Raw genomic sequence first — 72,089 nt, forward strand, 5'->3', positions numbered from 1 at the left:
ACCTGGCTAATGTTTGTATTTTCAGTAGAGATGGGGTTTCATCATGTTGGACAGGCTGATCTCAAACTCTTTATTTATTTTTTATTTTTATGGTACTTTAGGTTCTGGAGTACATGTGCAGATCATGCAGGGTTGTTGCACAGGTACATACATGGCAAGGTGGTTTGCTGCCTCCATTCCCCCATCATTTATATTTGGCATTTTTCCCCACGTTATCCCTCCCCACCCTCCCCACTCCCTGCTGTCCCTCCCCTAGCCCAACTGACCCCAGTGTGTGACGTTCCCTTCCCTCTGTCCATGTGTTTTCATTGTTCAACACCCGCCTATGAGTGAGAACATGCAGTGTTTGATTTTCTGTTCTTGTGTCAGTTTGCTGAGAATGATGGTTTCCAGATTCATCCAAGTCCCTACAAAGGACACAAACTCATTGTATTTTATGGCTGCATAGTATTCTATGGTGTATCTGTGCCACATTTTCTTTATCCAGTCTATCATCAGTGGGCATTTGGGTTGGTTCCAGGTCTTTGCTATTGTAAACAGTGCCACAGTGAACATACGTGTGCATGTGTCTTTATAATAGAATGATTTATAATCCTTTGGGTATATACCCAGTAATGGGATTGCTGGATCAAATGGAATTTCTATTATTCGTTCCTTGAGGAATCGCCAGACTGTCTTCCACAATAGTTGAACTAATTTACACTCCCAGCAACAGTGTAAAGGTGGTCCTATTTCTCCACATCCTCTCCAGCATCCGTTGTCTCCAGATTTTTTAATGATGGCCATTCTAACTGGCATGAGATGGTATCTCAATGTGGTTTTGATTTGCATTTCTCTAATGACCAGTGATGATGAGCATTTTTTAATATGTCTATTGGCCTCATATATGTCTTCTTTTGAGAAGTGTCTGTTCATATCCTTTGCCCACTTTTGAATGGGTTTGTTTGTAAATGGGTTTGAATGTAAATCAGCTTTAGTTCTTTGTAAATTCTGGATATTAGCCCCTTGTCAGATGGGTAGATTGCAAAAATATTTTCCCATTCTGTTGGTTGCCAGTTGCTCTAATGATTGTTTCTTTTGCTGTGCAGAAGCTCTGGAGTTTAATTAGATACCATTTGTCTATTTTGGCTTTTGTTGCCAATGCTTTTGGTGTTTTAGTGATAAAATCCTTACATATGCCTGTGTCCTGAATGGCTTTGTCTAGGTTTTCTTCTAGAGTTTTTATGGTGTTAACATCTTATGTTTAAGTCTTTAATCTATCTCGAGTTAATTTTAGTGTAAGATGTCAGGAAGGGGTCCAGTTTCTGCTTTCTGCACATGGCTAGCCAGTTTTCCCAACACCATTTATTAAACAGGGAATCCTTTCCACATTGCTTGTTTTTCTCAGGTTTGTCAAAGATCAGCTTGTTGTAGATGTGTGGCATTGCCTCTGAGGCCTCTGTTCTGTTCCATTGGTCTATATCTCTGTTTTGGTATGAGTACCATGCTGTTTTGATGACTGTAGCCTCGTAGTATAGTTTGAAGTAAGGTAGCATGATGCCTTCAGCTTTTTTTTTTTTTTTGCTTAGAATTGACTTGGCTATGTGGGCTCTTTTTGGATTCCATATGAAGTTTAAGGTGGTTTTTTCCAGTTCTGTGAAGAGGGTCATATGTAGCTTTATGGGGATAGCATTGAATCTATAAATTACTTTGGGCAGTATGGACATTTTTACAATACTGATTCCTCCTAACCATGAGCATGGAATATTTTTCCATCTGTTTGTGTCCCCTCTTATTTGTAAATAAAATCTGGCACTAGACACAGATGCCCTCTCTCACCAATCCTTTTCAATATAGTATACAAACCTTTAGCAGTGGTTTGTAGTTCTCCTTGAAAAGGTCTTTTACATCCTTTGTTAGTTGTATTCCTAGGTATATTATTCTCTTTGTAGTAATTGTGAATGGCAGTTCATTCTTGATTTGGCTCTATTTAAGTCTATTATTGGTGTGTAGGAATGCCTGTGATTTCTGGACATTGATTTTGTATCCTGAGTCTTTGTTAAAGTTGCTTATCAGTTTCAGGAGATTCTGAGCTGAGATGATAGGTTCTTCTAAATATACAATCATGTTGTCTGAAAATAGAGAAAATTTGACTTTCTCCTTTCCTAATTGAATGTGCTTTATTTCTTTTTCTTGGCTGATTGTTCTGGCGAGAACTTCCAATACTATATTGAATAGGATTGGTGAGAGAGGGCATCCGTGTCTAGTGCCAGATTTCAAAGGGAGTGCTTCCAGTTTTTGCCCATTAAGTATGCTATTGACTGTGGGTTTTTTGTAAATAGCTTTTATTATTTTGAGGTATGTTTCTAGTTTATTGACAATTTTTAACATAAAGGGCTGTTGAATTTTGTTGGAGGCCTTCTCTGCATCTATTGAGATAATCATGTGCTTTTTGTCTTTGGTTCTGTTTATGTGGTGGATTACATTTATAGACTTGCTTATGTTGAACCAGCCTTGCATCCCCAGGATGAAGCCTACTTGAATGTGATGGATAAACTTTTTGATGTGCTGTTGCAGTCAGTTTGCCAGTATTTTATTGAAGATTTCTGCATCTATGTTCATGATGTATATTGGCCTGAAGTTTTCTTTTCTGGTTGAGTCTCTGCTGGGTTTTGGTATCAGGATGATGTTGGTCTCATAAAATGATTTGGGAAGGATTCCCTCTTTTTGTATTGTTTGGAATAGTTTCAGAAGGAGTGGTACCAACTCCTCTTTGTATGTCTGGCAGAATTTGACTGTGAATCTATTTGGACCTGGGCTTGTTTTGGTTGGTAGGCTATTAATTGCTGCCTCAACTTCAGCCCTTTTTATTGGTCTATTCAGTGTTTTGACTTCTTCCTGGTTTAGGCTTGGGAGTGTGCAAGTGCCCAGGAATTTATCCATTTCTTCCAGGTTTACTGGTTTGCGTGCATGGAGATATTTGTAGTAATCTCTGATGGTGGTTTGTATTTCTGTGGAATCTGTGGTATTATCCCCTCTTTCTTTTTTTGCATCTATTTGATTCTTCTCTCTTTTCTTTTTTATTCATCTGGCTAGTGGTCTATTTTGTTGATCTTTTGAAAAAACGAGCTTCTGGCTTAATTTTTTGAAGTTTTTTTGTGTGTGTTTCTGTCTCCTTCAGTTCTGCTCTGATCTTAGTTATTTCTTGCCTTCTGCTAGCTTTTGAGTTTTTAAAATCTTGCTCCTCTAGCTCTTTCAATTTTGATGATAGGGTGTCGATTTTAGATCTTCCCTTGTTTCTCATGTAGGCATTTATTGCTAAAAATTTTCCCCTAGACACTGCTTTAAATGTGTCCCAGAGATTCTGGTATGTCGTGCCTTCATTCTCTTTAGTTTCAAAGAACATCTTTATTTCTGCCTTCATTTCATTGTTTATCCAGTCAACATTCAAAAGTCAGTTTTTCATTTTCCATGAAGTTGTGCATTTCTGAGTTAGTTTCTTAATCCTGAGTTCTAATTTGATTGCTCTGTGGTCTGAGAGACTGTTTGTTATGATTTCTGTTATTTTGCATTTGCTGAGGAGTGATTTACTTCCAATTATGTGGTCAGTTTTAGAGTAGGTGCAATGCAGTGCTGAGAAGAATGTATATCTGTAGATTTGGGGTGGAGAATTCTGTAAATGTCTGTCAGGTTTTCTTGGTCCAGATCTGAGTTCAAGTCTTGGATATCCTTAATTTTTTGTCTGGTTGATCAGTCTAATATTGACAGCGGAGTGTTAAAGTCTTCCACTATTATGGTGTGGGAGTCTAAGTCTCTTTGTACATAGTTGAGAACCTGCTTAATGTATCTGGGTGCTCCTGTATTGGGTGCATATATAGTTAGGATGGTTAGCTCTTCTTGTTGCATTGATCCTTTTACCATTATGTATGCTCTTCTTTGTCTCTTTTGATCTTTGTTGGCTTAAAGTCTATTTTATCAGAGACTAGGTTTGAAACTCCTCCTTTTCTTTGCTCACAGTTTGCTTGGTGAATCTTCCTCCATCCCTTTATTTTGAGCCTATGTGTATCCTTGCACATGAGGTGGGTTTCCTGGATACAGTACACCAATGGGTTTTGACTTTTTATCCAATTTGCCAGTCTGTGTCTTTTGACTGGGGCATTTAGCCCATTTACATTTAACATTAATATTGTTATGTGTGAATTTGATCCTGCCATTTTGATGCTAGCTGGCTGTTTTGCCCATTAGTTAATGCAGTTTCTTCATTGTGTCAATGCTCTTTATCATTTGGTATGTTTTTGGAGTGGTGGGTACTGGTTGTTCCTTTCTATGTTTAGTGCTTCTTTCAGGAGCTCTTGTAAGGCAGGTCTGGTGGGATGAAATCTCTGAGCAATTGTTTGTTCTTAAATAATTTTATTTCTCCTTTGGTTATGAAGCTTAGTTTGGCTAGATATGAAATTCTAGGTTGAAAGTTCTTAAGGATGTTGAATATTGGGCCCCACTCTCTTCTGGTTTGTAGGGTTTCTGCTGAGGGATCCGCTGTGAGTCTGAAGGGCTTCCCTTTGTGGGTAACCCGACCTTTTTCTCTGGCTGCCCTTAGCATTTTTTCCTTCATTTCAACCATGGTGAATCTGATGATTATGCGCCTTGGGGTTGCTCTTCTTGAGGAATATCTTTATGGTGTATACTGTATCCTGGACTTGAATATTGGCCTGACTTGCTATGTTGGGGAAGTTCTCCTGGATAATATCCTGAAGAGTGTTTTCCAGCTTGGATTCATTCTCTCTGTCACATTCAGGTACACCTGTCAAACGTAGAGTAGGTGTTTTCACATAATCCCATATTTCTTGGAGGCTTTGTTTGTTTCTTTTTACTCTTTTTTCTCTAATCTTGCCTTCTTGTTTTATTTCATTGATTTGATCTTCAATTTCTGATATCCTTTCTTCTGCTTGATAGATTTGGCTCTTGAAACTTGTGTATGCTTCATGAAGCTCTCGTGATGTGTTTTTCAGCTCCATTGATTCCCTTATGTTCTTCTCTAAGCTGTTTATTCATGTTAGCATTTCATCAAACCCTTTTTCAAAGTTCTTAGTTTCTTTTCATTGGGTTAGAACACGTTCTTTTAGCTCAGAGAAGTTTGTTATTATCCACCTTCTGAAGCCTGTTTCTGTCAATTCATCAGACTCATTCTCCATCCAGCCTTGTTCCCTTGCTGGTGAGGAGTTGTGATCCCTTGGAGGAGGAAAGGCCTTCTGATTTTGGGTGTTTTCATCCTTTTTGTGCTGGTTTCTTCCGATCTTTGCATATTTATCTACCTGTGGTCTTTGTAGTTGGTGACTTTTGGATGGGGGATGGGATCTCTGAGTGAACATCTTTTTTGTTGATGATGAAGTTATTTTTTTTCTGTTTTTTAGTTTTCCTTCTAACAGTCAGGCCCCTGTGCTGCAGGACTGCTGGAGGTCCACTCCAGACCCTTCTTCTGTTGTCTTTGTCCCAAAAGGATACCCACCAGATGTCAGCCTGAGCTCTCCTTTATGAGGTGTCTCTTTGGATATATGGGGTCACGAAGCTGAAGAGATGGTCTGTCCTTTATAGGAGTTCAAGTGCTGAGCTGTGAGATCCGTTGTTCCATTAGCAGCTGCTGGGCAGGTACATTTATGTCTGGTGCAGCAAAACTCATAACTGCCTTTTTTTCCCCGGTGCTCAGTCCTGGGAAGGTGAGGCTTTATTTATAAGTTTCTGACATGCTGCTGTCTCTTTTCAGAGATGCTCTGCCCAGCAAGGAGGTAGCCTAATCACAGTCTGCCAGCAGAGGTGTTGCTGAGTTGCCATGGGCTCTGTCCAGATGCTGTGTGAACTTCCTTGCAGTTTTGTTTATAGAGGTATAGTTAGAACTGCCTCAGTAATGGTGGACTGTCTCTGTAATGGTGGACTGCCTCGGTAATGGCAGACTGCCTCGGTAATGGCAGACTGCCTCGGTAATGGCGGACTGCCTCGGTAATGGCGGACTGCCTCAGTAGTGGTGGACTGCCTTGGAAGTGGTGGACTGCCTCGGTAATAGTGGATGCCCTTCCCCACCACAGAGCTGGATCCTCCTGGGTCCAGCTGTGCTTGCTGTGAAACTGTCATTCCAGAGCATTTCAGATTGCTGGTCTTTGTGTTGGTGGGACCCACTGAGCCAGATCACCTGACTCCCTGTTTCAGCCCCCTTTTTTTCAGTTGAATGGGCGACTCTGTCTCCCAGGCATTTCAGGCACCAGTTGAAATGGCCGCCCAGATATGTGTGAGTTTTTGTGTGGAGACCCGCTGCACTGGCTGAAACAGCTGTGCTGAAGACTCGTGACTCTTTTCTGCCCAGGAATCTCTTGGTCTGTGGGCAATAAAAACTCATTTGGAAATGCAGTGATCACTCACCCTCTGCGATCTCACTGGAATCTCCAGAGCAGTTCCTATTCGGCCATCTGGGATCGTCTCCTGCCCATTTAAAAATCAGATTAATCATCCTTTTGCTATTGATTGTATGTGTTCCTTACTTGTTTTGGAAATTAGCTCCTTTTCAGATACATAGATGGCAAATACATTTATTCATTGTTTAGGTTGCTTTTTCATTGTTGATTGTTTCCTTTGCTTTGCAGAAGCTTTTTATTTTGATGTAATGCCACTTGTTTATTTTTGATTTTATTGCCTATGCTTTTGGTGTCATAGTCTAAAAATTGTTGCTGAGAACAATGTCAAAGAGTTTTTTTTTTCCTATTTGTTTTCTAAGGGTATTATTGTTTCAGATCTTAACACACTGTGATTTGATTGGTGTGCATGGTATAAGATAAGGGTTCAATTTCATTCTTTTATGTGTGGATATCTAGCTTTCCTAACACAATTTATTGGAGAAACTATCTTCATTATGTATTCTTGGAACACTTGTTGAACATTAGTTGGCGATATATGTGTGGATTAATTTCTGGGTTCTCAATTCTGTTCCATTGCTCTATATGTCTGTTTTTATGGTAGTGACATACTGTTTTGATTATTAAAGCTTTGTAGTAGATTTTGAAATCAGAAAGTATGATGCCTTCAGCTTTATTCTTCTTACTCAAGATTGCTATGGTTATTCAGGATCTTTGTGGTTCCATACAAATTTTAGGATTGTTTTTTCTGTTTCTTTGAAAAATTCTATGTAAATTTTGATAAGGTTTGCATTGAATCTGTAGATTACTTTGGATAGTATGAACATTTTAACAATACTATATCTTATTTCTTTTATCAATGTTTTATAGCTCTCAGTGTATAGATCTTTCATCTTGGTTACTATACTGCTAATCATTTTCTTGTTTTTGATGGTCTTATAAATGGGATTGCTTGCTTAATTTCTTTTGTGGATAGTTTGATATTAGAGCATAGAAACAACTGATTTTTTTATGTTGACTTTATATTATACAACTTTACTGAATTCATCTATTAGTTCTAACAATTTTTTTTTCATGGATTCTCCTGTTTGTGAGACCATGCCATCTGCAAATGGAGACAGTTTTATATCTTTTTTTTTTTTTTTAATTTGGATATCTTTTATTTCCCCCTGCCCCCCTACTGCTTTAGTTTTTTGGACTAATTTCTCTGGCAAGGACTTCCAGTACTATGTTGAATAGAAGTGGTGAGGCCGGGCACGGTGGCTCAAGCCTGTAATCCCAGCACTTTGGGAGGCTGAGGCGGGTGGATCACGAGGTCAAGAGATCGAGACCATCCTGGTTAACACGGTGAAACCCCGTCTCTACTAAAACTACAAAAAATTAGCTGGACATGGTGGCGCGTGCCTGTAATCCCAGCTACTCAGGAGGCTGAGGCAGGAGAATTGCCTGAACCCAGGAGGCGGAGGTTGCGGTGAGCCGAGATTGTGCCATTGCACTCCAGCCTGGGTAACAAGAGCGAAACTCCGTCTCATTAAAAAAAAAAAAAAAAAAAAAGTGGTGAGAGTAGACATCCTTGTCTTATTCCTGATCTTAGAGGAAAATCTCTGCTTTCACCATTGAATATTATGTTATCTGTGAACTTGTCATCTATGGACTTTATTATGTTAAGGCATATTCTTTGTGTATCTAATTTCTTGAGAGTTTTTGTCATGCAAATGTGTTGAATTTTGTTAAATATATATATATTTTTCTAATGAGATGATTCTATAATTTTTATCCTTCTTTCTATTAGTGTGGTATGTCATATTGGTTTATTTACTTTGAATCATCCTTACATCTCAGGGACAAATCTTAATCATAGTGTATGATCCTTTTAATGTGCTGTTGAATATGATTTGCTAGTATTTTGTTGAGGATTTTTGCATCTACATGCATTGGATAAATTGGCGTGTGTGTGTGTGTGTGTGTGTGTGTGTGTGTGTGTTTCTTGTTGAGTTATTTCATGGCCTTGGTATCAAGGTAATGCTGGATTAATAAAATGAGGTTGAAAGTATTCCATTGTCTTCAGTTTTTAAAAAGAGCTTGAGAAGGATTAGTATTAAATTAGTATTAAATGTTTGATAGAATCCACCAGTAATGTTATTTGGTTGTGGGCTTTTCTTTTTTGGGAGGTTTTTGATTATTGCTTCACTCTCCTTATTTGTTATTGGTGTGTTCATATTTTTCTATTTCTTCATGATTCTTGGTAGATTGTATGAGTTTATAAATTTATCAATGTCTTCTAGCTTGTGAAATTTATTACATCAGGATTGTTCATATATTCTCCTATGATCTTTTCTATTTCTGTGGTATCAGTTTTAATGTCTTCTCTTTCATTTATCTTTTACTTATTTGAGTCTTGTCTCTTTTTCTTTTTAGTGCTAGGTTGCATGTGCAGGATGTGCAGGTTTGTTACATAGGTAAACTTGTGCCATAGTGGTTTACTGCACCTGTCAATCCATCATTTAGGTATTAAGCCCAGCATGCATTAGTCATCCTTTCTAATACTCTCCATCCCCCTACCATACCCCCAACATGCCCCATCTTTTTTCTTTGTGTAGCTAAAGGTTTGTCAATGTTGTTTTTCTTTTCAAAAACCAATTCTTAGTTTCAGTAATGCTTCTAGTTTGTTTCATTTATTTCTGCTCTGATCTTTATTATTTCTCTTTTGTTCACTTTAGGGTTAGTATGTTTTTCCTTTTCTCATTACATGAGGTGCAAAGTTATTTATTCAAGAGTGTGTTGTTTAATTTGCACATATTTGTGAATTTTCTAAAATTTCTCTTGTATTTTTAGTTTCATGTCATTGTGATTGGAAAAGACTTGAAATGATTTAGATCTTCTTAAATGTGGTCATACTTGTTTTGTGGCTTAACACATGATATATCCTGAGGAATGTTTTATGTGTATTCCATTGCTGTTAGATTGAATGTTCTGTATATGTCTGTTAAGTTCATTTGGTCTACAGTATTGTTCAAGTCCACTATTTTGTTTTTTGAGACAGAGTATTTCTGTTGCCCAGGCTGGAGTGCAGTGGTGCAACCTCGGCTTACTGCAATGTCTGCCTCCTGGTTTCAAGCTGTTCTCCTGTCTCAGCTTCCTAAATAGATGGGATTACAAGTGCCCACCACCACACCTGGCTAATTATTTTTAGTAAAGATGGGGTTTCACATAGGCCAGGCTGGTTTGAACTCCTGATCTCAAGTTATCTCCCCACCACGGCCTCTCAAAGTGCTAGAATTACAAGTGTCAGCCACCATACACGGCAAGTCCACCGTTTTAAAAAATTGATTTTCTGTCCATATGATGTATCAAATGCTGAAAGTAGGGTATTGAAATCCCCTGCTATTATTGTATTGCTGTCTATTTCTCCTTCCAGTTCTATTAATATTTGCTTTATATATTTAGATGCTTCAATGTTGGGAGCATATATAATTGTTATATACTTTTGATGAATTGACCCTTTTTTCATTGTATAATAACCTCCTTTACCTCTTGTTATGGTTTTTGACTTGTAGTCTATTTTATGTGATATAAGAGTAGGCACCCAATTTGGTTTCCATTTGCCTGTGATACCTTTTTCCATCTTTTTACTTTCATCCTATGTGTCTTTAGAGCTAAGGTGAGTCTCTTGTAGGCAGAGTATGGTTAGATCTTGTTTTTTAATCTATTCAGTCACTCTGTCTTTTGATTGCAGAATATAATTCACTTACACTTAAGTAATTATTGACAGGTACGGAGTTACTATTGCCATTTTATTAATGTTTTCTGGCTGTATTGTAGATCATTTTTTGTTCCTTTCTTTTACTTTTATTGTCTTCCTTTGTAATTTGATGGGTTTTTTGTCGTTTTGTGTTTTGATTCCTTTTTCTTTATTTAATGTCTAGAATAGATTTTTTTTTCTGGTGATTACCATGAGGCTTACATAAAACATAACATTCTATTTTAAGCTGATAACAACTTAACTTTGATCGTAAAACTGTATTTTTTACTTCCCTACCTTTTATTGTATTTATACTACTATTTACATTTTAAAAAATAATGTTTCCTTTATTGAATTATTGTAGTTATATTTTTAATACTTTTAACTTTTATACTAGTGTTAAAAGTGATCTATGCACAACCATCTCAGTATTAAGGTATTCCGAATTTGACCATGTACTTACTTTTATCAGTAAGTTTTATGCCTTCATATATTTTCATGTTGCTCTTTAGTAAGCATTTGCTTCAGCTGAAGAAATCCCTTTAGCATTTCTTGTAGGGAAGTTCTAGTGGTGATGAACTCCTTCAGATTTTGTTTGTCTGAGAAAGTCTTTCCTCCTTCATTACAGAAGGATAGCTTTGTTGGATAAGTTATTCTTAATTGATTTTTTTCCCTTCTGCCTTTGAGTGTGTTATGCATTCTCTCCTGGCATGCAAGATTTCTGCTGAGAAATATGCTCATAATCTTGTGAAGGTTTTTTTTTTGGTTTTTTTTTTTTTTTTTTTTTAATTTGACAAGTCCCTTTTCTTTTGTTGCTTTCAAAATTTTCTCCTTATCTTTAACTTTCGACAATTCAATTATAATATTTCTTGGCAAATATCTTTTGATGTTCTACCTATTTGGGGTTTTTTGGGCCTCATGGTCTGGATGCTCATTCCCCCGCCCTGCCCCTGATTATAAAAGTTCTCTTCATTATTTATTTAAATAAGTTTTCTGAACCATTGTCTTTCTGTTACTTCTGGAACTTCTATGATATCTACATTCTTTCTCTTGATAATGTCCCATGTCATATAGGCATTCTTTACTTTTTCATTTTTTTTGTTCTTCTGATTAAATAATTCAGATGATATGTCTTTGAGTTTACCGATTCTTTCTTCTGCTTGATAGAGTCTGCTATTGAAACTGTTGAATTTTTCAGATCAATTATTATATATTTCTTTTTCCTTTCCTTTCCCTCATTCCCTCCCTCCCTCCCCTCCCTCCCTCCCTCCCTTTCTCTCTTTCTCTCTTTCTCTCTTTCAACAGAATCTCATTCTGTCATCCAGGCTGGAGTACATTGGCATGATCTTGGCTCACCGCAACCTCTGCCTCCTGGGTTCAAGTGATTCTCATGCTTTAGCACCCCAACTAGCTGTGATTACAGGTATATTCCACCATGCCCAGCTAATTTTTGTGTTTTTAGTGGAAATGGAAATGGTGTTTTGCCTTGTTGGCTAGTCTGGTGTCGAACTCCTGGCCTCCAGTGATCCACCTGCCTTGGCCTCCCAAAGTGCTGGGATTACAGGCATGAGTGACTGTGCCTGGCCAATTATTATATGTTTTAACTGTGGAATTTCTTTTTGGTTCTTTTTAATGTTTTCTATCTCTTTGTTGAATTTTTTATTTTGTTCATGTATTGTTTTCTGATTTTGTTTTTCTGCCAATATGTCTTCTCTTGTAGCTTACTAAGCTTCTTTGAAACTATTACTTTGAATTCTTTATAGGAGATTTCATAGATCTCCATTTATGTGGGGGTTAGGTACTGGAGCTTTATTTTGCTCCTTTGGTGTTATGTTTCCTTGATTTTTCATGTTCCTTGAAGTCTTGGAATGCTATCTTCACATTTGAAAAAAAGTCCCTTCCTCTAGTCTTTACTGAGACTGCTTTAGGAGAGAAAGACCTCAAGAAAGCCCAGCCAGATATTCTTGGGTTCTTGCAGGCCTTTTCTATAGATGCAGCCTTCCCCTCCTCTTGGCAAGGAAGTCTTAGGATTGCGTGCCTTCTCTTAATCCTGCAAAATTGGGCCAGATGCAGACAACTTTCTGTTTATTCTCCTTATGACAGTGCTTGAAACTGTTCAAGGTTGTGCTTCTTCACCCGATCTCACAAGTTGGGCTAGCTGCTGCTGTCTTCATGCTGTCTGTGGGTATTTGCTTGCACCCTCTGCAGAGGCTTGCCCTTGCTGTATGTGAAAACTTGGGCTCTCTCTGTGAGAGGGTGGGCATACCATCTGCAGAGGCCTGTGTGTGCCATCTTGAGGGCATATGTGAACTGTTGGGGACATGTGTTGGCCACTGGGAAGTGGCTACAGGTGAGGTCATCAGTGGGGTTTGTATACAGGACTCTTGGTAGAGTCCACAAACCCGCTAGTAGAACCTGTGTCCTGTCCTGAGATCTATGCAGTGGTTGCTATGAACTCCAGCTTCTTTTCTTGCTTCTATTTCTCCCCAGACTACTCAGCTGTAGTGATTCCCTCAGTGATCTGGAAGAGATCAGTTAGATTTTGGCCTCTTGGGCAATGTCTTGTGAGTCTGAAGAAACCAGGCATTACTTCACCCTTATTTTTCCTGCATGCGAGAAAGTTGCAGGCTGAGGAGTCTCTCTTGATATCAAGCTGTGCTGCCTTGAGGGAGAGATGCTGCAGGTAAAGTGAAACTGTTCTTCCCACTTAATCACTGCATCTGTTCTCAATTTTTTTGCTCTGATGCAGTGCTGGAATCTCTCTCCTGGACTCCTGGGTCACCACAGAGGTATTTCTGTCTGTGGATGGTTGTCAAAAATCAGAGTTTCTGTGGGAGTATGAGGACTGAAATATCCTATTTTGCCCTCTCCTATTTGTTTATGTATTTATTTATTACTGTACCAATAGCAAAGTATTTTCCTAAAGTGTGGTAAATTTCCTACTCACTCTTCTCTTTAAAATTATTTGTTGGCTCTTTCTTAGCACTTTTTTTCCAGATAAATAATAGTGCTTATCAGGTGTGAAAAATACTGATTTGGATGTGAATCAAAATTATATTTAAATTTTGGGTTTTACCCAAATTTAGATTACCATTTGGGAATTGATAGTTTTAAAATATGAGGTTTCCACAAGCCCAGGAGTATGGTATCTCTCTCCTTTGTTCTGGTCCTTTCCCATAGTAAAATTTACTTCTTTTTTATACTGATCATGTTTTGTGAGGTTTTTAATTTGTGTTACCATTGTGAATTGGATGTCTCAAACATGTTTTCTAAGTGTTTATTGGAAATATTTTTGGATTGTTTATTCCAATGAATACTATTGACTTTTATATATAACTTTGTAATGTCATTTTACTGTAGTCCCTAATTTCCCTTAACATTCTTCAGGTGATGCTTTTGGAGCCCTTTGATTCTTAAGGAATACTTTTAGGCCCAATGTGAGATAGCTTACAAAATATCACTTGGTCCCCAATTCTTTTTTTTTTTTTTTTTTTTTTTGAGAGATGAAGTTTTGCTCTTGTTACCCAGGCTGGAGTGCAGTGGCACGATCTTGGCTCACTGTAACCTCTGCCTTCTGGGTTCAAGCAATTCTCCTACCTCATCCTCCTGAGTAGCTGGGACAACAGGCTGCGCCACCATGCCTAGCTAATTTTTTTTTTTTTTTGTATTTTTAGTAGAGATGGGGTTTCACCATACTGACCAGGATGGTCTCGATTTCTTGACCTAGTGATCCACCCACCTTGACCTCCCAAGTGCTGGGATTATAGGTGTGAGCCACCGCGCCCGGCCTTGGTCCCCAACTCTTTAATAAAAGATGGTGCACCCATTTGTTACACAGACAGCAGCAGCCTTATCTCAGACATTTTCCCAGGTCTCTTTCCTGCTTACCTGCACTATTTTCTGCTTGCACTTTTTTGCCTTATCCATATCCTGGCTCTTGTTTTTATTTAGGTAACCCATTAGGAACCCGAATTCCAATTGCACCTCCGTATGCTTTCTTGGTTTTGGGTTACCTGCTGATTCAACTGTGATATGTCCCTCTACCAGCTTCAGCTTTTCAGAGCTGCCTTCCTTTCCCCCTCTCTCCCATACTGAGCTAGAACAGTGAAAATAAATAGCCCCACCTTATCACACTTGTTTTTCCAAGTACCTACATGGAATTGTTTAACAATAATAGTAATTTACTTTTCATTGAGAACTGCTGTGTTCTAGATATTTTGCGAAGTTCTAGGTAAAAGGGTTGTGAATATTGCAGGCATGCTACCCATCCTCGTGGAACTCGTGTTCTGGGGAATGTCCAATACTGAAGGGGAAGTCTTCCATAATTTTTCCAGGGATCCTTTTTCGTGTTGGGATTCTTTAGGCCGTTAGGTCCTTCTACCATTCCCAATGCAGGATTTGCCTTCACTTTCACTGTCAATGTTTGGGAAAGTGGGGAGTTATAACCAGATGGTGGAAAAGAAGGTTTTTATTAAAAAGAAATAATAACCCCGACTGAAACTTTGTACTTCTGTTTCTTTGTTTTATTATTTATGCACACGACTCATTTTTATATACGGTCATTGTTTCTCCTACTTTTAGGTAAATTCCTGTAGGAGCAAGAGCTTAGCTCATACACTTTTCACTCTCCAGCACATAGCCAATGCTTTTGCACAGAGTTGATGCTCAGTACATATTTTATTGCCTCTCTGGATGGGGTAACTTGATAATATCCTTCAAACTCTTTCAGTTGTGCTCATTTAGTTGGTTCCCTAAGGCACTTCCAGTGACAACTCACTGCACCTTCCTTGAGGTCTGGAGTTTTAAAAAACCAAGGGGAAAAAATGGGCAAGCAAAATGGAGATGGCAGCAATTGTGGTCTTGGGTGGCATATTTGGTGTCTTAAATAAGAGCACTCACTTTCATCTGTGGTTTGCTAATTATTGTTTTTTTTTTCTTGAAGAACAAAGAAGTAAGAAAAAATTTCTTTTAAAGAAAAGCCAAAGAATTATTATAGATCTTTTCTTTTGACATTCCTAAACAAGAACAGGCCTAGATGGTGTCATTTTCAATTCTTGCCCTAACTGGTATTGTATGATATTTTGTTTTTAAGTTGCCCTCAATTTTTGCGCAATTTTGTTTGTGTTTTGGGTGAATGCTACCTTTACATGGAATAACTAATGTTTCTTAACTGTCTACTTGATATGCAAAATGTTATTTTGTCTTTTTCTGAGTTTGATTAACAACTAACTTTATGTATGATAGTAGTTGTTTTGGGGCTTTTTCTTTTTGCAAAGATGGACTAATATCTTAGGCCCCCAGAAACAGATTCCGTGGAGATCGTATTTTGAATTTTCCTCTTATTAGCCCCACATGGCAAACTCACAACTAAAAAGAAAATTGGATGTTGTATTATATGATTCAGAGATTTGTACTTTTGTTTTAGATTTTGTATGCTTTCTTTCTAGATTTTTTTTCTATCCGTCTGGCTTAAGAGCCCTTTTTGGTACAGAGGAAACTCATAGAATAAGTTTCATAAAGAGCTTATGAAAAACTGCAAGATCATTTTTTCAAGCTTCAAAAATTATTTTATGGATTTCTAAAAATGTGAGGAGAAATTTGCTATTTTATTTGTCATATTTAAGCCAGAAACATATTGAAGTTCTCCCAGTTAAGCACTGGACTGAAAGTTTGTCAGGGCAGATTTCAAATTAGGGTACAAATAAAATTTACAAATGGCATTTAAAATTCTAATTTACGTTGGTCACATGTGACAGAGGTAAAAAAGAGCAATCGGTGAGCATTACATGTTCATCTTTCTGTTTTGATTGTCTGACCATTTTACTCTCTTTCCTGGGTGCCAAATCCATTTAAAATTAGAACAAAAACATCTAGCCAAGTAAATCAGACATTCTTTATATGAATAATTGCATCTAATGTATGCTAAAGATTGAGAAGATGATGGCCTAAGGCAGCTAAATGTATCTTAGGGAATCTTTAGTTCTGAGAATGAACAAAGCTGGAATTTAAAAACAATGCCCAGCTGAGTATCTGGTGTCTTACTTAGATGTAACTGATTTTAAAACTGGGTTTATAAATTCCTGCTCACTTGCTTAAATCTTTTGGCAAATGTGTTTTTGAGAAGGAAACAGAGAAAAACAAAGATTTTTGATTTTAAGCATTTTTATAGGGTGCAGTCACCAAATGAATAAAAGGAATTACAGTTAGAGAGAGTGTGATGAGAGAGATGGACTGTGAGCCTGGTACATTTGATTTTAAACATATGAACTAAACATATGACAGTCCTTCTGTATTTTTCTGAGGAGATTGCTAACCTATTCAAGGTTGCTTAGGCACTTAAGTACTTTTCTGCATAACTTAAACTATGCTATCTGCCTTCCCACCTCCAGACTTTTTTAGTGGCGTTGCATTTTTGAGGGTTTTGTTCTTGTTTTTTATGCCATATGAAAAGGGGGATTCTTAAGTCTTCTAGGCATTGACAGCTAGTTTCTAGAGTAAGATTATGTTAATAATAACTGCTAATCTTTGTTGATACCAGATGTTAGATGGTTGGCTAAGCATTGTATGCTCATTATTTAATCTAATATACATGCCTACATTATGGTACTATTTTTTATCTAACATTGTACACTTGGAATTTTAGGCTCAAAGATATCTGAAAAGAATTTAGGCTCAGTAACTTGCCTAAAGTTTTATAGATTATAAATGACAGCGATAGAATTTGAATCTAGATCCCCTGACTTTAGAACTGTGCCCTTATCTACTGCCCTGTAGTGTCTTCTTCCTTGCTGAGATAATGCAGTCATTAGAGAGGGTGGATCAAAAGCAAAGTCAAAGCACTTGTATTCTCTGGTTTTATAGACACTTGATTGGTTATCAAATAGCCATTTCTATTTCTGCCAATTTTGTTCAGATATTGGGCAACCAAGAATTTCAAGCACTTGGAGGAAGCTTAATAGTGATTAGTCTAAACCAAGATGGGTAATTTCATTATTTTGCTACAGATTGCTTAGGAATGGCCTAATGACACAATTCCTATCAATAAGACACAAAAAGGAGTTAGAGGCTGGGCGCAGTAGCTCCTGCCTGTAATTCCAGCACTTTAGGAGGTAGAGATGGGTGGATCACTTGAGGCCAGGAGTTTGAGACAAGCCTGGCCAACATGGCAAAACCCCATCTCTACCAAAAATACAAAAAGTAGCTGGACATGGCAGTATACATCTGTAATCCCAGCTACTTGGGAGGATAAGGCATGAGAATCATTTGAACCTGGGAGGTGGAGGTTGCAGTGAGCTGAGATAGTGCCACTGCACTGTAGCCTGGGTGACAGAGAGAGACTCTGTCTCAAAAAAAAAGAAAAAGAAAAGAAAAGAATTTAGAGAACTCTTATACACCGTTGGTGGTAATGTAAATTAGTACAGCCATTAATAAAAACAATATGAAAGTTTCTCAAAAAACTAAAAATAGATCTAACATATGATTTGTCAGTCTCATTACTGGGTATTTTCCCAAAGTACAGGAAATCAAATCATCGAAGAGATGACTATGTACCCTAAATTTATTGCGGCACTATTTGTAATAGCCAAGATATGGAATCAGTCTAAATGTCTAACAGCAGATGAATGGATAAAGAAAATGTGGCATAGATATACAATGGAGTACTATTTAGCCATAAAAAAGGGTCAAATTCTGTCACTCATGGCAACATGGGTGGGCCTGGAGGACATTATGTTATATGAAATAAGTCAAGCACAGAAAGACAAATACCACATGTTCTCACTCATATGTGGGAGCTAAAAAAAAGTGATCTCATAGAAGTAGAAAACAGAATTGTAGTTACAGAGGCTGGGAAGAGTAGAAGGGAGGGGAGGACAGGGAGAGGTTGGTTAACAGGTATAACATTATAGCTAGAAAGGAGGAATAAGTTTTAGTGTTCTATTGTAGTGTAAGGCGAATATAGTTAATAATTTATTGTATGTTTTAAAAAAGCTAGAAGAGAGGATTTTGAATGTTCCCAACACAAATAAATGATAAATGTTTGAGGGATGTATATACTAATTACCTCAATTTTGTTATTAAATATTGTATACATGCATCAACAATATCACTCTATGTCTCATGTACATTTATTAAGTGTGAGCTAAAAAGAAAAAAAATCAGGTTGCAGAAAAATATAGGATAATTGCATTTTGCTTAAAATATACATAACTACATGTATAATAGACATTATATGTATGATCATGGAAATGTTAATTTGTTGGTGATGACTAAATGGGCATCAGGAGTAGGTTGACTTTTTTATTTTCTTCTAAAAAAGTGGTAGGGTTAAATTAATAAAACTACCTTCTCAGTCAAAAGAAAAAAAAAGACACAAAGCTAATTCTACATAATGACTTCTGGAAAAGTGTACTTCGTTCTGGAAAAAAGGGTAAGAATGAGATGCATTCTGGCCTACCCTTCGGAACACTGATGGGTAGAGTATGAAACTTGGAGCAGCTGCAGCCATCTTGCAACCAAGAGAAAATAATATTGAGGGGAAAAAAAAGTGCACTGGGAATAGCAGATCAAGGCAGAAAAAAGTTGAATCCTTAAGGATGTTGTTAAATTGCTTTATGAATTCTGGAAACATCCTATCTCTAAACCTCTTACTTTGGAGAAAATAAGTGTCTCCAACTGATTAAGCCATTTTGATTGTGGTAGGTCAAAACATTCTAACTGGTATATCTGGGTCCCAAATCCTGTCCTATTTCCATATCTTCCACGCATCTTATTCCCTTAGAGATGATACCGCTTCGTGTGTGTGTTTTATAGTTTGCATTAGGCTAGAAACTGGCTCTAAGATTTTCTAAACAGATGTTTGAGACTTTCTCAAAGAGAGGTATTTTGAACAAAAGTGGATAGTTTTGACTTTGAAAACTAAATATTTACGATCTTTCCAAAGCTCTAAGGCTGTCCAAGAAGAAAATTGTAAGTGAATGTTCTATCACATACAGAATGGGATAAACAACACACAGGAGAACCCTCAGGGGACTGTCAAACTACATGAAATTTTACACATCTTTAAGCAAATCTACAGAGCCCCATACAAAGAGAGCAGTAAGAGCTATGAGTAAGATTGAGACTCTCCCTGAGAAGTTCTCCTTGTCCTGGGAAAATCTATCAGCAATTGACAATGTTTATCATAAGAATGCTATTACAAGAAATTTTAAAGAATTCCAATAGAGGAAATAGGTTCTCAGTTGAAGTTTAAAGTATTCTTGACTTTATCTCTAACCCCATGTGTGAAGGGATCACAACTTGAGTATTCATAACAGCAAAGGGCTGGCTTTTATTTATTCTGAATTGTTTGCATTGTTGCAGCGTGTGGGATGTTAAAGGCATGTTGCAAGGTTTCTTCAGCTGTGGTCTCTTGTCACCAGCTGTGGCATGTCTTCCATGTTGGTAGAATGCATGTTACGTTTCACAAGATGGAAATCAGAGTGCTTTCTTTTGGAACAGAAACCTTGGTGACAAGAAACATTTCTTATCATTGGTTCACTTGGTGTTTCTTAGGGTGGGACATCTTGGACTCCATACACATAAATGGCTTGTAGCTGTCTCTATGACTGTTCAAATAACCTGGTAAATTATCAATGTTAATTTTTACTCTATATCTATGGAACCAAACACAATATGTCTAGAGGATCTTCCTATGGGTCTTGGAAGTGCTCTAATTTCTTCAGATAACATATCTGACATTTAGTAAATGTCTCCTCCAGTCTGTTCTACCTCAGTTAGTGACTAAGCATAGCATATTTATTTGTTTGTGTATGAGTGTGTCTCCCTCAGTAGATGGTGAATTCCTTCAGGACAAAGGCTCTTGTACTTCTGAATCCCCCAAAATGTAGCACAGTGCCTGGCACATAGCAGCAGCTAATGCATAACTTCTTTTTTTTCTTCTTACAATTGTATGGCATCTCTAAGAAAGATCTAAGGAGAAATATAGCAATACGTTCTACCCTGATCTTTCATCTGAGTATGGAATGGGGTAAGTAGACTCAAGCCCAGTTAGTGTTCTGCCTGCAGCCACAGATTTGAAGGTGGTGGTGGTTTTCCTGGAACTGATTTGTCCTGGACTACAAAGCAGGACGCCAGATGTGTATTTGTAGGAAATCTGTAGTGCTCTTGTTACAGCTCTAGGAGCCAAAGCAAAATATCCCTTTCTTAAGGCACTACGTTTTGGAATAGGCAGACACATAATAGGGCATGTCCATGGTTACTAAAGAATGGAAAAGTGGAAAAATATTAAATCTAGGGTTATAATTGTCTGATTATCCACAAATGGTACAAAAATTGAAAATGTAATAAGGAAGTTGGCATGGCAAGTGGGGTTGAGACTTTCACTAAACGAATCAACATACTGTAACAGAAATGTATTTATTAATTGTGGCACTTAGGACCTGACAAGATTAAAATCCTCCCACTCCCAAACATACCTAATGGAATTCCAGAGTGGAGGAAATCCCCAAATGTCATGTGGTTCATTATGCTTCTCCTAGTGATCAAAATTTAGGATACTATTGCATAGAGTAAGGAAAGCTGCATTAGTTATGAGCAGAATGTCTTTGTTGGAATATATTATTTTATGCACATAAGGTAACCCTCCTGCTCAAACTGCTCTGGGAAGCATATAAAACGTTAAAACACATTACCTTGCGAAGGAAACCAACACAGAGTAGAATGAAGCAAAAGGAAGAGAGTTGGCGTGGAAGTTGAAACTTGACTCCTGTTCTTTGAAAGGGGCCGGGGGATCTTTAATGTTTAAAAAGGTCAAAATGAACATTCACTTTAAAATCTAAATGATTTTCCAGATCAAATTGGTTTTGTAAGCACTTAGCTTTGGAATGGTGTCTGTTAATACATGCTTAGGGATTCTTAAGCAACTGGGATTCTGTCGCTGAAAATAAGAGTGCCTTCTAGTTTTGTTTGTTTCCCTCCTACTCCACCGTTTTAGCAAAGCAATAATTTCTCAGTATTACACTTGAGTGAACAGTGACTGGTAGAGAGTAGGAAGTTCAAAGATAAGACTCTACTTATAAGGCACTTTAATGGGTATTTTTTCAATATACTCTCCTCTTTCCCTTCTACTCTTGCTTGTAAAGCCAGCAACTTCCAGAAATGCCGGCATTTCTAGTTTGGAGATATGGGCCCAGAACGAGGTTTTATCTACACCCAAAAGGGTGTCTGAGGAATGGTGATAAAGCTGTTCATTCATAACAGAGAGTTTATGTGAGGGATTAATAAGCTTGAGAGGAAATCGTGATGGCTATCATTGATGATTGATTTTGTGTCTACTCTGTTCTAAGAGCTTCATTTATATAATTTCTTTTCTTTTTTTCTTTGAGACAGAGTCTCGCTCAGCTGCCCAGGCTGGAGTGTGGTGGTGGAGCATCAGCTCACTGCAGCCTCCATCTCCTGGATTCAAGCAGTTCTCCTGCCTCAGCCTCCCAAGTAGCTGGGATTACAGATATGTGCCTCAATGCCTGGCTAATTTTGGTATTTTTAGTAGAGATGGGGTTTCACCATGTTGGCCAGGCTGATCTTGAACTCCTGGCCTTAGGTGATCTGCCCGCTTTGGCCTCCCAAAAGTTTTGGGATTACAGGCATGAGCTACCACATACAGCCTGTAATTGAATTTAATCCATATGACAAGCTTGTTAGCTGGATACCTACCAGTATTCCTGTTTTCCACATGAAATTTTTGGAGGCGCTGAGATGGTGACAATTTAAATAAAGTTCACAGTGGTAACAGAGATGGGCCCTGGATTTGAGCACCAGCAATTTGGCCCAGAGCTGTACTTAATTTCCACAGTGGGGCTGCCTCTAATGGTAGGAGATCAGGCCATGGAGGGCCTTAACATTATACTTGATTATTTATTTAGCCTTCATTCTGTATGTAGGTCATTGGTGTTGAGACATTTTCAAGGTCCTAGAATGCTTTTTCAAGTGATATTTTGCCAATAAGTTAAACAGATAAAAGTGAAAGTGTTAATATACTAAACAGGGAGACACAATCTATTACCAGATCAATGCAAATGTGCTCTTGAAGTGAGAAAGGCATCATGAACCTCACCTACTCAGCTATTCTCTCTGCCCTGGGCCTAGGTTGGCAATAGTGGCTGTGTGCAAGGGAACACTAGAGCCATTTTGACTAGGGAAGTGTAATGCTGAATGCTTTCTTTAGCCCTGATCTTCGGGATGGAGAGAAAGAGAGATCCACTAGTCAGATGGCAGCCAGTGACAACATCACTGCAGAGGCACAGGCGTGATCGGATGCAGGCCTGTGCCAGGCAGTGGGGACAGAGCCAGAGGTGGATATGAAGAGAGAATTAAGTAAAGAACGAATGGCTGAAAGAATTAAGTGAAGGATAAATGGTCGAAAGTTATGAAAGGGGAGAACTTAGATATTCCAGACAAGTTTTTTTTTAGTCCATTTATTCCTTTATTTTTCTTTTAGAGCAAATTTTTTTTTTTTTTTTTTTTTTTAGTTCAAAACATCTTTTTAGTAAAACAAAAATGTATGTTTTCCTTCCATATTTTGTTTTAAAGGGCAGATTTAAGATGCAGGATATATAGAACATGTTGTAATTCATAAGCACTCAAGCATTAACTGAAAAGCACAGGATTAATTGAAATTTCAGAATGGTCTGTCACTACTTCCTGATATCAAACAAGCAAGAGATTGATGGAGCAGCTCGGAGCCCACAGAGGGAGGCCCAAATGTGTGTAGTGAGCGTCAGGGTTGTGGTTCCACAGGCCTGACAGCAAGGAATGTACTCCTGGTTTTGAGAATCAATAGAACATTTATGTTGATTATATCAAGCTCTTAAATCTCTTTCACCTCTCAAAGTCAACCAATCAGATTATGGAATTTTTGAAAATTTTTTCAGTCCAAAGTTAGATGGATATGTATGAGGATGCATGAACTCTCCCCAAAATTATTACAAAATAGACCCAGAGTCATAAATCATTTTTAATTGAGTAAAGCTGGTCCCCAAAGAAGAGTAGTCAAAATAGAGTGCTGGCTAATGGGTCCACTGTGAAAGACAGTGGTAGTACTTTCGATGGGTGTCATTGTTTTGAAACTGTCACTAAATTGTTTCAATTAATTTCACTTGGATTTGTGAATAAACATTCATTCTCCATTGGGCTTTCTAACTTGTCTTTGTCTTAGAAGACCCACCTTAGCTACAATTTCTCTCAGTGATATGATTTATACGCTAATGATTTTCTAATTTCTAATTTTTTTAAAGTTTATCTCAGGGGACATCATGTTTTTGGGTAGTTAAAGCAGTTTATTGGGTGAAATATATGAGAATAACAGTAGGTGACACTAATACAAAGGGAAAGTGTGAGATTTAATGAGCTGCTTTAGAAATAGGTTAGAACATTGACACTGAGGGGACCAGGGGCTCCTAATGCACTTCCAGCTTCAGGACTATTCTAGAAACTGCAGCGAGGTATTTCTTTAAGACACGAGTATGAAATCCTTCTAAAGCTTCTCAGAGACCAAAAGAGGGATACTAATGAACACAAACTATAATACAATTCTAATTTTACAGCACACTTAACGTAGCTGATAGCATTTTAGAGCATAATTAAGTCAAATTGGAAGGAGATTCTGGTAGGAAAATAGTCCTCTTGGCTGAGAAAGTGGATATTCATTTAAATATTATTTACCCTTGGCTGACGGTGTACAAGCAAGCACCGTGGAGTTTACATAGTAGAATTCTAAAATATATTAAAATTGTTCTGAGTGTTTTGTGATTTCCTGTCTCATGTGAAGAAACATCTACTTTAGGATGAAAGAAGAAAATGGGGAATTATGCCTGCACACTTCAACTTCTCTCAATAGAGAGCTAAAAAAAGGCAATACCACCCCTTCCAAAATATAACATAGTTTTCAAATAGCAAGTTGCTTAAATTAACTTAGGGAGCAGTAGTATAGAAAAAAATCACTGGGTTTTAAAAGCAGATTTCCCTTAGTACTTTACTGACTTTGTCTTTCCTCTTGAGCTTCATAAAATGGAAAAGGCAGCACATATTTTCTTCCAGTGACCTCTATGTTATATTTTAAAATGCTGGCTAAAGACCGAAGGGTAACCGTCGTTAAAATTTGTAAGGAAAAATCAGAAAATCTAACCAAGTAACTTCAAATTAGCTGCTTAAAGTTTCTTCTCAACTGTAATGATCCCCCTGAAACACAAGATAAAGATAAAGCTTGGTCCTTACCTTGTTGGCTGCTACCATAGCTTTCAGCTATCAAGGATCCTTTCTGTTGGCTCCTTAGGAATCCACTAAATTGGGTCTGTTCCCTTAACGTCCCCTGTTCGCACCTCAACCCTTTCCATCTCATTGCTCATCCTAGTCAGTCTTGCTTACACAGCAGTCGAATGGACCACATCTGGCTGAAACAAGGACTATACAATTGCCCAACTGTCTGCTGTTTTTTCTCATCCCGCTCTAATTTCCAAATACTTTGGATCCCAGAACTTCTGATGTCAAAACTTAGCTGTTAAGGGACAACAGATATATCAAATGGGCTTGTATGTCAGTGAAGAGGTTAAGGGAGCCATTTTCCAGGCATTTAGCCTCAAATTAGCACTCTGGAATGTGGAGAATGTTTTAAACATGAAAAAGCTGAGTTGTATATTACAATACATGGTAACTTTTTAAATGTTAGGGTTTCATATCACAGAACATACACACTGGAAATTAAAAGACCCATTGTTTTGAAACTTCTGCTGTTTAGATTCTTACCTAAGCACTAGTTATAGCTGATTTAAAGACAAGGAGGGGCTCTTAGCAGCCTTGTATGTGATTTGAGGTTCTGCTTCCATCCCTTTCTATAAAAGCTGGACAAGCAAAATTCCCAAATGTTGGTCTGAAGATTTAGGGCTCACTGTATCATTACCTTTGGGCCAGGCGGCTGGTTAATTTCTTGGAAGCCAGGAGAAAATGAAATATTAGAACAAATAGAGTTACAAATTGGTTTTCAATCTGCCCTTTTTTGAAAAGTTTTGTGGTGCCTCGGATAGGTTACAAAGTATAAGAGATTTCCACCGTGGAAAATTGGACTCTAAGCTCTTTGAGAGTATGAAATATATCTTATGTCTTTCTTGTAAACTTCACAGAATTGTTTAGCTTGGCTAAAGGAGTTAGTGGAGATCTTTGACAGGAGGCAGAGAGAGCCTTGCGATGGAGCGGCTGTCTAGTGAGTGGGCAAGCTGGCAGTGCCTCAAGAGGCGATAACGTGGGAGGCACCACAAAGCCCGCCTTGTTCCAAAATGCCTCTCCACGCTTGGCCATTTCTCTCACTCAGCAACTTCCCCTTCCCCCGACTCCTGCAATTGCTCTTTCATGAAATGTGAAGTTGCCTGCACTAGTCAGTCCTTTCGTTACTTCCAGCAGGCTACATGGAGCTAAGTCTTGGTGAAAGGGTGCCAGAGGGGATCAAACCCTTCATTCCTTTCTTCTTCCCTTCCCTTCCCTCCTCTCTCTCTGTTTCTGTCTTTTATTCTGCCTCTTCCTTCAAAATGGGTTTATGATAGTGATGTTGAAAACAAAATTTATTGACCTGGAATCTTGTATCAGATGAGGTGACTTAGAAAGAAAAAGGAAAAATCCTGGCAGTGACTCCCTCCATCCGCCCCCTGCCATTAGCATGAATAGACACTTTCCTTCACATCACACGATCAGCCCTACTGGGTTTTCTGTCACCTTCTCTTCCTCCCAGGAATAGATATTTCAGTGCAAGTGAGTGAGAATAAACCCATTATGGTCTCTATTATATATGACCCCAAACATGTAAATCATTTGTATTAGTCAGGGTTCTCTAGCAGGACAGAACTAATAGGATAGATGCGTCTATGAAGGGGAGTTTATGAAGGACTATTGACTCACAAGATCACAAGGTGAAGTCCCGTAATAGGCTGTCTGCAAGCTTATGAGCAAGGAAACCAGTCTGAGTTCCAAAGCCTCAAAAGTAGGGAAGCCGCAGTCTTCAGTCTGTGGCTGAAGCCCTGAGAGCTCTTGGCAGACCACTGGTGTGAGTCCAAGAGTCCAAAAGCTGAAGAACTTGGAGTCTGATATTCAAGGACAGGAAGCATCCAGGATGCAGAAAGATGAAGGCCAGAAGACTCAGCAAGTCTTGTCCTTCCATGTTCTTTTGCCTGCTTTATTCTAGATGTGCTGGCAGCCAATTAGATGGTGCCTGCCCAGATTGAAGGTGGGTCTGCTTCTCCCATTCCACTGACTCAGATGTTAATCTCCTTTGGCAACATCCTCACAGACACACCAGGAACAATAGTTTGCATTCTTCAATCAAGTTGACAGTATTAAACATCACAGCATTTATTATTATAAGATATTTTAACTATTCTTTATAACAGATTACATGACAGCTTCCAATGAATCTGGATTTATCATGGGTTCCCCTAGGGAAGATGCTAGTTAGGGAGTAACATGGAAGCAGCTGACTTCTTTTGCTTGTCTATTTTTTAGTGGGAGAAGGCTTGGTAATAAAAGCAGCAAGCATCAAGGTTACAACCATGGGCAGCTTCAATGAGTGAAAAACATCTGTTTCAAAATAAATGTGTGCTATAGGAATGATTAAAAATTTTTGCTGACAGTTTTCTTTGCAGTAGTGCAGGGGTAGCTCAGGGGTTGCCTCAGTCTAGAATAGTGCAGCAGGCAGAAAGAGAAGATGGCTACGGAGAACTAAGAATCCACTGCTGGAGCTGAAAGAGATGCAGAATTAAGAGATGTCAAAGTTAAAGAAGAGTTTTACAAGATATAAATGAATATGTCTTAATGCAATAGCATCCTTCAGGCATCTGCCTCTATACCCAGGCAGAAACCCTATAAATAAATCTGAACCCCTTTTGTACCATTTTGAAAAATCATCTAGAATTGTCATTTTTTTAAGTGACATTTCGACTTCAGGAAGATAATAGCACATTTCAGAAAGATAATAGGACATGCCAGAACATTTGAAAAGAGAACATAAATAGTGAGATCAAACTAGTTATCTTATACAAGACTGAGCTGTCTATCAGTCTATCATCTATCCATTCATTCATCTATTGATTCAATTTCTGCTGTGAAGTTAGAGTACTTGAAGATTTCAAAGTTTTCCAGTAACCTTATGTAACTGGCATGACGTTTCTTCAGACTGGACTATATTAGGCCGTATTCTGAGTTTTCAGGCGCCCTGGAAAATTTCCCTTCCCCCCTTAGAATGCCAGTAATCACTTTGACCACTGTTCCAATGCAAACAGTGTCTGAGACAAACTTCCTTACTATTGTCGTAGTCTGAATGCATTTATTTCAAACCTTCCGGAGAACAGGATTGAAAATGAGAAGGGTAGAGAGTTGGCTGTAAGAGCTGCTGGGTTTCAAAGGGGAAAGGAGTAAGTAAAATGGAAGTTGGGGGTCTCGTAAAATTCCACTTTACAATCTCGTGAATGACTAATGTCATTGTTATCCACCAGAAGGATAAAGAAACAAACCTGGTGATAGATTATGTCATGTGCATCCTTGTGCCTACTGATGTGTGAGGAACTATTTTCGGTGGAACGTGAATTGCTATAAATTGATGTATTTTTTTGAAGACCTCTTTGCTGAGGAGCCTGGTTTTAAGATGGATAGGTGTTTGTATTAAGCAACAAGGTTCTTTCTTTTGTTCCTGTCAGCATTAGAGTGAGGTGGAGTGAGCAAGGCATGCAGGAGGAAAGGACTAATAAAAAAATTTATGGATACAATTAGCAAAAAATTCCTCTTTGCAATTCTGGTTCTAGAAAAGATGTCAGTGTAACCATGGTACATAACAACTATAATAATAGGTCCCTGCCTTATTAAACAGTATTGCCTTCTTCTTTTGTTCTTAATATTAGTTTTTTTTTTCCCCCCATTAAACATTTAACTGTTCATAGACATAGGTTTTGTGGTGTTAATGCAAAGCTATGGCCAGGTGCAATGGTTCACACCTGTAGTCCTAGCACTTTGGGAGGCTGAGGTGGGCAGATCATTTGAGCCTAGGAGTTTGAGACCAGCCTGAGCAACATGGCAAAACCCTGTCTCTGCAAAAATTAGCTGGGTGTGGTGGCATGCACCTGTAGTTTCAGCTACTTGGAAGTCTGAAGTGAGAGGATCACCTGAGCACAGGGAGGTTGAGGCTGTGGTGAGCAGTGAGCAGTGATCATGCCACTGCACTCCAGCCTTGATGACAGAGTGAGACTTTGTGCCAAAACAAAACAAACAAAGCTATATCTTTGAGCAAATTTATCCTTAGACTAAACTTGTAGAAATAGAATTCCTAGGGATTCTGATGCTTATTAGCAAACTCCAGGAGAGTTGTACCTATTTATAGAATTCACAGTAGTACTTTTATCCTTAAATACTTGTCAATGATAGGTGCTCTAATTCTTTTCAATATTTTTCAATGTGAGAGGTGAAATATTACATGTCTAATTTAATTTTCTTAGAGTTTTGAATTGAATATTTAGTTTATTTTCATTTATTCTTCTTTATTAATAAACTCCTTAAAGCTACAAATTTTCCTCTGAGGGAAGCTTTAGCTGTCCCTTTTGATGGGTAGTTCCCATTGCTATTTTCTTTCTTTCTTTTTTTTTTTTTTTGAGACGGAGTCTTGCTCTGTTACCCAGGCCCTGGAGTGCACTGGCGCAATCTCAGCTCACTGCAACCTCCACCTCCTGGGTTCAAGCGATTCTTCCGCTTCAACCTCCTGAGTAGCTGGGACCACAGGCACGTGCCACCATGCCCGGCTAAGTTTTTTGTATTTTTAGTAGAGACAGAGTTTCACCATGGCCAGATGGTCTCGATCTCTTGACCTTGTGATCCACCTGCCTTGGCCTCCCAAAGTGCTGGATTACAGGCATGAACCACCGTGCCCGGCCCCCATTGCTGTTTTCTAAATAGCTTATACTAAGAATTTTGATTTTCTTTTAGCTCAAGTTATTCACATTTTAAAATTGCTAATTGGTTGTGTAATTAAAATGTTTAAACTTTTTTTTTTTTAACCAAGTCATGAAATGAGGCCTATATATTATGTCGCTTATTGGAAGTTTTAAAGCTTTCTTTATAGCATTTTGTTTTACATGTTTTGGTAAACATTCCAAGAACATTTGAAAAGAAAGCATATTATCAGTTTACAGAATTTAGCAGGCATTTATTATTAAGACATTTTAATGTTATCTGACAACATAAAAGACTTTTTATGTTATCTGACTTCTATGTTCTTATTTATCGCCTATTTAACCTGTAACAGATAAACCCACTTATAATTTTATTCTTGAAAATTCTTTATTGTGTCTTGAATAGCTTTTGCTTTATATATCTTAATATTTGGCATGTCAATAGTCTGTAATGTCTTCACTGTAGAGTAAACCTTTAAAATATAAAATAGCTCTTTTTTCTTCATTTAATACTTTTGAATTCTCTGTCTGATACTGATATGGGTACTTTTTTATTTTCTTTGAACATTTTATGATATTTTAATTTGGGCGTGTCTCTTATAAGCAGCATACAATTAAGGTTTTTTGTTTTTAGGTTAATCAGAGAGACAGTGTTTGGCTTTCACAGACAAGTTGAACTCATTCGCTTTTCTTATGAAAACTGCTATGCATGGTTTTCTTCTGCTATTTATCTCATTTTATTGTCTGCATGCTGCCCTCTCTTTTGTTCTTTTCTTCTTTTGCTGTATTGATTAGATTTTCTTAGTTTTTTTTTCTTAACTGCTTTGGAAGTTATGAACTCCATGTTGATATGACCAATAGCTATCTTTAAACATTTAGGTAATATATCTCAACCTATATTTATAGATCAACATCTTGAATGAAGCAGTATCTACTTATTCTTTAATAGCAATATAAAAAATTTCATGCTTTTTAAAAAACTATTCTATCAGTGTTTCATGCCCTATTTTGGTTATTAGATTTTAAAGTAATTCATATCTGGGTATAATGAAGAAAAACAGAAGAGGATGTGATAGAAAGGTTGAAGTTGTTTGCAAACAATGGTAGATGTGGGAGCAAGACATTCTATTGGGTAGCTGGGGCAGAGGGGCTACTTTGTTTTTTGTTTTTTTTTTTCTTTGAGACAGTGTCTCACTCTGTCACCAGGCTGGAGTGCAGTGGCATGATCTTGGCTCACTGCAACCTCCACCTCCTGGGTTCAAGTGAATCTCCTGCCTCAGCTTCCTGAGTAGCTGGGACTATAGGCACGTGCCACCACACCCAGCTAATTTTTGTATTTTTAGTAGAGACAGGATTGGCCAGGAGGGTCTCAATCTCTTGACTTGGTGATCTGTCTGCCTAGGCCTGCCAAAGTGCTGGGATTATAGTCGTGAGCCACTGCGCCTGGCCCAGAGGGGCTACTTTGAGTAATAATGTATATGAATAAAATAAAGGACTTCACTATTGTTTCATATTGAAATGAATGGACACATTTTCACTGAATATGGGTTTGTTTTGATGGTCTGATTTAAAATAGAAGTCATGTAATGAGGCCACCAGTGGAAGGCATCTCAAGTTCAGCCTCCAGAGTGGTGGCTTGTGTTGATTTACCACTGAGATGCTGACACAATCATATTTAAGCAAAACCTGATCCAAGCTAAGCAGAAATGGGGTTTTATGTATTAAATAATGCCTTATTGTGCCTATGAACAATTCAAGTAACCTGTTAGAGAGCAATAAAATTGGATACACTTAAGCCACCTCATGAAGGTGCCCTAAGCATACTAGGGTTAAGAGCTTAGATTTGCTCTGATTGGCTAGTAACACATTGTTGGTTCCTAAGAAGGAGTGACTTCTGAACTGATCAGCACCTATTAGAAATGTTCTAGCTGCATTAGTTCCTTTAAAGATTCTGAGATCAATCACACATTTCTCACCCTTGTGTTCACTTTAGAAAATGTCCTCAAATAATAGGACTTTTGGTATGTTTAGGCAATATTCCACAAATGCTTTGTGTAAATTTTGCATACCAGGATTTTAATTCCACACAGATGTAGTTACCGAGAGACATTCTACCTAATAATGACAGAGTTATGGTTTAGGGCCATCTGTGGTATATTTAGGTGTACCTTGTACAGCCTATTCTCTGTAAAACTACAAAAAAGTTTCCACTCTAATTTTTCTGATTTTATAGGCATCTCTTTAATCAGCTAATAAGATCTATGGTGAAACTGTGACTTGCTTGACCAGTCTTCTGTTTACTGAAAAGGTTAAAAAGTGATCTAAGAATATTGCTTTGAAAATGAACCAACACCTGCCTCATTAGGAGTAAAAGCAGAAAGAAGACCTGAGAAATAACCTGTTAATTGTAGCTAGTGGTTGTATGTGGAGGTGTGAGGAGCTTTGAGGAGAGGGGAGATATATTTTTTAATTGATCCTGAAAAAAAAAAAAAAAGAGATGAAGAGTGTATCAGGCCACTATGCTTGATTTCTGAAAAACTTAGTATGTTTAGTATCTGTAACAATTAGTAGCAGAAAATTACATACAAAGAATTTCCAAGTCACAGATACTATTTCTGTAACTGCTCCTCAACGAAGTGGCAATAGCATTTGGAACATCAGCATGGAGTGTCCTACTTCCCATGGTCAAACTATCCAAATGCTATCCATTCTCTCCTGGGTGAGGCCTTCTGTGACTCCTCAAATCAGAGCTTTTTGTCCTTTTATTTCTCACAATATGTTGCTTTACATCAATGATGGTATTTTATAAAATATAATTTTACATAGGATAAAATTTACTCTTTTAAAGAATATGGTCTCATGCCTTTTGATAAAATGTACGCATTCACATGACTATAACTACAATCAAGTTATAGAACACCTCCATCATCCCTCAAAGTCCCCTTAAACTCCTTTGCAGTCAACTGCTTCCTTCTGCCCCAAGGTGCTGGCAACCAATGCTCTTATTCCTGTCCCTATAGTTTTGCCTTTTCTATAATGTTTAATGAATGGAGTCATACAGTATGCAGAATTTTAGGTGTGTTTCTTTTCCTTAGCATAGATTTTTTTCTTTTTCTAAAGACAGAGTCTCTCTTTGTTGTCCAGGCTGGAGTGCAGTGGCACCATCACAGCTCACTGCAGTTTCAACCTTCCAGGCTCAAGTGATCCTTCCACCTCAGCCTCCCAAGTAGCTGGGGCCACAGGTGCATGCCACCATGTTTGTCTGATTTTTAAATTTTTCTAGACATGGGGTTTTGCCATGTTGCCCAGGCTGGTCTCGAACTTCTGGGCTTGAGCGATCCTCTCACCTTGGCCTCCCAGCATGCTGGGATTACAGGCATGAGCCACCACGCCTGGCCTCTTAGCATAGAACTTTCCAAAGTTATCCATGTCCTTGCATGTGTCCAAATTTCAATCTTTTTTGTTTTTAATGTTTCATTTTATGGATATACCACAATTTGTTTAGTGTTCTTTGTCTTTATTACAAATAACCTTGTCACCTATAAACATATATTGAGTACCTCCTATATACGAGGAAACTTGGGTGTTGGAGACAAAAAGACTAGTTAAGACACAGTTCTGATCCTTCTGGGATTTGTATATAAACAGTTGATGCTAATATCATGTGGTTGGGAAAAGGAAGGTATGTTTTAGAAGTTTGGAGGAGGAATTCTTAGAATCAGTTAAGCCTTTCAAGTGAATAAGAATTAGCATAAAATGAAAGGTAAGGAAAGGCAGAACAAGGAGAGGGAAGAATGTGAACAAAGGCATGAATACAGGTAATGGTGTAGAAATTTATAGGAAATTTACTAGAGCATTAAGTTTGAAATCTCAAGTGGCAATGGAGGCTGAAGATACATGTAGTAGCTAGATTATGGGGGACTTAAAATATCAAGTGAAGAGCTTGTTCTTTATTATGCTGTGTTAGGGAGGCGTTGAAATGTTTTAAGATGAAGAGACATCAGATTGTATTTTTAAATTGGACTCTGGGTAACAAATGGAAATATGAGAGAAAAGTTTTAGATGGTCATTGCCCTTTTGCAGGCCAGTGTAATGGCTTGAATCAGCATAGCAGTTTAAGGATAGAGAAGTAAGAATCAATTTGGGAAATATTTAGAAAGGAAGGACGGGTGTGATGGCTCATGCTTGTAATCCCAGCACTTTGGGAGGCTGAGGTGGGCAAATTGCTTTGGTCCAGGGGTTCAAGACTAGCCTGGGCAAAATGATGAAACCCTGTTTCTACAAAAAATACAGAAATTAGCTGGGTGTAGTGGTGTACACCTGTAGTCCCAGCTTCTTAGGAGGCTGAGGAGGGAGGATCACCTGAGCCTGGTGAGGTCAAGTTTGCAGTGATCCATGATCGTGCCACTGCACTCCAGCCTGGGCAACAGAGTGAGACCCTGTATCAGAGGAAAAAAAAAAAAAAAGAAAAGGAAGGAGAGAGTGAGAGAAAAGGAAGGAGTGATTGAGTGGTTGTAGACAATAAGGAACAGAGAGACATACATGAATCCCATGTTTCCAGACAGGATGTTTGGTTGGATGTTAGTGTCGGTTTGAGGAGGGGAGATGCAGATTTTAATTCTAGACACAGTGAGTTTGAGGCACCTATTGTGCATTCAAAAGGAGATTTTTAGTAGGCATTTGGATTTATGAATCTTGAGTTCATGTGTGAAGATTAGGCTTGGGTTTAGGAATAATTAGCATATAAATTAAAAACATGGAAATGGGGGAGATTAAAGTTCCTGGAGAGCAGGGACAAAAATCTTACTAATGTCTGTGTTCTTCACAGCTTGCAGTACACATCCTGAAATGTAGAAGATGGTCCAGAAATATTTGCTGAGCAGATGAGTGAATAGATGATCATTTCCAGATTAAATTTTATTTTTGCCTTGCACATGCAGTTCATGGGAGTTAGACATATAACTAAGGCATGGAATTGCATGACCTACTTAAAGACCACCAGATAATATTCTCTTCTAAGGCAGATAAAGCTTTAAGACAACAGTAGCCTTTTAGTTTTCTTTTTTTCTGGGTTGCTGAGGGAAACAGAGAGGGCCACCTGAAGCTTGGTTTGCACAAATTGCCAAACCACCATGATGTCTACCATTCAGTTTTACCCTGATTAGGCCAGAACTGTGTAAATGAATGCTTCATCTTGCATATTTCCACATAAACAGATGTTCTTGCCCACAGACAAATTTAGAAAACTGTGTGGTTTTAAATAAAAGGGAGACTATTTTTTTAGCTAGGAAAAAGGTGGCTGCCTATCATCATTTGTATAGACATGTTTATTTTTCAAAACCCAGGTAACAAATCTCAGCTCTTCTAAGAAGCCATCCCAGCTCTTGCCAGTTGGAATTAATCTCTACCCATCATTTACTTTAATATTATTTGTTTTGAAAGCTGCGTCATTTACTTTCATATTATTTGTTTTGGAAGCGGTGTGGTACATTGGAAAAAGCATGGATTTTGGAGTTGGGTAGTGGTAGGTCCTATCTTGGCATTGGTAGTCACTAAACTTCTTTGATTCTCATTCTCCTTAGCTCTAAATTACCTGTAATGATAGATGTTGGGGTTGAGGGGTGGGTGTCAAATAACCTTGTTTCCCTTTCTCAGTTCCAAACCTTGAGTGAGAGGAGAGAAGGGTGGGGGAGATGAGAAAGGAGAGAAGGGAGAGGAGTGAGGGGAGAGGGGAGAGGGGAGAGGAGATTGATGAACAAATGCGAGGTCCTCCTCTGTAATTCATCTGTGAAGTTTCTCCTTTTTCTGCAGGGGCTTGGGGAGAAGTGCTACTGCTAAACACTTTTCTCTGAAGTAAGGTAGAAATTGGGATTACATATATTCTCACAAGAATATCTACCTTTAAATTTATTTATGTGAATGTGTAGAAATAGCATAGGATGGGGCTGGGTACTACAGGGCAGGGAGAGGCAGGAGAAGGCCTCTGTCTTTCCCTTCTTAGTGCTCTCCATAGCACTAACTATGGGGCTTTAATACAGTAGGTCATTTGATGTTTGCTGAACTGAGCTAGAAACACATCTCACTTGTTTGATTAGTATTAGATGTTGGGTTCAGCCTCTCTCTGTTTCTTTTCAGAATTATTATACTTTCTTTTCATATGATCTTTAGAGTTTGAAGATTTATACAATTCTTGTTTTGGGAGATTTATTTATACTTAAGAATAATTTTTAATTTCAAGTATAAATATGCTCATGGAAAAGTACAAACATGTAAATATATAGCTTTATGAAATACAGCAAACTGAACACACTTCTGTCATCATCACCCAGGTGAAGCAGTAGAATATTACCTGCATTCTAGAATAACTTCCTGAGTCCACTTCCAGAGGTAACCATTAGCTTTATTATTATTGCTTGTATTAATTTTGCTTGTTTTTGAAATGTGTGTCTGTAGGGGGTCTTATTATCCACAGTATTATGTATATGAGATGTATCTAGGTTGTTTTGTATAGCGGTATAGTGAGTTTTTTAAATATCAATTTTTATTTCAGATACGGGGTACATGTGCAGGTTGGTTATATGGGCATATTTCACCCAGAGAGTGAGCATAGTACCTAAAAGTAGTCTTTCCACTCATACCCTGCTCCTTCCCTCCCTCCTCCTCTCTTACAGTCTGCAATGTCTATTGTTCCCATGTTTATTTCTGTGTGTGTTCAATGTTAGTCCCACATCTAAGTGGAAAGGTGTAGTATTTGGTTTTCTGTTCCTGCATTAGTTTGCTTAGGATTGTGGCTTCCAGTTCCATCTATGTTGATTCAAAGAACATGACTGCATTCTTTTTTTGTGGCTGTGTAGTGTTCCATGATGTATATGTGCCACATTTCTTTATCCAATTCACTGTTGCTGAGCACCTAGGTTGATTCTTTGCTATTGTAAGTAGCACAGCAGTGAGCATACAGAGTGCATGTGTCTTTTTGGTATAATGATCAATTTTCTTTTGGGTATATACCCAGAAATGGGATGGCTGGGTTGAATGGTTGTTCTATTTTAAGTTCTTTGGGAAATAGCCAAACTGCTTAATTAATCAGATTCCACTTGTCAATTTTTGCTTTTGTTGCAATTGCTTTTTGGGGTCTTAGCCAAAAATAATTTCCCAAGGTCAATGTCAAGAAGGTGATTTCATAAAAAGGTTTTCTTCCAGGATTTTTTAGTTTGAGATCTTACGTTTAATTTTTTAATCCATCTTGGGTTAATTTTTGCATGCGGTAAAAAGTGAAGGCCTAGTTTCATTCTTCTGTGTTTGGCTAGCCAGTTATCCCAGCACCATTCATTGAATAGTGAGTTCTTCCCTCACTGCTTGTTTTTGTTGCCCTTGTCAAAAATTAGATTGTTGTAGGTGTGTAACTTTCTGAGTTTTCCATTCTGTTCCAATGGTTTGTGTGTCTGCTCTTATACTGGTATTATGCTGTTTTGTTTACTGTAGCATTATAGTATAGGCTGAAGTTGGGTAGAGTAATACCTTCAGTTTTGCTCATTTTATTTAGGATTACTTTGGCTATTTGGGCTCTTTTTTGGTTTCATATCAATTTTAGAATAGTTTAAAAAAATAATTTTGTGAAGAATGATGTTGGTAGTTTGAAAGGAATAGCTTTGAATCTGTAAATTGCTTTGGGCAGTATGGCCATTTTAACAATATTAATTCTTCTAATTGATGAGCATGGAATGTTGTCCCATTTATTTCTGTTTTCTTTGATTCCTTCCAGCAGCGTTTCATAGTTCTCCGTATAGAGATCTTTCACCTCCTTGGCTAGCTGTATCCCTAGGTATTTCATTTTCTTTGTGGCTATTGTAAATGGGATTGTGTCCTTTATTTGGCTCTCAACCTGGACATTATTGGCGTATAAAAATGCTACTGCATTTTGTACATCAATTTTGTATCCTGAAACCCTGCTAATTGATCAGTTCTAGTAGCCTTTTGGTCAATTATTTAGGTTTTTCTAAGTATAGAATCATATTAGTGAAGAGAGATAGTTTGACTTCTTTTCTTATTCAGATGCCTTTTATTTTTTCTTCTTGCCTGATTGATTGCTCTGGCTAGGACTTCCAATGTGTTCATTTTTATTTGCTGTATCATTCTCCATGTGTATCACCATTTATCCATTCTACTGTTGATGACCATTTGGATTGTTTCTGATATTTTGCTATTATGAATAAAACTGCTATGAAGATTCTGGTAATTTTTTGCTTATTTCTCTTGTGTACATATCTAGGAATGAGATTGCTGGGAATGTTTAGATTTAGTAGCTAATGCAAAACCATTTTTTAAAGTGGTTGTACCAATTTATATTCCCACTAGCACTGTAAGAGAATTCAGTTGTGCCCTATCATCAACACCACAGGGTAGCCTCAGGCTTCTTAATATTAGCTGCTCTGCTGAGTGTGTAGTGGTATCTTATTGTGACTTAAATTTGCATTTTCCTGACTATTAATAAAGTTATGCAAATATTTATCACAGTTTATTGGCCATTTGGTATTCTGTTATGTGAAATTTATGTTCGTGTTTTTAAAAAAGCTATGTATTTTTCTTACTGATTTATAGTCTAATGTATTTTCTTTATGATTAATGCTTTTTTGTGTCTTAGTTTAAGACTTTTGTTGCCTACCTCAGATCATTAAGATATACTCCTATGTTTTTTTCTGGAGGCATCCCCTCCCCCTTTCATATGTATGTCTACATTCCACCTAGAACTGATTTTTTTTTTTTCTTGGTGTGTTCTATGAGATAAGGTCCAGGTTCATTAAAAAAAAATATATATATATATATATATATGTATAATTGATCAGGACTTTTTATTGTGTATACAGGTCATTTCTGGACTTTGTATTCTATTCCCTTATTTTATTATTGCATTGGTACCACAATGTCTTAATAGCTATAGATATGTGATATCTTGATATCTTATGGCATAAGTTCTCTAATTTTGTTTTTTCTTCACAATTGTCTTGACTATTCTTGACCTACTTCATTCCCATGTAAATTTTAGGCTTATCTTGTCAATTACCACAAAATATTCTGTTGTGATAGTTTTAATAAACTTTTAATTTTAGAATAATTTTATACTTACAGAAAAGTTTCAAAGAGAACACAGAGAGTTCTCATATACCCCTCAGCCAGTTTCTCACATTGTTAACATATTACTATGGTACATTTATCAAGACTAAGAAACTGACATTGATATATTACTATTAACTGAACTCCAGACTTTCTTTTGAATTTCATCAGTTTTTCCATTAATATACCCTTTCTTGCCAGAATTCAATCCAGCATACCATATTGCATTTGGTTGTCATGTCTCTCCAATCTCCATTGGTCCATGATAGTTTCTGTCTTTGATTTTCATTATGACTTTGAAAGTCTTAAGAAGTACCTGCCAGTTATCTTGGAGAAATGTCCACAATCTGGGATTTTCTGCTGTTTTTCTTGTGATTATACTGAGGTTATAGGTCTTTGGAAAGAATGCAGGTGAGTTGAAGTGCCCTTCTTATCACATTATATTGCGGGTATGATATTCACATGAAATTTCTGGCGATGTTAACTTTCAGCATGTGGTTAAAGTAGTATTTGCCAGGTTTATCCATTTTAAAGATTTTTTTTTCTTCTTTTTACTCTATTCTTTGGAAATGAGTCATTAAGTCTGGCCCACCTTGGTGGGAGAGGGCAGGTATTATGTTCTACTTTCTATAGGATGTAGTATCTTTACTTATTTGAAATTCTTCTGTGAGAAAGATTTGTCTCTTTTGTTCATTTATTCATTCACTCAGTTATTTATTTATATCAGGATAGACTCAGATATATTTAGTTTATACTTAGGGTTATGATTCAGTACTTCTTTGCTCATTTTGTTGCTCAGATTGTCCCAGCTTTAACCCTGAGGTATATTTTCGGCTTGTTTCCTGTGTCTCTTTGACATGCACCCATATTTTTGTTTTTGGAGCATTTCTTTATTTTTGGTACTAGTAAGATAATCTAGTCTCATCTTTTGTGTTCTCTGTCTGAGTCCAAGAATCAGTCATTTCATCAATGAGTTTTTCTTCTTTTTACTGGAGAATGGTATTGGGAAACAAATTTGGGTACTGGGTCTGCCTGTTGTTACTGGGGTATCATTGCTTTTAGTCTTTTCAATAGACAGTGCTAGGATATATCTATTTCTATCTATATTGATATCAACTCTATATCTGCATCTGTCTTATCTATATACACACATACATAAACATATATGAATATGAACCCACAAATACACATATATCTGTAAGTATTTCTGTGTTTACCCATCTGTATGTATATAAAGTCATGTAATATATACTGATGTTTTGGTCAACAATAGACTGATATAAGATGGCAGACCCAGAAGATTTTAATACCGTATTTTTGCTGTACCTTTTCTATATTTAGATATGTTTAGATACAGAAATATCAATGTGTTACAATTGCCCACAGTATTCAGTATAGTATCATGCTCTACAGATTTGTAGCCTAGGAACAATAGGCTCTACCATTTAGTTTAGATAAGAAGTAGGCTATACCATCTAGTTTTGGGTAAGTACAGTCTATGATGTTTGCATAGTGATGAAATCACCTAATGACCCATTTCTCAGAATGTAGCCTCATTGTTAAGTGAATCATAATTGTATATTAAGCTAAATATGAATTCGTACTAATATCTCTGACTCTAATCCAGTAGTATGATTCATTCAAGCTTTGCTTTCTTGTTTATCTGTAATTCTCTGTGAGAAACTTGGTATTTACCATTCATTATTTATTTATTTGTTCAACCCTGTATACAAATAAAGCAGCTTCAGAATTGTTAACCTGTATCTCTATGAGAAAGACATTCACCCAGTAGTGTACAGTGTTTATGCATAGTTCATTTTGTGTATAGCCTTATAATTTTTTAAGTCAAAATATCAGTTTTCAAAGTTATGTAGGTCAGTTCATTTTTAATTTTAGTTTGTACACATTAAACTTTTTCTAATGTACAGTTCTATGGCTTCTGACAAATTCAGAGTCATATGTCTCTGAATATGACTCTGAATTTGTCATCACCCCAGAACCATCCCTTCACCCTAAAATCTGCTCTGTGAGTTCCTTTCATTGTATGCTCCTCTCATTTCAATGGAGTTAGTCATTCCCCCAGCCCATCCTGCTTTCTGGCAGCCACTAATCTGTTTTAATTCCTTATATTTTGCCTTTCCTCAACTGTCATATGAATAAAATCATACAATATGCAGTCCTTTTGGATATGGCTTCTTTCCCTTAGTATAATATACTTAAGATTCATCCATGTCATTGTGTGAATCAATAGCTTGATTCCTTTTGATAGCTGAATTTAATATTCTTTGAATGGATATGCCACAGTTCTTTCTTTCTTTTTTTTTTTAAAATATATCTTCTTGTTAAAGACATTCTCAGTTTTCATCCATTGGGAATAAAGCTGCCAGAAACATTCACATAGAGGCTTTTTTGTGAACATAAGCTTTCAAGTAAATTGGATAAATACCTAGGAGTGCAATAACTAACTGGTGTGGTATGTTTAATGTTACAGGAACTGCCAAACGCTCTGCAAAGTTGCTATACGATTTTGTATTCCCAGCAGCATTGAATGAGAATATCGGTAGATCTGCATCCTTGTTAGCATTTGTTATTGTCGGTTTTTTGAATTTAAGCCTTTCTAATAAGTGTGTAGTGATGTCTCATTATGTTTTTAATTTGCATTCCCCTAATGACATGTAATGGTGAGCATCTTTTTATATTTTTATTTGATATATCTGTTGACATCTTTTTTTCATTTTTAAATGGGATTGTTTCGGTTTCTTTCTTTCCTTTTTGAGTTTTAAGAGTTCTTTACATATTCTGAATGCACATGCTTTATCAGATGCTATAATTTAAATATATTTCCTCCCAGTTTGTGGCTTGTCTTTTGATTCTCTTAACATTTTCAACAGAGCAAAGTTTTTAATATTAATAAAGTCAAGTTTTTGCTTTTGTTGATTGTACTTTGATATTTTACATAAAAACAACATCACCCAAACCAAAGTCTTACAGCCCTTCTCCTTTGTTTTCTTCTAGAAGTTTTTAACTTTATGTTTTATACATAGTTCTATGATACCTTTTGAATGAACTTTTGTGCAAGGTAGAATTTATGTGTCTGGGTTTCTTTTCTGTATATGGACACCCATGTGGTTGAGCACCACTTGTTGAGAAGACTCTTCTCAATTGAATTACCTTGGTCCCTTTAACAAATACTAGTTTGTGTGGTTTGCAATTTTGTTTGCTGAGATTTTGACTTGGAGTACGCGACATTTATAGTTTACTTTTGGATAGAATTAATTTTCTTATGATGTTGAGCCTTCCAATTTATGAATATGGTTTATCTTGACATTTATTTAGATCTACTTTATCACAGTAATTTTTAATCTAGTGGTTTGATATCTTTTGTTTTAAATTTATTCTTGGATTTTTGATATTTGAATAACATCAACATTTATTCTTAAATTTCATTTTCTAGTAGTTTGTTGCTTATATATAAACATATAATTGATTTTTAAAGATACTGGTTTTGTGTCTAGCAACTTGCTAAATTAATGTCTTATATTTTATTACTAATAATTTAATTCTCATAGTTCATCTGTAGATTTAAATTTTTGACCATAGATATTTTGTTTGTGAATTGTAACAGGTTTACTTCTGTTATCTCAATCTTTAGCCTATTTATTTATTTGGTGTTATTGAATTGGCTAGAACCTCAGTGCAATTTTGAATAGCAAGCATTACTGTCTCAAGGGGAAATCTTTTAATATTGGAACATTTAATACAATGTTTGCTATGGATTTTTAGAAAGATAGCCTTTATCAGGTTAAAGTAAATTCCCATTTATTCCCAGCTTGCTAAGAGTTTTTAATCAAAATGAATGTTGAATCTTCAACTGGTTTTCCTACATTTATTAAAATAGTCATATAATCGCTATCTTTTTTTTAAATTATAGTGGCAAATTACATAGATTGTTTTTTGAATGTTAATCTAACCTTGCATTCCTGGGATCACCTCTTCTTTCTCATGTTGTATTTCCTTTTATATTTATTCCTGGAACAGATATGCTAATATTTAGTTAAGGATTTTGTTGGCTTTTGATATGAGGACAGTGCTATCTTCATAAAATGTGTTGGAAAACATTTCTCCCCTCTTTATTACATGAAGTATTTGAGTAAAATGGAGATTATTGCTTCTTTAGTTTTTAAATTTAATTTACCTGTGAACTCATCTGAACCCACAGGTATTGTTGCATGTGGTGTGTTTGTATGCATGCATATGTGCGTGCGTGTGTGTGTGATTTTTCATTATGTACAGTGATCCCTTGTTATCTATGGTAGATTGGCTCCAGCAACCCCACGGGTAGCAAAATCCACAGGTGCTCAAGTCCCTTCTATGAAATGATGTAGTATTTTCATATTATCTATGCACATCCTACCATGTACTTTAAATCATCTTTAGATTACTGATAATACCTAATACAATACAAATGCTATGTAAATATTTGTTATATTGTATTGCTTAAGAAATAGTGACTAGAAAAAATGTCTGTACATGTTCAGTACAGTTGCAACTATCCATTTTTTAAAAATACTGTTGATCTGCAGTTGGTTGAATCAATGAATAGAGAACCTGTGGATGCAAAAGGCTGTGTTTAATTGAAAGGTATTTTTCTGTGTTTTGTAGTGATCACATTGATTGGCATAAAGTTCTTTGAAATTCATTTATTAATATCTGTACTATCTACAGTAATGTCTACATTTTAATTCTTAATATGTTAGTAAGTTATGACTGTAATTTTTTCTTGAATGATTTTACTGGATGTTTATTCATTTTATTAATCTTGAATAAATGAGCTTTGGACTTTACTGATTTCTTCTATTGTATATTGTTTCATATTCCATGATTTTTGCTTTTAGCTTTATTATCTTTTCTTATATTTGAATTTGTTTTTCTGAGTCTTTAAAATAAATTCTGTTCACTCTACAAAGAGTGATCTGTGATACACCCAATCTTTAAAATTCAAGGATGATTTTTTACAGATAACCTGTGTATATAATTTTCTGAACTTGTACATGCACATATATTCAATAAATGTTTAGAAGTAGAAAAAAAATGCCATCTCTTCATGTATTTTCTTCAACATATTAATGAGACATTTAAAAGTGTGTGTCTGATAACTAAATATATGTTTCTTCTGTGGGACTATTTCTGTAATATTTATCTCATTTTTTTGCCACATGGTCTTGTTTTCTGATGTTCCTAGCAGGGTTTGATGGACTACAGGACATCAGGTATAAACTATAGCGATAGATTGAGGCTCTGAATGGTGCTTTTTGCATCCCCAGCGAGTTTACTTTTGCATCTGTCAGACGATTAAGGTGTGTGCCATTTGCCTTAACCCAGTGAGAATGTGAGCTAATTCATATCTGTAAGTCAGTTTTTGTAAGGACTGATTTAACTTTGTTTTCTCTCTATTCCTAAGGTAGAGGCCTTTTGTGGTCTGAACTGAAGGCCTGAGGAGTTTAAAATGGAGTTTTCTTTTGAACATTAACTTTTGTCCCTCAGTTTTGGGCTGTCAGAAATTTGGCTCAGCTTTTTAGCCACTTAGCTGTCACTTTTTGCTCAGTTTCCCAGCATCTCACCAGTCACCTGGGGAACCCACCGACTTAAGGGGAAAAGCAGTTCCAAATGTTGGAGTTGCCCCTCTAGGTTTCCTTAATTTTGGAGACCTTGACCCCTTGATTCTCAAAGCTTTGGGAACTCTGTAATGCATCTAAGAAATAATAACTGTACATATACTTAGTGCAGCTTTTCTTGTTTACCATGGGAAGCAACATGGTAGTCCTCATTATGGAAAGACATTCTTAATCTGTATGATTATTGAAAATGATTTTGTACTATAGGTAAAATGGGTATATTAATACCTAGGGTTATTGTGAGAATCAAATTAGATCATATATGGGAAAACATTGAGCAAACTGGAAAGCTCTATGAAAATATAAGGTATTATCATTACCCTATGTAAAACTGGATCTCTCTGAAACCTGCAATAATATGGCAGAGAAGTATTTGGTAATTTTGTATTTAAAAAAATCTGAATCCTCCTAAAGGGCCTGGAATCATCTAGTAAATGTGATACTCAACATAGAAGTTGGAATGGTATCAAAATAGGCGGCCTTATACCTGGTAAAACTGAGTGGTGTGTTTCTCCAAGGGAACCCAAAGGTAGGAAGGAAACTTGTAGAAAGGAAGAACTTGTGAGAAACTGAGACAGTCCTGGTGGTCAAATCCCAATGGTGAGGAGAATGAACAATAGGTTGTATGTATGAGTAGTAAGGTCAGGAGCCAGGTAAATCAACGATGGGTTGGGGCAAGTTAGTCACAGCATAGATAATGACCAGTGGGGGCCCACCAGAGTTTATCTAATGCATTTTATGGGACAAGGCTGTAAGACTAAAAGAAACTGCATGTGTAGATGGCCGTTTAGGAACAGCTCAGGATTGCAGCTCCCAGTGAAAGCGCAGAGGGTGAGTGGACGCCGCATTTTTATTGCCCACAGACTAGGAAATTCCCAGGCAGAGGAGCTCCACAGGTCACCAGCGCGGCTGTTTCGGCCAGCGCGGCTGTGCCGGCCGGCTCCGCTGCTTTGCCCCGCCCGGCTGCTTTGTCGGCGCCCCGGAGCAGCAGTTCTCCGTACAAAATACACCGGTCCGGGTGCCCTTTTGGCTGGCAATTGGAGCCGTGGGAAGTCACCCATTCATCTGTTTAAAAAGGGGACTGAGCAGGGAACCAGGACAGTAGATTCCAGGGCAAAAAAAAAAAAAAAAAAAAAGGCACCACAAACCTCAGTGCCACTATTTAAGCCAGCGCAGTGAGTGGCCGCAGGGGAAAACAAGCAGGCCCCGGCACCTCTTCAACAGGCGACTGGAACACCAACTTAAAAAAGGAGCTGAGGCAGGGAGCCAGGCGATCAGGCTCGGCTGGTCCCACCGCCACAAAAGGATAGCAACCAGAAACTCTGGATTGAGAGTTTCACAGCAAGCGCAGCTGAACCCGGGATTGTCCAGCTCTGTGGGGGAGGGGCGTCCGCCATTACCAAGGCAGCCTGCCGTTGCCGAGGCAACCCGCCATTGCCAAGGCAACCCGCCATTGCTGAGGCTGCCCGCCGTTACCAAGGCAACCCACCACAGCAGAGAGACTCCGCCTCAATAGAGGTGGGCCACCATTGCCAAAGCAGTTCTAACTACACCTATATAAACAGGACTGCAAGGAAGTTCACTCGGCAGCTGAGCAGAGCCCACAGCAGCTCAGCAAAGCCTCTACAGGCCGAGAGTGACTAGGCTGCCTCCTTGCTGGGCAGGGCAGGTCTGAAGGAAAAAAGAAAATGAAGGTAGCGGCATAACGGGAACTCATAAACAAAGCCCTAAATCCCTGGGACAGAGCACCTGGGAACAAAAAGCAGTTTATGAGTTCTGCTGCAGCAGAACCTAAATGTACCTAAACGTACCCGCCCAGCAGCTCTGAATGAACAACAGAGCTCACAGCTCACCATTTGAGCTCCTATAAAGAAAAGACCGTCTCCTCAAGCAGCTCCCTGACCCCTATATATCCAAAGAGCCACCTCATAAAGGAGAGATCAGATTGACACTAGGTGGGTATCCTTCTGGGACAAAGATAGCAGAAGAAGAAAACTGGTAACAACCCTTACTGTTCAGCAGCTGCTGCAGGTGAACCCCAGGCAAGCAGGGCCTGGAGTGAACCTCAGCAGACCTACAGCAGAGGGGCCAGACTGTCAGAAGGAAAACCAACAAACAGAAATAACCTCATCATCAACAAACAGAACGCCAATCTGAAAGATTTGAGACCCAATCTGAAATCCAGCAACAACAAAGTCGACAGGTGGATAAATCCTTAAAGATGGGAAGAAACCAGTGCAAAAAGGATGAAAACACCCGAAACCAGAACACCTCTCCTCCTACAAGGGATCACAACTCCTCACCAGCAAGGGAACAAGGTTGGAGGGAGAACGAGTGTGATGAAATGACAGAATCAGACTTCAGAAGGTGGGTAGTAAGAAACTTCTGTGAACTTAAAGAACATGTTCTAACCAAATGCAAAGAAACTAAGAACCTTGAAAAAAGATTTGACGAAATGCTAATGAGAATGGACAAAATAGAAAGGAATATAAGTGAATTGATGGAGCCGAAAAATGCAACACGAGAACTTCGCAAAGCATGCACAAGTATCAACAGCCGAATTGACCAAGCAGAAGAAAGGATATCAGAGGTCGAAGATCAACTCAATGAAATAAAACAGGAAGGCAAGACTGGAGAAAAAAAGGGTAAAAAGGAATGAACAAAATCTCCAAGAAATGTGGGACTATGTGAAAAGACCTAATCTACGTTTGATAGGCGTACCTGAATGCGACGAAGAGAATGAATCCAAGCTGGAAAATACTCTTCAGGATATTATCCAGGAAAACTTCCCCAACCTAGCAAGGCAGGCAAACATTCAAATCCAGGAAATACAGAGAACACCACAAAGATATTTGTCAAGAAGAGCAAACCCAAGGCACATAATCGTCAGATTCACCAGGGTTGAAATGAAGGAGAAAATGCTAAGGGCAGCCAGAGAGAAAGGTCGGGTTACCCACAAAGGGAAGCCCATCAGACTCACAGCAGATCTCTCAGCAGAAACCCTACAAGCCAGAAGAGAGTGGGGGCCAATATTCAACATCCTTAAAGAAAAGAACTTTCAACCCAGAATCTCCTATCCAGCCAAACTAAGCTTCATAAGTGAAGGAAAAATAAAATCCTTTGGGAACATGCAAGTACTCAGAGATTTCATCACCAACAGGCCAGCTCTACAAGAGCTCCTGAAAGAGGCTCTACACATATAAAGGAACAACAAGTACCAGCTCAACTAAAGGGCAAAACACCCAGCTAGCACCAAAATGGCAGTATCAAATTTGCACATAACAATATGAACCCTAAATGTAAATGGACTAAATGCCCCAATCAAAAGACACAGACTGGCAAATTGGATAAAAAGCCAAAACCCATCAGTGTGCTGTATTCAGGAAACCCATCTCACATGCAAAGATTCACAAAGGCTCAAAATAAAGGGATGGAGGAAGATTTACCAAGCAAATGGAGAGCAAAAAAAAAGCAGGAGTTGCAATCCTCATCTCTGATAAATTAGACTTTAAAGCAACAAAGGTCATAAGAGACAAAGAGGGACATTACATAATGGTAAAAGGATCAATGCAACAAGAAGAGCTAACGATCCTAAATATATAAGCACCTAATACAGGAGCACCCAGATTCATAAGGCAAGTTCTTAATGACTTACAAAGAGACTTAGACTCCCACACAATAATAGTGGGAGACTTTAACACCCCATTGTCAATATTAGATCAGTCAGATAGAAAATTAACAAGGATATCCAGGACTTGAACTCAGACCTGGACCAAGCAAACCTAATAGACATTTACAGAAGTCTGCACTCCAAATCCACAGAATATACATTCTTCTCAGCACCACATCACACCTACTCTAAAATTGACCACATAATTGGGAGTAAATCACTCCTCAGCAAATGCAAAAGAACGGAAATTGTAACAAACAGTCTCTCAGACCACAGTGCAATCAAATTAGAACTCAGAATTCAAAAACTAACCCCGAACCACACAGTTGCATGGAAACTGAACAACTTGCTCTTGAATGTTGACTGGATAAACAATGAAGTGAAGGCAGAAATAAAGATGTTCTTCGACACCAACGAGAATGAAGACACAACATACCAGAATCTCTGGGACACATTTAAAGCAGTCTCTAGAGGAAAATATATACCAATAAGTGCCCACATGAGAAGCAAGGAGAGATCAAAAATTGACACCCTATCGTCAAAACTGAAAGAGCTAGAGGAGCAAGATCAAAAAACCTCAAAGTCTAGCAGAAGACAAGAAATAGCTAAGATCAGAGCAGAACTGAAGGAGATAGAGACACAAAAAACCCTTTAAAAAATCAATAAATCCAGGAGCTGGTTTTTTGAAAAGATCAACAAAATAGACAGACCACTAGCCAGATTAATAAAAAAGAAAAGAGAGAATAACCAAATTGATGCAATAAAAAACGATAAAGGGGATATCACCACAGATTCCACAGAAATTCAAACCATCATCAGAGATTATTACAAACAACTCTATGCACATAAACTAATAAACCTGGAAGAAATGGATAAATTCCTGGACACTTGCCTCCTCCCAAGCCTAAAGCAGGAAGAAGCCGAAACCCTGAATGGACCCATAACAAGGTCTGAAGTTGAGGCAGCAATTAAGGGCTTACCACCCAAAAAAAGCCCAGATCCAGACGGGTTCACAGCCGAATTCTACCAGACATATAAAGAGGAGCTGGTACCATTCCTTCTGAAACTATTCCAAACAATACAAAAAGAGGGAATTCTTCCCAAATCATTTTATGAGACCAACATCATCCTGATTCCAAAATCCGGCAGAGACTCAACAAGAAAAGAAAACTTCAGGCCAATATCCATGATGAACATAGATGCAAAAATGTTCAGTAAAATACTGACAAGCGGATTGCAACAGCACATCAAAAAGCTTATCCACCATGGTCAAGTAGGCTTCATCCCGGGGATGCAAGGCTGGTTTGACATATGATAGTCTATAAATGTAATTCACCACATAAACAGAACCAAAGACAAAAACCACATGATTATCTCAATTGATGCAGAGAAGGCCTTTGACAAAATTCAACAGCCGTTTATGCTAAAAACCCTCAATAAGCTAGGTATCAATGGAACGTATCTCAAAATAATAAAAGCTATTTATGACAAACCAACAGCCAATATCATACTGAATGGGCAAAAACTGGAAGCATTCCCCTTGAAGTATGGCACCAGACAAGGATGCCCTCTCTCACTACTCCTATTCAATATAGTATTAGAAGTTCTAGCTAGAGCAATCAGGAAAGAAAAAGAAATAAAGGACATTCAAATAGGAAAGGAGGAAGTCAAATCGTCTCTATTTGCAGACGACATGATTGTATATCTAGAAGACCCCATTGTCTCAGCCCCAAATCTCTTGAAACTGGTAAGCAAGTTCAGCAAAGTCTCAGGATACAAAATCAATGTGCAAAAATCACATGCATTCCTATACACCAATAACAGACTTAAAGAGAGCCAAATCAAGAACAAAATTCCATTCACAATTGCCACAAAGAGAATAAAATACCTAGGATACAACCAACAAGGAATGTAAAGGACCTCTTCAAGGAGAACTACAAGCCACTGCTCAACAAAATAAGAGAGGACACAAACAGATGGAGAAACATTCCATGTTCATGGTTAGGAAGACTCAATATTGTGAAAATGGCCATACTGCCCAAAGTAATTTACAGATTCAATGCTATCCCCATCAAGCTACCAATGACCTTCTTCGCAGAACTGGAAAAAACCACCTTAAACTTCATATGGAACCAAAAGAGAGCCCACATAGCCAAGTCAATTCTAAGCAAAAAGAACAAAGCGGGAGGCATCACACTACCTGACTTCAAACTATACTACAAGGCTACAGTAATCAAAACAGCATGGTTCTGGTACCAAAACAGAGATATAGACCAATGGAACAGAAGAGAGGTCCTGGAGGCAACATAACATATCTACAACCAACTGATCTTTGACAAACCAGACAAAAACAAGCAATGGGGAAAGGATTCCCTGTTCAATAAATGGTGTTGGGAAAGCTGGCTAGCCATGTGCAGAAAGCAGAAACTGGACCCCTTCCTGACACCTTACACTAAAATTAACTCCAGGTGGATTAAAGACTTAAACATAAGACCTAACACCATAAAAACCCTAGAAGAAAATCTAGGCAAAACCATTCGGGACATAGGTGTAGGCAAGGACTTCATGACCAAACCACCAAAAGCACTGGCAACAAAAGCCAAAATAGACAAATGGGACCTAATCAAACTCCACAGCTTCTGCACAGCAAAAGAAACAGTCATTAGAGTGAATCAGCAACCAACAGAATGGGAAAAAATTTTTGCAGTTTACCCATCTGACAAAGGGCTGATATCCAGAATTTACAAAGAACTAAAACAGATTTACAAGAAAAAAACTAACAAGCCCATTCAAAAGTGGGCAAAGGATATGAACAGACACTTTACAAAAGAAGACATACATGAGGCCAACAAACATGAAAAAATGCTCATCATCACTGGTCATCAGAGAAATGCAAATCAAAACTACATTGAGATACCATCTCACGCCAGTTAGAATGGCGATCATTAAAAAATCTGGAGACAACAGATGCTGGAGAGGATGTGGAGAAATAGGAACACATTTGCACTGTTGGTGGGAGTGTAAATTAGTTCAACCATTGTGGAAGACAGTGTGGCGATTCCTCAAGGACCTAGAAATAGAAATTCCATTTGACCCAGCAATCCCATTACTGGATATATATCCAAAGGATTACAAATTGTTCTACTATAAGGACACATGCACACGAATGTTCACTGCAGCACTGTTTACAATAGCAAAGACCTGGAACCAACCCAAATGCCCATCGACGATAGACTGGATAGGGAAAATGTGGCACATATACACCATGGAATATTATGCAGCCATCAAAAAAGATGAGTTTGGGTCCTTTGTAGGGACAAGGATGAACCTGGAAACCATCATTCTCAGCAAACTGACAGAAAAGCAGAAGATCAAATACCACATGTTCTCACTCATAGGTGGGTGTTGAACAATGAGAACACATGGACACAGGGAGGGGAGCACTACACACTGGGGTCAGTTGGGGGGAAATAGGGGAGGGACGGTAGGGGGTGGGGAGCTGGGGAGAGAGCAAGGGGAGAAATGCCAGATGTAGGTGATGGGGAGGAAAGCAGCAAATCACACTGCCACGTGTGTACCCATGCAACAATTTTGCACGTTCTTCACATGTACTCCAAAACCTAAAATGCAATAAAATAAATAAATGGGGGAAAAAGAAAAGAAACTGCATGTGCTGTAATTAATACACTAATAATTTTTCATGGGTTTAAAATTTTTCCAGTCTTCAAGGTATAGAATATAATTATTTTTCTACTACTTTCTTATACTCAAGTTAGAGATTAGGATGTATGCCAGCAGTAGTAGGTTCTGTCTAAAAATGCGGAATGTTGTTATTCCGCATGTGGACTATGAACACATGTGGACTATTCTCTAGCTCTCTGGATGTTAGTGCTGGGCTGTAGGAAAGATGTGAATCCACCAAGGAGGATGTGTAAAAATGAGCAAAAGGCCAACACGCCAATGTTGAAGTGGATGATCAGTCATAATTTATTTCTAAAATATCAGCATAGTATATACTTTCTGCTTAGCATTGAAAACATTATTTTCATTATTATAGCTATTATTGTTAATTGGTTGTTTTTGAATCAGTAGCATCTGCTGATGGAAGTGGAATGCTATTCTGATAGCTGAGCACCACCAGCAATAGTTTTATGTCTTCCTATCAAGATTCTCAGCCAAGAATGGTGCAAGACCATACAAATCACCTTGTCATTTCTCCTTTTCAGTCTTCCTTACAGGTTTCGTTGCTAGCAGCCCATCACATCTCTTTCTTCCCTACTCCCAGCCAGCCCCAATTCTTCTGTGAGCTCAGGATTTTCAGTGGCTTGAAAGTTCTCAAAGGAAAAAGAGTAGAAATTAACATTCTTTTCATGACAAGCACTTGATGGGTAGTAGCTCATAAAGGAAGAAAATATAGATACTCCTGGATTTACAGGGAGGTTATATCCCAATAAACCCATCACAAAGTGGAAAAATTGTAAGGTAAACCACTGTTAGTCAGGAATGTGTTTATTTCCAAATAACTCTTACCTGTTTTTAAAGCAGGTTTTATAAATAACTATAATAAGCATTGTGTATTTGCCAAGATTGAGTTTATATATATTCTTACACGGAGTGTCACATAAAACTCAAATTTATTATTCAGAGACATAAAGGCCATCTCTGGTGGGCAATAAAAGAGCTAAAAATGGTGATATAAGAAACAAAAATAGTGACTTAGAGTGAGTATGAGGAGTGGAACCTAGTATAAGTACATTATTAAAAAAAGAAAATATATGTAGTTTTGTAAATAAAGAAACAGGGATAAAAGCATTTTATGTAGAGTAGTAATAGAACCCTTACAGAATAACTAACACTAGAAATCACTGGTGGTTATCTCAGGGGAAGGAGGCTAGAAGTGCTAAGGGGAGAGAGATTTTTACTTTGAACTTGATGCCCTTTTACACACTGACTTTGTAATCCTTTTCCTTTTCCTTTCCTTCTTTTTCTTTCTGGGACAAGGCCTCACTGTGTCACCCTGGCTGGAGTGCAGTGGCGTGATCATGGCGCACTGCAACCTCAAACTCTTGGGCTCAAGCAGCCTTCCCACCTTGGCCTCCTAAGTAGCTAGGACTACAAGTGCACACCATCATGCCTGGTTAATTTTTTATTTTTATTTTTGCAGGGATGGGGTCTCGCTATGTTGCCGAGGCCGATCTCAAATTCCTAGTCTCAGGCAGTCCTCTCACACTGGCCTCCCAAAGTGCTAGGATTACAGGTGTGAACCACCATGACCAGCCTAAAACTTCTAATATAATGAAAAGAGTTTCTACAAAATAAGTGGGTGTATTAGACAAAAACTTAACATAAAAATAAAAGCGATATTAACAAATGTTAAAAAAAACCAAAAAATTAAACACAAATGCGTAAATTCATAATTTATTCAGTTAAGAGGAAATCCACACCAAATTTATAGTATTCTTTAGAAATGACATCTATGTGACTGTTTAGGAAAGTTATCTTGTATAGTTCTTAGTTATACAACAGTGTATCTATTAATGTATTAATGGGCATTTGGGATATTTACAGTTTTTGGTACTTACAAGTATTTATTTACCCATGTAGCTATCATTTACAGTGCTCTTCATTCCTTTTTTGTAAAGCCATATTTGCAGTTGGTATAATTTCCATTCTGTCTGGAGGACTCCTTTTAACATTTCTTATGATGGGGGTCAGCTACTCATCAAGTCTATTTGGTCAGATTTTGTATGTTTGAAAAAGTCTTTATTAAACTTTATTTTCAAAAGTCATTTTTATAAAGTATGCAATGCTAGATTGACAGTTATCTGCTTTCAGTATTTTAAAGACATGTTTCTCCTGTCTTCTCACTTGCATTCTTTCAAATAAGCAATCTTCTGGATTTCTTATCTGCATTTCTCTGTACATAATGCATGGTTTTTTTTGTCGTTGTTGTTCTCTAACCACCTTTAAGGCATTTTCTTTGTCACTAGTTTTGAGCAATTTGATTGTGGTGTGCTTTGGTGTAGTTTCCTTTACAGATACTTTTGTATTCCTATAAATATTCTTGCACTTTGTTCAAGAAATTGTGATTTAGTTTCATGGTGCTTCCTGGATCTGTGCATTTACAGTTTTCATAAAATTTGAAAAATTATTTAAAAAGTATTTTACTGTGTCCATCATCCCTATCCTTGTAAAATATCATTTTATGTATATCTGACTGCTTTAAAATCTCCCAAAATCCTTGACAATCTCTTGCTTTTAAAAAACAATTTTTTTTCTTGGTTTTATTTTGGATTGCTTTTTATTACTATCTGTTCATATTCACTACTCATTTTCTTTGCAATATCTGTCCTCCTGCTCATCCTATCTGGTGTGTTATTCATCTCAGACATTAGAGGCTTTATCTTTAGGAGTTTGGTTTGTGCCTTTTTTATGTCTTCCATGTCTTATTCTAACTTTTGAATATATGTAGAGTTATAATGGTATTGTTCTTGTGTGCTAACTCAACATCTCTGTTAGTTATGGGTTGATATCAATTAATTAAATTAGGTCTTTACTATGGTCCCAGTTTTCTGCTTCTTTCCATGCCTAGTAATTTTTGGTTGGATGCCAGACATTGTAAAATGTACATTGTTGGATGTGGATGCTGGGTATTTTTGTACTCCTATTTGGGTCTTGAAAAGCTATTCTACATCTCTATTTAACTTTCTAAACATAATAACTGCTTTAATGTTTTTGTATACTAACTGGAACATATGCATCAGTTCTCAGTAAGTTTTTTGATTGGTTGATTTTTTTCCTCATTATGAGTCATATTTTTTCTGCCTTTTTGCATGCCTAGAAATTTTTGACTGAATGATAAACATTGCAAATTTTACCTTTTTTGGGTACCAGATACTTTTGTACTCCTGTAAGTATTCTTGAGATTTGTTCTGGAATGCAATTAAGTTACTTGGAATCGGTTCATCCTTTTGAGTTCTGTCTATAAGATTTAGTAGGTGGGACAAGAAAAGTATTCTTTGTATATTTTGAGTCCTTTATCAGATATGTCTTTTGCAAATATTTTCTACCAGTCTGTGGCTTATCTTGACAGTGTCTTTTTCAGAGCAAAAATTTTAAGTTTTAATGAGATCCAGGTTATCAATTTTTTAAAAATGGATCATGCCTTTGGTGTTGCAACTAAAATGTCATCACCAATCTCAAAGTCATCTACATTTTCTTCTATATTATGTTCTATGGGAGCTATGCTTCTGTGTTTTACATTTATATTTTAAATCCAGTTTGAGTTTTTTTGTTAGTGTGAGAGTTGTAAAGTCTGTGTCTAGATTTACTTTTGCATGTGGATGTCCACATGTTCAAACAGCATTTATTAAAAGACTATCTTTTCTCCGGAAAAAAAAAAGTATTTAATCTAGGGCTGATTATTCCCCACTACTGATGCAAATCCTTTCTGAGTACTCCGTGCCCTATGAAAATAAGGTTTTTTTTGTCTGGGTAGTGGAAGCAGGTATCATTTCTTGCCTGTGAGAGCCAGATAATATTCCTTCTAATCCCTAGCCCCCATATGGTTTTTTATGCAGATGTTCTGATTAGTGAGATGCTGATTCAAAGCACCCTCTGGAGATCTCTGGAGTTCCTTCCTGTGCAACTCCCTCCTCTCTAGAACTCTGTTCTTTGTGGACTATCAACTCTGTCTCCTCAACTCAAGTAGTCTTCCAGGCTCTGCCTAGTTTTCTCCTTTTTTTTTTTTTCTGCCACTGCTTGGAAACTCCCTCAAGGCAGCAAGCTGAGGCAATCATAGTGCTTACCTCCTTTGTTTTCCATCTCTGCCTGAAGTCCAGTGTCTGTCAGGGCATTGTTTTATAAAATTTGTCTTTTTATTTTGATTGTTTCAGACAGGAGGGTAAGTCCACTTCTTCTTGCTTCATCTTGGTCAAAAGTGAAAGATAAAAAAATTATTTTAAAGTGTTAATTTTAGAAAGTATGTTAAAAAGCATAACCCTAAATAAGAATGATACAATGGACTTTAGGGACTTGGGGGAAAAAGTGGAAGAGGCGTGAGGGATTAAAGACTACAAATATGGTGCACTGTATACTGCTTGGGTGACAGGTGCACCAAAATCTCACAAATCACTATTAAAGAACTTACTCATATAACCAAATACCACCTGTATCCCAATAACTTATGGAAAAAGTTTAAAAAATATAAATTAAAAAAGGACAACTTTAATAAAATAGCAAAAGAGCTAAGCAATTTTGTGAATGGATACAAGTTTATTTTAAAGTGGATTTGCTGCTAGACATTAACTTTTGTGAAAACATAGACTTCACAGAATTTTCTAGCTGTTGTAAAATTGTTCTGTGATTATCATAGTGCTGGCAGTAGAAGTCTGAGAAATATATGAGGTTATTATTTGAGTATATACTCTTATACTCTTGTTACCACTTACTTGAGTCAATTATCTGAATTGAGAAAAGGAGCCTGGCTGTGCTCCCAGCATCTCATTTTAGAACGCCAAGATCTTTTAGAAATATCTGTTTTATTCTTTCCTTTAACACATTGTTTTTGGTCCATAATATCTGCTGATAAGACTAGATAGCCAATACATTTATTAACTTGACATCAGTTTAGTGTATTTCAGTCGATTTTTAACATGTGAAATGCAAAATGGTAATTTGAGGCATACCTTCTTTCCTGTCATATGTATATATAGTGAATCTGATCTTGATATTTAATAATGAGTTATTTTAATTTAGTTGCAAAATTCACACCTCTTTTCATATGTTTTACACAAAACATGATTAAGCTTATAAGAAATCAGACATCAATTAAGGTGATAAATTATACATCAATAATTATAGGAAAATGTTAGTTTAAAAACATCTTGATTTTAAGTACTTCTGTATTTATACATGTAAAGTGCTTATAACAGAGTTTGGAATGTAATGAGTCCATAAATGTTAAAAAAATTAAGCAATTTCTTCCTACTTGAATTATATTTTGAGATTTGAATGACTTGAGGGTAACTAAAGTAATGATACTGATTTTGTAAACAACTGGATCCTTGCATAGATTGCATTTCTTTACATCAGTCAATATTTGACTTAAGATGAGGTAATAGGCAATGTGGAGGCTTTTAATTCCTTTCACTCTTTGTTGGTAGTTTTTCCATTTTAATTCCTGATTCTGTGTTAGAGCTGTCATTCAAAATGGACACTGGATAAGGAAGAATGAAGAGACGGGGAGCTGTGAGCAAAGAGGAGAATGTGAAATGGCTTAGAGAAGGGGGCAGGACTGGAGAAAAGGCATGTAAAGCAGGAAGAGCATTTGTATGGAGGAGGCAAGGTAGCAGTACAAAACTGGGATTCATGTGTTAATGTTAACTTTGTCCAAGACTTCTCAGAGTCAGTGTTATTCCTGGAAATATATTCAGGAGAGAAAGAACCAATAGAATCTTTTTTTGGGGGTAATATTATCGTGTTAATATTTACTGACTATCTTATATTTGTGAAATACAGGATGTATACTGGAATGTTATTATTAACTTCATTCTATAATATAGAAGTTGATTTGGATAATTTGAGCAAGGAACCATAATCAATTACTGACAGATACAAACCTAGGTGTAATTAGTAATTTCAGATGAAAGTGTGTATTGTAACATCTTTTCTATGCAGGTTTATGGGATTTATGCCCTATTTAAAAAATAGTTTTAGATACTTTTATTTTTTCCAACTTCGTTTAGATCCAGGGGTACACGTGCATGTTTGTTACCTGGGTATATTGTGTGATGTTGAAGTTTGGGGTATGAATGGTCCTGTTATCCATGTACTGAGCATAGCACCCAATAGTTTTTCAACTCTTTCTCCCTCCCTTCCCACTCTAGTAGTCCCTAGTTTCTGTTGTTGCCATCTTCATGAACATGAGTATCCCCTGTTTAGCACCCACCTATAATTGAGAACATGTGGCATTTGGTTTTCTGTTTCTGCATTAATTCACTTTGGATGATAGTCTCCAGTGGCATCCATTTGCTTCAAAGGTCATTGTTTGTTCTTTTCTATAGCTGCGTAGTATTCCATGGTGTACAAGTACCACATTTTGTTTATCCAATTCACTGGCAATGAGCACCTAGTTTGTTTCGCTGTCTTTGCTATTGTGAATAGTACTACAATGAACATTAACTTAAGATGGATTAGATATTTAAATGTAAGCATTTAAACTATAAAAGTCCTAGAAGAAAACCTAGGATACATCATTCTGGACACTGGCCTTGGGAAAGAATTTATGACTAGGCTCTTAAAAGCAATTACAACAAAAACAGAAATTGACAAGTGGGACCTGATTAAAGAGCTTCTGCATAGCAAAGGAGATTATCAATAGATGGAACAGACAACCTATTGAATGGGAGAAAATTTTCACAAACTATGCAGCCAGTAAAGGTCTATAGGAACTTAAATCCAGAATCTATATATGGATTTATATATAAATTTATATATAAATTTTATTATTTATATAAAACTTATATCCAGAATCTATAAGGAATTTAAACAATTGAACAAGCAAAAAACAAATAACCTTATTAAAAATGGACAAAAAGATATGAACAGACATTTCTCACAAGAAGGTAAACAAGAGGCCAACAAACTTATGAAAAAATGCAGCACATCACTAATCATCGGAGAACTGCGAATCAAAACCACCATGAGATACCATCTCACACCAGTCAGAATGGCCATTATTAAAAAGTCAAAAAACAGCAGATGCTGGAGAGGCTGTGGAGGAAAGGGAATACGTACACTGTTGGTGGGAGTGTAAATTTGCTCAGCCACTGGGGAAAGCAGTTTGGAGATTTCTCAGAGAACTCAGAGCTACCATTTGACCCAGCAATCTCATTACTGAATATGTAACCAAAAGAAAACAAATCTTTCTACCCATAGAATCTTAAAGCTTAAAAGAATATTGAAGTCTGCCAGATACAAGCAATTTAAAAAGTTAAGAGTAATTTGCAATGGATGTGGTGGGAAAATGTGTACTAAAAAGTAATTCAATAACAGCCTCATTTGTTGAGCCCATGCTATATAAAAGTCAGTCAGCTCTATTTATAACTTATAACTAAGATGCAGTACTTCTTTAAATAATCCTGCTTCTCTTTTATTGGTGAAGCAGACAACATGTGTTTGGTAATGTACTTATTAGGGACATGAATAGTTTTACTTCTAGACACAGAATATCAGTGTGATTCTAAAAAATAGGAATCTACTCAATAACATTGTCAAAATGTAGTCATTGAAAGCTTACAACTTCTATTCCATTTTTGGACAGTTGTAGGGCTACAGATTCTTTTTTATGCCGAATCTAATTATGCCATGTTTCTATTCATTCATTGCAGCCTGGTTTTTGGGAGTGAAACAGAATAAGCCTCACCCATTTTAGGTATTTGGAGAAAGCTGTGCATCCCAGGGTTCCTATAAGTCTTCCTCATAGGGCACGGCCCCTTTCCCCTCAATGATCTCTTTAGATGCAGAACTGATTGTCAAGATCTATTGAGAGTCGAGATTAAAAAGACATATAAAATGGGCTTGCTACTATTGAAGTACCTATGATATATTGATTTTTTTCCCAGTGCATGTCATGTACCTTTATGCCCAAAAGATATAACAAATTAACAACTACATAAGAGGGATTCTAACAGGTAAGCCCAAATTAAGTGGCCTGGTGAGTTCTGAGCGTCAGTGGAAGTTTGGTTACCCCATGTGTTTTCTAAGGCATGTACATCCCATTAGAAAAAAGACGGAGTCCAGTTAACTAATTCATTCAAAAATGATTTTATTCATCCATTCATTCTTAAAACATTTCTCAAGATGTGTTTTGGGGATCACTCTACTGAAGAAAAATTTTCTGTAGTTAAGTAAACTCTGCAAATTCTATTGCTTTTTAAAGATTTACTGCAATAATTTTCATGTAAAGGTTTCTGAGCAATTGTTTAGTAAAGAAACTCTTTTGATATTGTTTCAATCAGCTCTTCTGAACTTAAAATATGTTTTTTTTTTTCTGTGAAAAATTTTGTGTGTAAAATTCGTTAACTTCTTGTGGAACACATTTTGGTAAACACTATCTTAGAACATTCAACCTCAGACTGGACTGGACTTTTTATTCTAAACATTTTATTATTAATTTTTTTTGAGATGAAGTCTCCCTCTGTCACTCAGGCTGGAGTGCAGTGGTGTGAACTTGGCTCACTGTAGCCTCTACTTCCTGGGTTCAAGTGAGTCTCCCGCCTCAGCCTTCCAAGTAACTGGAACTACAGGCACCTGCCACCACCCAGCTAATTTTTGTATTTTTAGTAGAATCAGGGTTTCACCATGTTGGCCAGGCTGGTCTCAAAATCCTGACCTCAAGTGATCAGCCTGCCTCAGCTTCCCAAAGTGCTGGGATTACAGGCATAAGCCACCACACCTGGCCAGATTTTTTTATTTTTAATTTTTGTGGCTACATAGTAAATGTATATATTTATGGAGTACATGATATGTTTTGATAAAGGCATGCAATGCATAATAATCACGTCATGAAGAATGGGATATCCATCCCCTGAAGCACTTATGCTTTGTGTTACAAATGATCCAATTATACTTTTAGTTATTTAAAAATGTACAATTATTATTGACTGTACTTACCCCGTTGTGCTATCAAATAATAGGTCTTATTCATTCTTTCTATTTTTTTGTACCCGTTAACTATCTCTACCTCCCCCTCACCCCTTCACTACCCTCCCCAGCTTCTGGTACCATCCTTCCACTCTCTATGTCCATGAGTTCAATTGTTTTTATTTTCAGAGCCCACAAATAAGTGAGAACATGCTATATTTGTCTTTCTGTGCCTGGCTTGTTTCACTTAATGACCTCTAGTTTCATCCATGTTGTTGCAAATGACAGGATGTCACTCATTTTTATGGCTGAATAGTACTCCATTGTATGTACCTACCACATTTTCTTTATCCATTTATCTGCTGATGAACAATATGTTGGCTGCTTCCAAATCTTAGCTATTGTGAACACTGCTGCAACAAACATGGGGCTGCACATATCTCTTCAATATACTGATTTCTTTTGGGTTATTCTAAACATTTCAATGTGAATATAACCATTGCATTAAAAGTGGTTCTCAAAGGAAGACTGAGTAGCAGTTGAACTCGACTCCAGTTTCTACGGAGGATTTAATCACAAAATCCTGAGTGGGGAGCTGAGTGAGGCCTAAGGAATAGAGGAAATGAGAATAGTATACTGGCATGTGATTTTAAGGGCAATTCAATAAGGAGCTAGAAGGTGGGAAAATCATATACCTGGAAGAAACCTTGAGAAATTTTTGTCTCTATTTTATGCACTCTTTTCTTTAATTGGAAAAAGATTTATTAAAAAATCACTCATCATGAAAGTGTTCTGATTAAGTTAGAGTATTTACAGATTACTAAGGAGAAGGTGATATAAATGGAGAAAAATTCCTAGTGCCAAAAATTTTATAATTTAGCCACAATGACAAGATATATATCCACAAAATAATCAGATAATAATATAAGACAGGATGTAATTAGTTGTTGACTGGCTCAGGTTATAAATACTCTGGAGTGGAGAGAATGAAGTTATCTTTGTGAATGGAGTTAGAGAAGCTTTTCTATTTTTAAGTACTCCTGAAAAAGGAGAGTTTTAATTTATCTTAGTAACCACTGTTACAGGAGAATAACTGTCTCAAAGTCCTTTACATTTAACAAAGTTATTTATTGCTATGGTTCATGCAAACTTTTCTTCATTGGATATCAGTGGAAATGGAAAAAGGACATCTCTCAATATATCAGTAACATTGATGCTAGAGGAATATTTTCATGGGGACATCATTACAATTATTTTCTGTCACCACAAGGTTTTACATAACATTTAGGTAAACAGCATATAAGTCTGCAATTCAGTGATAGCCTTTGAAATATAAGATGACTTGAGGAAGCAGTTGGGAAAACTAGGAGAGTTATGATAAGAAATAAGTAAAAGATAGGTTAAAGCCTAACAAAAGCAATTCAATGCAAGCTTCAGAAGGAAAAGAGTTTATAGGGAATATGTATTTGAGTAATAGAAGACAGAAAAAAAGACACACACAGGAAGCAGGTTCACAGGATAGGGGATGGCTGAGATTAATAGATGGAAACCAGGCAGCAAGATGGGTCAGAAGAGAGAAATAGTCACCTGGGGATAAATATAGCAGCAGATAAGAAGGAATGGAAATATTGGATATGGGGTTTAGTTCCTATCTTGGAAAGACAGCAGGGAGAAATGACTAGTCACTTTAAACAGTTTAAAAATGATATACTCCTTTTTTTGAAAGTGTTATTTATGTAACTTGTAAATGCTAAAGTAGACCTTTAAAAAGCACTGGCATCACTGTCCATGCTATTTTTAAACACATTTTCATTTATTAAGCACAATTAGGCTATCAACCCCTCTGTTTTAACTCTGCAGAATGCAGTCCCCACAGCCAGAAGCGCAGTGTATTAGAAACATCACGAACAATTCTGAACTTGCACAAAATGTAATTGGCCAATTTTGAGACATTGTTTTGCACGGTGTGGTGTGTCTCATACATTTTTCATATAGATGCAATGCATTTTATGAGACACACAATAAGCATATGGAAATGAATGTATTCTCAGGAGGCTGAGAAGAGTAGTTGGAGGGGGATGGGAGACCAAGAACTGAGCTGAGCTGCGTGACAAGATTGGTGAGTTCTGAAACTTGACAAGCTTGGAAAAAGTATTCTAGGCAGGCTTTCCAAGGCACTTACAATTCTAATTATATCTGGTGCGCTCCATTTTTTTCTTTGCTATAATTTCTTCACTGGTTTTAATTAAGTGCTTTTAATGTCTAATAGGAAGGCAGTGGAACAAGGAGGGTGAGAATTTGCTTACCAGACAAGTTGTGCCTTGCCCTCACTAATTTTATGCCCTACCCAACCTGTGCCTTTGCTAATCTTTTATATTACCTACGTTTCTACTAATTGAAGCCTTTTCATTCTCTTCCTTTGCTAATTCTACAAATTAAGGCTCTACTTAAATGTTGTCAAGTTCAATCAATATCCTCTTTTGAGTAGTATTAGGGGTAAATGGATGATCTTTTGTTGATTGACATGTGGGAGTGGTAAAAATTACTGATGCAGTTTGAAAATATCCTTGTAGGCAATACTGAGCCACCACTGAAATGTAGGGGTAAAAGCCTGCAGTGGAGGGTGAGCTCATGTTTGTGTAGACAGACTTGGATCTGGGATGTGGAAGGAGCACATTGCTCCATTCACTTGAGCAGAAGCTGAGTCAGCATTTGCTGACCACAGTGTTTGGTACAAAGCACGTTTGTAGTAATTTCGGAATAACATTTGAAAATTTAAAGCTGAACATACAGAAGTTATAGCATTTAATTTGTACAATTCTGTTCTATTTGAAAAGAAGATAGTTCTTTTGATTCATTATATATTTTTAATTTAATATATATTATTCAATATATATTAGGAGACTTCTGTGTGTCAGGAACAGGAACTGAATTTAGAATGGATGGAGTGAAAGTGTCTCAAGAAGTTGACTTTCTGAGAGGGGAGAGAGAATACGTATAGAAATAAGAACAATCCAAGCGTCCACTCTTTTTTTCTTTACTAAACATTGATTAACTGACTGCTAGGTGTCCGGAATTACGCTAGAAGATGAGGCCCTGAAGATGAAGAGTGCGCAGTATTTGTTTTCAAAGAATTTAATAACTAAGATGGGGGAACAGACACATAAATAATAGTTGCAATGGAGTGACTGCTATTATATAGTTATATGCAAGAAATTCTCAGAACCTTGAGAAAGAAGCACTGAACTTCACCAGCTGTCAGGCTTTGCTCACTTGGAGGAAGACAAATGGTCCTGGTGGTTTGAGTCTCTAGTGCCAGTTACTTTTCACTGCAGCGAGAGATTACGTGAGCAAATAAAAAATTCCTCTTCTGTTTTTATCTAAACAAATTTTGAGTTGAATTTCTCTCAGTTACAGTCAAAAGAATATTGTTAGATTCAGAGCCAGATAGAGCCTTGTATGCGTTGCAGCAAAAGTGTTTGGAGCGATAATTAGGAGCCATAGGAGGATACTTGTTTTGTATTGTAACCAGAAAGATTACTTCATTTACATTTAAATTATCTTCTTGCACATTTTCATTTATCTCTCATTTGAATTTTTTTCTACCATGTTATTTTATGTTTTCTATTTACTACATTTTAAAAATTTTTCTGAGTTTTACTGGATTGATTACATTTTCATCATTCTCTGTTTTCCCTTTACTTATTTGGAAGTTAAATATTTTATTCTTTCTATGATTACTATTGCATTTTTTTTTTTTTTGAGACAGAGTTTTGCCTGTCACCCAGGCTACAGTACAATGGCGTGATCTCTACTCACTGCAACCTCCGCCTCCTGGGCTCAAATGATTCTCCTGCCTCAGTCTCCTGAATAGCTGAGATTGCAGGCACCTGCCACCAGGCCTAGCTAAGTTTTGTATTCTTAGTAGAGATGGGGTTTGGCCATGTTGATCAGACTCGTCTCAAACTCCTGTCCTGAAGTGATCCACCCACCTCGGCCTCCCAAAGTGCTGGGATTACAGGTGTGAGCCATTGGGCCTGGCCAACTATTGCATTTTTTTAACATCAATGGTTAAGTAAAAAAATTGATCAATATCACTATCCTTGTAATCAGTACAGATATTTTAATGGCATAATTTCAATTGCCATTCCTTTCCATATCCAAAATCGTTTGGCACTGTGTTTAATGACCTTACATTAGTCATTGTTAATTTTACTGTACTTACAGCCTATCATGTGGATTTACTATGGGTTTATACATTTTATTGTTTGATAATTTGTCTTTAACCTGTTATTTTCTTCTGGACTTATTTTCTTCATTTTGAAGTGTATGCGTAAGCAGTTGTTTTAGCTATCTGGTGTAGTAAAATTTCTAAGGTTTTGTCTGGAAAAGTCTTTATTTGGCTTCAGATTTGAAGGATCTTTTGGTTTGAGCCAGATTTTGGGATAACCGAATGTTATCTTTTTGCCCCATCTAGACTCCTTCTGAAACTTCCACATCCTGCTCACTGCCCAAGAAGTTGATCTGTGTAGACTAAATGAACAATTTCTTTGGCTTCTGGTTGGGTAAAGCAATAGAAGAGTCTGGCAGAAATAGGTTGGAGGGAGGAGAATGAGAATTGGGTATTTATTTCCTCTACTTCTCTTTGAGGGGTTACTTTAGGTTGATTGCATCCCTTAACTAAAGGCCAAAGCTACCAAACAGGCGGGCTTCCCCATCAACTTCCTGCAGGTCCCAGAAACTGTCCCATTTTGTTTCTTTAGGCTTAGGAGTTGTACCGTTTCCAGCTGTTATTAACCCTGGGGTACCATATCATTTTTGTTGCCTTTTCTAAAACCTGCCCTTACCTTTGCAGCTAGTCCCTGTAATGAACTTGCCTCAATTATTGAGCTTGAGTGTGCCAACTTCTTTCCGCTGGTTATCATTGTTATTTTTCCTTTAGCAGTTTACAGAGCTTTGTTCATTATTTTCTGGTTTCTATTATTATTGGAGAAAGGCATGCTGGCTGTCTATTATTCCTTTTTAGGTTATATGTCTTTTCTCTCTGATTGCTATTATAATTTTAAAAAATTGTGTCACTGGTGTTTTGGAGTCTCACAAATAAAAACCAGAATGATTTTATTTATGCCACTAGATATGCTTCTTAAATTTGAGAATTCATGTATTTTATTTGGTGACATTCTCTCTGAGTCTCAGTCTTAAATTTTGGGGTTCATGCCTTTTGTCAGTCTTACATGTTTCTTAGTTATCATCTTTTCAAAGATGTCCTCTCTATCATTCTGCTTACTCTCTCTTCTTATAATTCCTATTATATATACTGAACCCTCTTATTCTATTCTTCAGATAGATTTTATTTTAACCTTTCTTTGCTATTTTCTGTCTCTTCATTTCTTTGTGCTCCTCTATGTATAATTTCCTTATAGCCATTTTCTAATTCACTGGTGATTTCTTCAGCTACGTATAACATAGTGTTTCCCCAGTTCACTGAGCTTTTAACTTCAATGGCTAAATCTTTCATCTTGATGTTATATATGTTGTTTTTCAAATTGTTCATTTTGTATTTCCACTTTCTTTTTCTATTTTTTCTTCTTTGACCTTCTTAATAGTTTTACAGCAGTAGTTTTACTTTGTAGTTACTCCAAGATTGTTATTTTATGCTATATTCTTGGTATTGTGAATCTCTCTGTTATGTCTCCAACTTTTCTTAGCAAATCATGTCCTCCTGTGCTGTAAGCTCATCTTTATAATATAGTATTTATTTTTGACAGGTCTCATGCTTGCTGAGTGGTGGAGTGGTTACTATAGCATTATTTTGTCTTTGCTTCTATTAGATACTCCAAAGGTTTCATTGGTGTAGAAGTAATGTTTATATAAAAATACTGTCAACTAGCAGATTTCTTCAGGCTTCAGGTACTGTAATACTATTTTCCACTCCAGTGTGTGCTAAAGGGCTGACTTCTCCCAGGAGAAACTAAGACTTCAGTTTCTCCTGGGCGACTTATATCTCCATAGAGAACCTTGAGCAGATTTCATTTTCCTTGACAATTCCCAAGAGCTGGTGACAGTCTCTTCTGAGTCCCAATTAAAAATCTCAGCTCCAGATGCTCACCTTGCATGACCTTGAGGCTATGTTTTCTGTCCTTCCACTCCTTATGGCCAAATGGTCCCAGTGTACCACCAGGCCATGTTATTATTTTCGCTTAATGTTCTGATTTTGGATCCTGCTTTGCTTCTGGTTTCCCATTTTTCTTCTGAGCTCAGCTATGTGTTAAAATATTTTGTTGAATTTCATTTATTATTTGTATATGCTTGTAAAGAGGAGGATGTTCTCTCTTCTATCCTGTATGCTGCTTAATCATGACATTTTTAAAAAAGCAGTACGCTTTTTAAACAAGGGCTTAAAATGGTTTATTTTGTCTTCCAAAGAGATCTGTGTTTAAAAGGATACACGAGAGTTGGAAAAAAGATAGAAATGTGGGTGCAGATTTGAGTAGTATTCACGCTGCATAAAGTAGGCTTCTTCAAGGGACTCAAGACTAAGCACTTGGTGAGAATTTGTGATGGTGATGGCAGTTTGGTTTGAGTCTCTTGGTGGACTATGTCGCTGTTAATTGAAATCAGGAACAGGGAAAATTCACATATTCTGGTGCTTGGAGGGTATGTAGGTAGAAAAGTCCAGAAAGCAGCTGAAAATGCAGGTCAGGAGTTCTGCAGCTCTGGAGGTAAATGGAAGACTTAATTTTACAGCTGGAAGTTGGAAACATGGCAGTAGATGAAATTATACAGACAGGGTGTGTAGGAGTAGAGACTGGTATAATGAATAGTATTAATGTAACAATTAAGGGTAGTACAATGAGTACTATTAATATAATGAGTACTATTCTATTAATAAATAGTAATAGAATAGAATGACATTTATGAGGTGAATCAAGAAGAACACTCTGAAAGAACACTGATATTCATTGCAAACGAAAGGACAGTCAATCTAGGAATCATGAACAATAAAGATCTTAAAGATATTAAAATTGAGGATGATCAATGCTGCTGTATATCAATAAGAAAAGGAAGTCAGAACATGATAATTATCATGAGAGGTGGTGACTTGCTTATATTCAGGTGACTAACAGTGGGCCTCCTGGATGAGACAGGGACACAAGGTGGCCTTTAAAGATACATCCCTAACCACCAAAGCCTACAGAGGAAGTGGCTGATCATATCTCGGATGATATAGGCTGCTGTTCCTATTCATCCATTGCCAGGTGATTGGCAGTGGTTCTTGTTATTAGGATGTGTTCCTTACTTCACCATGTACATCATTTTGCTAGCTGGACCAAAACAGAAATTATTGTAAGTTAGTACCCAACTCAGGGAGGAGTATTCCTCCAAATACAACCAGTTTGGGGGCCTAAGCGTTACGGATGCTCTGAAACTATCAAGTAGCAAAATTGTGATGTTCAGTCAGTTGGATGATAGAGCTCGTTCACAGAAAATGCCCTAGAGTCAATTGCCTCTGAACAGTCAAGGAAACATTTTCAGGTCTTACTACTTTTGCATAATAGTTTAGCTTTAAAGCAACTGAAAGCTGCTTTCTTCTCAGTCTAAATCAGAGCTTTCTTCTCTACCCATCCCTACCCTGTGAACTCTAGGTGCCTGGGGCCCTGCAGGCATTCAGCAATGTCTTCTCAACTCAGAGAGACTCTTGGATTCAGCCTGGTTTCCTTCCCTGCCCCGGCCCTGCAGCCTGAAAATGTTCTCCAAGCAGCAAGCTGGGGCAGACATAGGGCCCATCTCTCAAAGATCACTGTCATTTGTTACCTGAAATCTTATTCTTCTTGAGCAGAATTTTAAGTGGATTGTATTTATTTTTAATGAATTCTTTTCATTGTCTAAATAAAAATTTAAGAAATCTGTTAGGATAGATATAAATGTGTTTATTTTGTAGCCATGATCAGCAGAATCTTCTGGAAAATGGAGTCTTTCTGATTGTTTTCTGTTATAAAACAGCATTCAGTCTGGGCGTGGTAGCTTACGTCTGTAATCCCAGCACTTTGAGATAATGAGGAGGGTGGATCACTAGAGGTCAGGAGCTCAAGACCAGCCTGGCCAACATGGCAAAACCCCATCTCTACTAAAAAAAAAAAAAAAAAAAAGTCAGCGGGATATTGTGGTGTGTGACTGTAATCCCAGCTACTTGGGAAGCTGAGGCACAAGAATTGCTTGAATCTGGGAGGTGGAGGTTGCAGTGAGCCAAGATCATGATGCCATTGCACTCCAGCCTTAGCGACAGAGTGAGATTAGTTTTCAAAACAACAACAAAAACCCCAAACAGCATTCAGATAGCTAAGACTTCAGTTTAATGAATTGTCTCAAGTAGGATAAATCTAACTTGCATTAAATTGGCTAAAATATCTTAAATTAATGAAAAGTTTGAAAAAGTTGGAAGGGCATTGTCTTAGACCACTTGCAAGTGTAATAATAGTTGTATTTCAGTTGTAGAGCCAGAAGTTTGTATAAAATAGGCTATTAGAACTGAGAAAAAAAATTAAGAATACAGAAATACTGTGAGCACTAAGACGTTATTTTGTCCCTCACTGTACTCTCAGGCTTGACAATAATTGTCTAGTAGTTTGTGGTGCTCAGTAAATATTTGTGAATTAAAGAATGGATGTGAGGACAAATGCTGACTCCTTGAATGCAGGGACTGTGCTTATTTTGCTGAATGACAGCACCTAGTTTTGGGTGTGGGATCTTGTACTCAAGCAACACTTTATGAGTTGGATTAATGAATGAATAAAAATCCATGGGCTACAGATAATACCTCATAGCTTAAAAAATGTATTTTCAGTTCTGGAAATTTTTAGTCTTTCTATCACTAAGAAGTTATACCAAAAAAAGGGAGGCAATCCAAATAAAAGATGATGTGGCTGGTGTGGAGTTTAAACTTAATCTTTTCCAATCTGGTAATAAAAAAATTTATGTTGAAAATAAGAATTGTACTGCAAAAGCTAGACATGTGAAAAAGTTTATCTGTTGGAAATCCTTTTTTCCATTTCTGGTTGCAGCTCATTCCATGAAGAAGGAATGCTAAGAAATGCCAGAAAGCAGACACAGGCATTTAAAGAGAAAGGGAAATAGTGACCATGTAGCACAGATCACCACTAGAACAGTGAAGTCTTGCAGGATCAGAAGGATGGTCCAGACACAAGATGCTGTGGCGCCAAGAGCATCTCCATACCTTAGGGGAAGAAAAGGGAGCAAGTTCCTGCATCTTCCTCCTCCCCCAGCCACAAATCTGTTTCATCCTAAGCTCTTTGCTCATTACAAATAGGAGTGCTCAGTTTTCTTCAAGCTTTTCAAAACCAGCTGTGGTATAAGCGAGGGGTCTGACTGCTCCCAGGCCAGAATGAGGCCTAACCCAAATTGGCAAGCGAGGATACACAGGCAGAGCAGGCCAAGTAAACAGCACTCGATAAACAGCCTTTTCACTAGTTTTGTTTCCATTGAGGACATGTGAGAAGTGATACGTATACCCCATCACAAAGGATTAAAAACTCAAACTGCCCCAAGACTGCCCCACATTGATTTTGCTAATGCTAATTTTGTCATTGGGCATTTAAATCTCACGATTCACTGATGTTGGACCCCAGCTATTGGTGGAGATACTCATGGACAGTTAAGTTGAAAAACGACTGCCCCCAGCCTCCCTCCCCTTGTGGCTGGAATGCTCTGCAGTCCTGCAGTGCGGCCTCAGCTCTCCTTCCTTTTGTCCTTTGGACTCCTAAACGCACAGTAAGGCCTAGTTCTTCAACGATTGGTTTGTGGGGACTTTGCCATTCCTCTACTCAGCAAAAGACAATCTCTTGTGTGTTGCAACTCTATATTTGGCGAGAGGATAGGAGGGTTGGCGCGACCAGAGCTGGCTACTAAAAGCAGGCACGGTAAAACCCCACAATGATTTGCCTCTTTTTCAGTTTGGCACATCATGTTAGAAGCTGGAATAGAGAAACATTTGTAATGACTTGCAGTTGGGAGGAGGTTGGTGGCGCTTCTGTAGAAGTCCTGTGTTCCTCCAGCCCCCTCTTTCATGGCACCATCATGAGCCTCACTTTTGCTTTTCATATTTTAAATTCAGCCTGTGCTGAACTTGCCGCAGAAATAGATCTGCACTGACACTCCCACTCGCAAGCTGCCGGTGCTGCAGTCACAGGTTTTGACATTGCTTGAGCCAACCCAGAAACTGGAAAGTTGAAGCAGAATTAAAGAGGTAGCTACATGAATAAACCTACTTCCTGGTTGGAAACCTGGATCATATGCTATTTCCGTCTCCGACACTGTTATAAATCTTTAACATCAACACTGTGCTCCTCACATAGTGATTGCCTGCATGCTTAAGGTCTTGCTAAAAAAAGGGAACTGTTTTATGAGACAGACATATTTTTTGCCTAAGTGAAAGGGCACAGTAGGGATTGTCCTCACTTGGCCCATCTCTACTGTGGATGCCTGGGTCTTTAAAGAGAATGATGGAACCAGTGGGTCAGGGCCAGCCTTCAGGGTGGGAGGCTGGCAACCGGGTGGCTTAGTGGGACGTAACAGGAGGTGCTGGCAGGTGAGCGGTGCTGAGCAGCCAAGGTGGAGGTCTGGCAAGGCAGCCCAAGATGTCAGCCTGGCATTGGGAGCCTCACTCTGGGCCTGTAAACCACAGCAGCCCTTAAGCACTGGGAGAATGCTAGGTTGAGGTAGGGAGAAGGAGAGACTCAGATTTTTATCCCTAAAGATGAATAATAATAGTGATTATTCCTTGAGCAACTGTCAGGAGCTAGGCACTAGACTACAAATGTTCTCTACACCAATAACTGTTTATATCACAGTGCATTTCATCTGCTAATTCACTCTTTCATATCTCTCACTGGATTGTGAGTTCCCTGAGGGAAGGGCCTATGTCTTGATCACCATCAGCAGGAAATTTAAGAGGGAACTGGGCCCATCACTGACTGAATAAATGAATGAATAATCCTACATCTTTTGACAGCCATGCAAGTAATTTTTATTCCCATGTTCTTGATAAAACCAGGTCCCTGAGAGATTAAGAGGCTTGACCAGGGTCGTACACACATCACTAATGACAACACTAGAATTTGAATTCTTTCCATTAAGCCACACCGCTCAGGGGACCAGATCAGAATTTAGGAGTAATGGGTCAAGAGTGGTTTCAGATTCTGGAAATGGAGTTCAATGTGGGGATTTTTCAAGAAGGAGTATCTTACTGAAGTGGAGTGGATGGTGAAAATGGAACCCACACCAAGACTGACAGTGCCTCCCTTAGCTGCTGCTGCTACTGTTAAGTACGTTCCCTGTGCCCCACCCTCCAGTCCTACCTATGCCTGCATATGCAAGAGGGGTAAGGGCGCCAGAAAAAAACCTAGCAGACCTAGTTAAATTTGGACTTCAGATAAACAACAGGTAATTTTTTAGTGTAAGTTTGTCTCATGCAATACCTGGGCCAAACTTAAAAATTATTCGTTATGTAAAATTCAAATATAACTGCTTTTATTTTTATTGGCTAACTTTGGCAACTTGAGGTGGGGTTTGGTTTTAAGGATGCATATGGAAATCAGGAGGAAGTTTAAAACATCTAAGCAGCCACAAAGCTTATTATTAATACATACAGTTCCAGCATTGCCATGACTGGGATGTTCAGTGGGGAGTGAGGAGTTCGGGAATGATAGCCCACTGGTTTCTAGATAAACAGCAGCTGCGGTGACCTCCTGTCTTCTCAGAAGTGAAGTTCATTGTTCCTGCTCCCTTCCTCTGTGCATCTTCCCATGCCATGCTTTTCAAGAGAGGACAACTAGTTGAGTTCATTTGTCACTATTCCATATGGAGGGTCTGGCA

This window comes from Sapajus apella, unplaced genomic scaffold, assembly GCF_009761245.1.
Source record: "Sapajus apella isolate SASKATOON/1434 unplaced genomic scaffold, GSC_monkey_1.0 scaffold66, whole genome shotgun sequence".
In the NCBI taxonomy this organism is placed as follows: domain Eukaryota; kingdom Metazoa; phylum Chordata; class Mammalia; order Primates; family Cebidae; genus Sapajus; species Sapajus apella.